Source organism: Dermacentor albipictus, chromosome 2 (assembly GCF_038994185.2).
Source record: "Dermacentor albipictus isolate Rhodes 1998 colony chromosome 2, USDA_Dalb.pri_finalv2, whole genome shotgun sequence".
NCBI lineage: Eukaryota > Metazoa > Arthropoda > Arachnida > Ixodida > Ixodidae > Dermacentor > Dermacentor albipictus.
This window is the reverse complement of record NC_091822.1, coordinates 89,903,206-89,975,294: the sequence shown is the minus strand read 5'-3', so window position 1 is coordinate 89,975,294 and position 72,089 is coordinate 89,903,206. Positions and strand designations below refer to the sequence as shown.

The window sequence follows — 72,089 nt, the reverse complement described above, 5'->3', positions numbered from 1 at the left end:
TTTGTCAACTAGGTATTTGCCGCACTTTATATCATCTTTACACGGGTAAGTGACAAGGACCTCTACAACATATCTGCTTGAATCTGCCTTTAATTCTATGTCATCACGCCAAATTTACTGAAACGCCGACGCAAGTGCGGGGCGGTGACCCACAGCGTTGTTTGACCTGCCCAGTCAAACGCTCTCCCTGTTTATAGGAGGTTGCTTTTGTTTGCTTTCATTGCCTACCTTGAAAGCCTTTCTTGTCAAATTGTCTGACAAGAGGCGAGGAACACAAAGAATCGAAAAAGGCTTGTTGGGGCCGAGCTAGGCAGTGAAAGCAGATAAGCAGATGAGGAGCGCGGTGTCTCCGATTGCGCCACTTTACTTTGCTAAGCTTGCAATGGTGGTTGAAAATCACGGCGGCGTGCAATAGAACCTTAGAAATGCCGTGAAAACAAATCCTTGGGCCCTATAGCGTAAAACTATTGCACAATGCCTTTATTCCATTCTCCTTACGTCCAGCGGGCTCGTGAAGCGGCCATCAGGTACTACCTGTCGGTCTCTACGTGGGAGGCGCCAGCCACGTGCTAAGGGCGTCCGTGCATGAGCATAATAAAGTTTTCCAGTTCAGTCCTGACTTCAAATTTCCGTAACAACCAACACAATCCTCGGGCGGTGGCCCGCAGTGTTGGCTGAACAGCCAAATGAAAGGTTCTCCTAGTTTATAAGAGGTCCCCTTGCTTTCAGAACGAATACCATTGCCTATATTAAGCAGTTTTTCGTTTGTCATTGGCTGCCAGTAGGCGAGGACCACGCTCAAGGGGAGAGGGTTTCAATGGGGCTGAGCCGGTGCATTGAAAATAGATAACCGGATCAAGAGGGTGGTTTCGGTGTCTGCGATAGGTTGGCATTCCTTTATCACAATTAAAAAGGTTGCGCTCTTTGGGGTGTATATTTGTCCCACAACGATTATCGTCCTCTGCCTTGCTTGCGTTTCCTTTCTTGAAAACTCAGTGTTCGCTACTTTCCTGTCGAGAATGATGTGTCTAACTGATAACGCACGAGCCATTCCTGACTGGGAATACCGGGCTCGCACCGTTAAAGAAAGGAAACGTGGGCAAGACAGATGACGATGATCGGTGTGGGACAAGACAAGCCCCAAAGGGTATAATTTTTTTAAGAGTATAGTTACACTCTAAGAAAAGTTGACGACCTTTGAGTCGCATCTGGCCACACAACAATAAACGTCATCTGTCTTGTCCGCATTTCCTTTCTTTAACTCTGCGAGCCCGGCACTTCCCATTAACGAACGGAATGCGCGTTATCAGCATGAGAGCATCCCTACAGGAAAGTAGGGGGCGCGGCGTTTTCAAAAAAGAAAACGCAAGGCAGATAACGAATATTGTTGTGGGGCAGATATACAACCGAAATGGTGTAAACTTTTTGTAGAGTGTAGCTTGCGGTGGCTGGTAGAAAACCACGGTGGCATGCAATGGAAGATTAATAATGCCTCAAAAACGGAGCCTCAGCCAAAAATAATTGTCAGAGCGAGGTCGTAAACGTGCCGAAAGCCCTCGAAAACGTTACACGGCCACGCAAAAAGTTTTATAGTAGGCAAATAAACCCGTGCTCTCCGGCAGGTGCGAGTAGCCAGCGCCTGAGCAAACGGCGGCAGCCATCTTTTATTCCTTTCGGAACGGAGCAGCCTTCGGCAATTTAGAAAGAAAATCAGTTTTGTTCATTATAGTTGTGCGTCTTTAACGTGGACACGTGATTTGACGCGATGAGTTTTTGTGGTGTATTGACGCCATGTGACAGGCAAGTGAAGTGTGTGCAGCCCGAAACTTTTGGCCAAGAGCAGAGGACCAATGGCGAAAAGGCGTCGAATCAGAAATAAGTACTTTTCTTTTCATCGGTCCAAACATGCATTATCAGGGTGTACACGTCATTTCGGAAGGCGAGTTCTCGCGGTTTTCGTGACGTCGCGCGATATACAGGCGAAGTGGGGGTAGTCCAACAATTTTGTTGACCAATCGCGGGCAGCTGATTGCGGAGTTTGAATAAAATAGTCTGGTATAACTTTACGTTATAGTGCCCCTGAACGGAAGATCAGTCGGCAGGTCTATGTAGTATATTTGCTGAAAGAGCTACACAATGATATATTGCCATGTAAAATTTTTAATATGCGCAAATAAATCCATTCTCCCCAGTAGCTCTAAGTAGCCAGTGCCAGACTGATCGGTGGGCACACATCTTCTATTCCTTTCACAACGGGACAGTGTCTGGCTATACCACTCACACCCTCCCCCCCCCCCGCCCCGGCAAAATAAAAGAAAAAAAAGAAATGTTTTGTTCGATACAAAATTACATCTTTAATGCGTACACGTCGCTATTATGTGGCAAGTTCGCGTGGTTTTTTGACATCGTGTGATCGAAAGGCGAAGGGCCGCATCCCGAAAAGTTTTGACGAAGAGTGGAGGGCTAATGGCCAAAAAGTGTGGAACTAAAAACAATAATTTTTTATTGCTCAGCAAGAGCACGCCATCGCCGCTAACCAAGGGCCCTTACAAGAGAAGCCGTGGAAGCTGAACGATTTCATCGCCGATGTATCGGCGTCATACGATGATGAGTTATGTAGCTGTAGCAATGGTTTTGCATTTGATGCTGAACTTTCGCTTCCGTTTTTTTTTTCCTTTCGAGAAGACTTCAGGCTGGGAAGAGTACATGTAAGTTGTTTACAGCGCAGTCCCCCAAGAATGATTATAATGGCAAGAGTCCTTCATCATTTCATATTTCATCCGTTGTCGTCAATAAAATGCTTCACCTTGTGCACGTTTCTGTGAATCACAGCGAGTGTAAATGATAAGTGGACTATGTATTAAAGTGTTGTCTGCTTAACTTGGACTTCAGCGTGTATTTAGCAAGGGGCGCTACAGTCACAAAATGCGCTTTGGGGGCTCGCATGTTCGCTGGCACGTAGCGAGAAGTGAAACTCATGCGGTGTGTGGCGTAACTTCTCCTGCAATGTGATGGCGCCAGGGTGGCTCAGCCGAAGGTGCCATATGTTTCTGTCACCTACTTTCGCAAGAGCAGGCAGGCGCTGTGTCCCTTGTGGTGGCAGTTGGCAGCCTACTCATCCTTACCCTTGCATGTCTAGTGTATCTATGTTTTCAAAACAAACAATACGAATTGACAGCAGTAAGCGAGACGTGTTTACTTTAAATATTGTCGTGCGCAATTGTTCCTAGACTACAAGAAATTTAGTGCTGTCATTGCCTCACGCGGCAATGACATGACTCAATGGCCGTCGGCATTGAGGGAGGCCGAAACAACTGAGAAAAAAAAATTGCTTCACAAACGTTCAAGCTCCCTTTATAATTGACATAACAGGCAAATGAGAGCTATATGTACTTGTAATAGATGGCTTAGCGCAGTGTTACCATAGAAATAATTAGTCACATGGGATATGGGCAATATAGAAGGAGAAATGCAGAGAAGTATAAGATATTCTGACCATTACGCAAAAACAAATAAATCGCACAACCACTGCAGAAGATGGAAAAGAAAGACAAACGATGTAGCGTGACCACATTAATGTACCTATACGGCCAATCAAGCGTGACAAAGAACATTTTTTTTTTAAATGGCGTGGCTTAAATTTTCAATTTCCGTTTTACTTGCATGTAGTTGGTTTAGTAAAACTTCAAGGTAATGCATGATCATTTAGTCTTCATAGATTGTGACAGAGAATGGGACATTCCATCATAGAGATGATTTCGAAGGATATTTATATATCTTTTCGTTTAGCTTTCCGATTGAGTGTAATATGTTGCCAGTGCTACGAAATCCCTGTATATGGAGTGATCATTTCTATGCTATCCGGAATTTCAAAACACATAATTCTGGTCCTTGTGCTTGATTATACAGAGAGGAGGACTGTACATGCACGAGAAATCGAAACACATATCCAAGTAATAAAAATCTCCTAATTAACTTACTAAATATTTCCTTTACGCACATATTGCAATTGAGGAATTGTAGCCAGTGAGTTCACAAGGCGTATCCATCAGTGAGGAATGGATACGCCTTGCAAGGAATGGAGAAGCCCATGGCGGGCTTTCGTCGAGGTCGCCCGTCCATTAATGACTTCATTGATATCGTAACCTGGGTCCAAAAACAAAAAAAACCCTCAATCGCCTATCTTTGGCACTCTTTCTATATATCAGAGGAGCATACGACAACGTCGCCCACGAGGTCATAGTGAACTCACGTGAGGCTGTGGGCAATGGATTCGGGATTATTTGAGTGAGAGGTGCTTTTTTTTAAACACCGAAGACGGCCCAACCTCGGAACATTGCATCTCCCGTGGTGTACCGCAGGGTGGAGTTTCGAGCCCCATATTGTCAAACCTCGTTCTGCTAGGACTAGCGATGTACTTAACGCGGACAGTTTATATCTCAATACACGCCGACGGGAAATTCATCTGGGCCTCTGCGGTGACTCGCCCTCAGGTACGAGCCAGGCTTCAGTGGGCGACAACCATGACGGCATCTTATCTCCGAGGACAAATCCTCAGTGTGTCTACCGAAAAGTGCGCAATGGCAGGCTTTACGCGCAAACAAATGTCATTGTATCCCGTTTGTGTCAATGGTCAAGCTGTGTACTACGTCAAAATGCATAGCTTTTCGAGTGTCATCATTGACCGCAACCTCTCGTAGAGCTCACGCTGCGTCTATATGATGAAAAAGTAAGTTGCCATTGCTCAGGTCTTCAAATTTCAGTGCGAAAAAAAAACTGAGGTACACCAGACCAGTCTATGTTGTAGCTGTATAGGGTACTGTTTCTCGGACTTTTACGTTAAAGTCTACCAGATTTTAAAATACATGCAAGACGGGCATTCACCCTTTAGAGAGCATACAAGGTCAAGTCCTGCGCACACCTTTATGGCTCCCTCGGTGCACCTCAGCACCAGCAACAATTGCCCTCGCGGCAGACCATAAATTACAGACACAGGTAGCTGTCTACTCTCTCAGAGCGTACATTCGCCATCTGTTAATGATCCCGACCATCACTTAGCCTCCCTACCAGCCGTGAGACCTCAAGCGACCTTCTCGAAAGTGGTTACCGCTCACCAAGAGTGCATAGCGTCCTCTTTTAGACCGGCTGCGAAGCCTTCATCTTCCCTGTGGTACCGGCGACAGCCTCAAGTGAATTTGCTATTCGGGGAATTACAAAGAAGGTCAATCATCCATTGCAGGCTCTGAAGCTACTAACGCTCCTATTACTGCACCAGGTGTATCAGGACCACACACACATATATACCGACGGTTCGACCACATCTAATACCCCAACTGCCACATTCGTCGTTCTAACTATGCAGGTTACAGTTAAGTTCAAATTGTCACATATGACTTCATCTACATCGGCAGAACTTGAAGCTTTCCATGCAGCTATGACGTACGTCACCGAAGAGTCGACAGGGAAATTGGTTGCATTTTGTGACTCCAAGGCAGCTCTTCACAGCATCCAGTCTTTATTACATCACATATCTTACGATTATATAATATCCGAAATCCGCAAAGCAAGTACACCACCAACCTCTGGAAACAGGACGCAACATTATATATCAATACATTGCTGCGCACTGTGGTATCATCGGCAACAAAAGTAATTACAGGGATGTCCGGTCTGCCCACAAAGACACCCAGAGGCGTCCAATAACTTTGGCGAGGTTGGACGCTGCCAGGGAACTAAGCCTACTTGCACGAATAAAGTCCCAAGATTTCTGAAGTTCAAGTGCCTTCAATTGACGATTGCATAAACTAGACCCAATGCTACGGCTACAACTGACATCTAGCCTTTCCCGCGGCGAAACAACCCTGCTGTGCTGCTTGTGCCTGGGAGTAGCGTTCTCGAAGGCCTAATCCTATTGTACCGGAAAGGCGAAGAGTGCGATGTGCGAATCCTGTAGGTGCGAGTAAATCATCGAACACCTATTGTGTACCTGCCCTTGCTACGACGTGCAACGCCTCTCTCTAAGGACAACTTGAAACATATTGGAATCAAGACCGTTCTCCGAGTCAAAGATGCTCGGACCGTAGCCACATCCGTCACTTGCACGAAAAGCGATTCGTGCACTAGTACACTATTTGAAGTGCACCGGCTTAAGAGACCGTTTATAGTGTCCATGTGCATCCTCCCATACCCTCTCAGTTCTCACTCTCTCCTTTTTTCCCTCTTTATATTCCCCTTCCCCCCCCCCCCTTGTGTAGGGTAGCAATCCGGTGCTCTTATGGTTGACCTCCCTCCATTTCCTGCCCTAGCTCTCTCTCTCTCTCTCCACAATGTCACCAATTTGGAGATATACGCCATCAAACTGCCGTAAAAATGCAGTGCTCTTCCGCTTACGTTTTTTTAACACAACGCTCGTATATGAATTGCAGCACAAAAGTAACTGGAACGCCTGTCTATTCCGCCCCACAATTCGGCAAAAAATGTCGAAACTGGTGTCATCCTCGAGACTAATTCCAAACGGATACCTCTTCCAAGCTCACCGGGGATAATTAGTTAATTCAATATGTTCCGGAAAAAATTCATTAGAAAGATAATTAGCAAATGCTTTGTTAATAAGTTGAATGTGTGTATAGATTTCTCGTGGTAGTAATCTCCGCCTTTTCTAATAATCCAACTCAAGGACAAAGATTAGGCTATCCGTCGTAGGCGATTTCTAAAAATGCTGCAAATCTTAAAAATAATACCCCTACTAAAGGTTCGCTGAACTGAAGGAATGCATCTTATAGATTGAAACTAGCCGTAACTTGTTGACAATGTCCTGTGTGCATGCATCTGCTTTCAGGTTAGCTAGATGGCGAACAGCTTTCCCCTAGAGTATTTGTATTTTGCTTAAATTGGTTAGGACATGTCCCCCAGATATCAAAATATTAATTAATATCAAATAAGAATAGCATAATGTATATATGTAGCTTAACTGCTGTTCGTGATAGGACGTCGAATTTACCTACCATACCCACACCTCCTGGTAACCAGGTGAATTCATTTGTGACTTTAATATTATTGGACATATTTTACTGTGAAAATGCACACCAAATGTCATAACCAAATTTGCAATTTCTGTGGTAGACTGACCAAGTGTATAAGTGTACATAGACCCACGTGGTTGCTCAGTTGCTATGGTGTTGGGCTGCTGAGCGCGAGGTCGCGGGATCGAATCCCGGCCACGGCGGCCGCATTTCGATGGGGGCGAAATGCGAAAACACCCGTGTGCTTAGATTTAGGTGCACGTTAAAGAACCCCAGGTGATCCAAATTTCCGGAGTCCTCCACTACGGCGTGCCTCATAATCAGAAAGTGGTTTTGGGACGTAAAACCCCAAATATTATTATTAAGTGTACATAGGCCGAATGATGTTATTTTGGAAAATTGCACTGGACAAACAGCACCTTTACTTTGAGCAAATGCGTCAGCCCGGCTAAAAATAGCCTTGCCGCTTATCCAGGGTCAGGACGAGCGCAGAGAACACGCAGCTGCAGTGGTCGGGGGACTGCTGACGTGTGGGCCGTTCACATGGATGAGGGAAGCAGTCGGAGAAAAAAAAAAGAACACGGGGACTGTAGATAGAAAACACTGGTGACGTGGCCTCTGTTTCGAACAGCTGCCGATGACCATGGCAGGTGGCTACACATGCACTGCAGAGAGTTTCTGAGTCCTACGTACAGCTAGCTCCACTAGTAAGGAGTAACGGAACGTGTGTTTTGAATGGTCTACCGAGACTCATCGGCTGCGTTGCTAATAAGTGATTGTTCATTAAAGCAAGTTCGAGCGCTGGTGAACTATAGAAGACTTGCAATATTTATACACATAGTATGGATATAGGTAACCCGCAAAAAGATTGAATAATTATGCTTTGTGGTTGTTGCTGTGTTGCAGCTGTGTTCTGCGGTATTTACAAAATATAATTCGAACGTTCTTGCGACAACACATGCAGCACAAAAAATAAAATAAAAAGAGATGAGATATTATTATTTTCTTCATCATAAGCCCACTCTTATGCCCACTGTAGGAGTAAGACCTCTCCCAGCGATGTCCATTACGCCTGACTTAAGCTAGCTGATTAAAACTTGCGCCTGCAAATATCCTAATTTCAACACACCATCTAAAGTTCTGCCGTCTTTGACTGCGCTTCTCTTAGCACCCATTCTGTAACTCTAATGGCCTACGCGTTATTTGTTTAGATGGAACCGCATGGCGCGTTTTTCGCGAGCGAAAAATGCGACGAGTGGCAAACGCCTGCGTTGCCGCCGACGCCCGAGCACTCGTACGAAAAGAAAGGAGTGGCGCTTTCGCGCCGCGTTTTCCAGGTTGCCAGACAACATAACTCCCAACGACATGCATGGTCTCTGTTACCGCATATATATTATGCGCTAAACTTACACAGCGCTACAAAAAAAAAGTTATGTTGGTGTAATTAGACAGTGCCATTTCAGTCCGAAGTGTATTTATCAAGCTTAATTTCAAGCAGCGAGATTGTATGCGAAACCTCGACTATGCAACTTCCGCGTGCTGAGTAGCCGCTGCTTGTATACAACTTCACATAGGCAATAGAGTGTCGGCCGCTTACTACCTAGGAGGAGAGGTGATTGCTAGTATTAAGGGGGATGCTGAGGCCATCTGCTATACCGTCAACGCTGAGTGTATCTGCTGTAGCTCGCCAAGCCTGGTCACGTTTGATGTTGTTGTTGTAATTGTGGTCGCGTACGTCCCACAGGACGCGACGCTTCTGCACTTCCGTTATTAGGGCCTCATTCAAGGTTGCTTTGTTCATTTTAGGTGAACACGATTCGCGAACCAACACGATGTGCGAACGAAATCACGGTAGTACGTGCTTTCTCAGACGCACGCGCCAGTTCTGCCGAGAAAAAAAAAATTGCGCCAGAGAGGTTCAGTCGAGATGTGCAGAGAGCAGGGCCATCTGGTGACAAAACCAAAATGCCACGTGACCAAATGCCACGTGACTTATCTGAACTCTGATTGGCGGACGTGCCGCGCAACGCACTTTTTCTACTCCGAGCAGCAGCACGTGGTGGCGCGATTTCGTGACGGATCATGCTGGGCACGCGTAAAAATGACGCACGCATCAACGGCACCTGAAATCGCCCCATGCGGTTCCGCCTTAGAATGGCCTGCCCAGCTCCATTATTTTCTCCTAATATCAACTAGATTATCTGGTATCCCCGCTTCCTCTCTGATCCACACGCTCTCTTTTTCTCTCTAACGTTACGCCTAACATTTTTCATTCCATCGCTCTTTGCGTGGTCGTTAACTAATCCTCGGGCTTCTAAATGCAAGCATTTCTTGGCAAACATTTACCACTTTGACAGATCTTACTAGCCGCCTACGTCTTGGTGCTCTCACGGTCTTTTAGTTAATTTGCTACGTACCGAAATTGACATAGCATGACAAGAGTGCATGACGAACATAAATGATACGTCATGACATGAATATCATGTACGTGATGAAGAAAGCCGCGTAATTCTTGGTGCTCGCATGGCCATTTCGTTAACTCGATATGCACCATAATTGGCATAGTGTGACAAGAATGTGTTGTGAACGTAAATGATAGGTCACGACACGAATATCATGAATCACGTGTCGTGAAGATCATGAGTCAGCCCTCTAAATCTTGGTTTGTACCAAAATTAGCGTAGTATGACAAGAGTGTATGAAGAACATAATTGATTGGTCATGGCATGAATGCGATGACATGCATGTCGTGTAGGTAATGAAACAGCCGCCTACCGCTTGGTACTCTCAAGGTCGTTTCGTTAACTTTGTAGGCTCCGCGCACACTGTTTCGCATAACCCCGATTGCCATAGGGCGTGGGATCCACCGCATATTTTTTTCTCAGTAAATTTCCTTATCATGGTCAGGGTCTCATGTGATTTATGGACCTGGATAAAGGTGCTCCTGCAGGCTCTAGAGCCTGACTAGCGATCATGAATTCTTGTTTCCTTGCCAGGGTATTGAACATTACCTTTGTCTTCTGGATATTAATCTTAAACTTGCTGCGTGTCATTCAAAGAAGGGTATGGCAAAATTTTATTGAAGTTCGGCAGATCGTGAGCCATCACGAAGAGGGCCGCTCCCACGTAGAAACCCGAAAACCAAGCCTCTTGGCCGGATCGTGGCCCTGCTGGACAGCCCACAGTTGCTCAGCCAGAACAGGGCTGCAGAGAACCTCCTGTCATCTGGCCCAGGTATTACCGATGATCGAGCGTGGCCCGGCCACATTGCCAGAGCATGTGTTCTAACGTGGCTATTTAAGGTGTCGGTGTCACCCAGACATTCCAGCCAATTGGAATTCCTTCGCTCTGTAGAAAAGTGGATGTGGCATAACATCCTAAGCCAGTAATTCGCTTTTCTCCTGTGCATATTGCAATTTCTTGTACATTTTGGTAAGACTTCACCTTTACATTTGCCATTTTCCTTGTTTCTTGTTCAACTGCTCTGTACAGGGATTCACTTGCGCCATTTATCTTGTTTAATGCCGCCCTAAGTGCCATTTTAAAACATTATATTGTTTATATTTTCAAAGGTAACTAAGCGAACTCTATTTAGACTTCAACAGGTTAACGATTAGTCTTTATCACTTTATACACTTGTAGTTATAAGTTCGTTCCCCGTCTCAAACTTATCAAATAGTGTCCTACTAAAGTAGATAACCTTCTTAACGTGCCCGATAAAAAGTTCTATGATTCAATTATTCAATGAAAAACGCTGCATCAAAGGTTAATAATTGATTAAATGCCAAAATGATGAATGAATAATCGTTACTCAAATAAAAAAGAATAATGGACCATGCCTAGTGCTGTTTAGCTTTACCTAATGAGTGTTATAACTAGCCGAATAACTTGCCATGTGCGTAATGTGGACATTTTTGAGTAGTATCAATGACCGCTGGATCAAACCTGTAGCACTCAACTGCTAAAATTAGTTTGAAATACTGGCAAACGGTCAGTACGGCCTCGCCGTGGCCGAGTTCGCAGGGAAAATCCGTGCATGGAGCGCCGTTTGTTGCTTACTCTTTTAGCTTGCCGCCGTAACTGTACGCGTAGACTTTGCTTGCGCAATGACACGCAGCTGTAGTTCGGCATGCGAACTTCAGTGCAGCAGCACAAAATAGATAAGAAGACGGTAGGGCCAGTGACCGGCTCATAAAGCGTGCCGGTATGTACCTCTCACAATAGCGACCGAAAACTACCGTCAGGGTCGTCGCCTGTATGCCCAGGGTTATCAGCTCTATGAAAATCTCTAAAGCACTCGCTTACCATGCTTTGGTCCTGATTGGGTTCATCGTACGGGCTAGACTTTCTTTGTGCTCTTTACACCGTCATGGTAACGAGGACAGATAGAAGAAAGTGCGGTATGGTAGCCAAAGAAATAGTTTCGCGTTTGACAACGCTACAAAAGCTCCCATGCTAACACTTTCTTCGGGCCTTTATTTATTTATTTACTTACTTACTTCTTTAAATATTCATATTTCAAATGGGGGCCACGTATCGTGTATTAAAGAACACCAAAGGAGTAGAACACCGTTGGGGGGCTATTTTGATAGCTTTCAAAAGGTGAAACGCCAACACAGACTGCACGCTAAGAAAGAACAGACAGGACAAGGCTCTGCTTGCAACTGTTTGTTGAGGTCAAAAGCGGCTGTATATATAGCAATGGGGAGACGGGGAAGAAAAAAATAAAAAGCACTGAACTTGTTAATGCGCACGGGCAAGAACATAGATGATGTATGTGAAGGGAACCACAAGAGTAACCACAATCTAAAGCTTATGAAAAACGTGTTTTCATTTCCGTAAATGTTCAAAAACGAGATGCTGACACAGGCGTCCCCTCTTAATCTGGTGGGCCTCCAACAGTTCGCGCGCCACAGTATCGTTGCTTTTAAACATGATTGTTGTATCTTAAAGTCTTGCTTCATATACTTGCTGATTCTCATTCTCGCAGGCCTTGCAACGAAGACGCAAGCTTGAGCAATAACTATTTTCCATGATTCATTTTTCACATGAAAAGGGCATACAAAAATAGGTTACTAGAAAGCTTTCTGTTCATTGACTTCTCCTCTCACACCGGCAAGTTTCCCCGCAGGCTGCTGCGAATATTAAAATCACCTGCGGTAATGTAACGTTGCAGGAGTTGGTCAATGAGGCTATAAAATTCTGTTTACCTGATTCTTAATTAGCTCGTAAGCAAATAAAGGAAATAGCTACCAAACTTTTTAACCAGAATTTCTCACACCGACAGGCCTCGATCGGCATTTGATAAGGTAAATGTTGGCAAGCAACGAACTTCTCCGCAGCAAGTGCTCCACCTCTGGTAAAAGCAAACGCATCGTCACGGTTTTTTCGACACATTGCGTACTGCTGCAAACATCGGTTGTTTGGAATCTTGATCTGCTTCCTGGAAACATAAAATCTGGAACTGATACTCAGCCACTTTTCAGCTATGTCATCAAGATTACTAGTAATTCATGTGGCCATTAAACCGCATTTATTAACATTACCTTAGTAAAAATAATAAAACGTGCCATATGTGCGCAAGAGGGAAAGTGAAAGTATTGTTTAAGCGTCCTGGCGAGGACCAATGCGGATTTATTTATCTTTCTTTCTTTTTCACCCGATCAAGAGAACAGCGCCACTCCTTAGGCACCAAATGCACCGATGCTGAGTCGACTGATTCAAGGAATGCGATGGTTGCTCTTCTATGACAGCTGCGTTCCCGCAATTCAGGCTTCGTCTGGTGGGGAGGGGTCCCGTGGCCTGAAGGCCGAGGAGTCGAGCTGCGTTGCTGCGTGGATGGAGCAGCTTCATCCAGTATCCAGGCGAGGACAGGAGAAACACCTGACAGCTCCCTGCGCGCTGATCGGGTGAGGGGCGATGGATGGAAGCTATGAGCGTCCCCTTTGCCACGGGCTGCTAGGTTGCACCACCAAACTCTTGTTCGTATTCTGCCTAATGTCCTACCTATCGGTAATTAAAAAAACACACACAAAGAATTCACAGAATCAAACTTTCTGAACCGCTATTGGGAACTTTGTTCTTGTAGGTCCCAGTTGTTTGTGGTCTCCCTACTCTCCAGCCGCCAAACCTTCAATCGCCTCCTACTAATCTCTATTGAGGACATGTTTACTTTCGCCCTGCTATCTCTGAACCGAAGGGCTTCAAAGAGGCCAGAGGAGCCTAAGCCGACAGCTGCGTCGATATCTTGTTCTAACAAAACATGTTGCATCATCTACCTAGCTTTACCACAGCAAGCACATGTTTCTTCTTCTTTATTGTGTCTCGTCTTTTAAGTGCTTGTTCTAAGGCACCCCGATTTCACTTCGAAAAGAGCTTTCCATTGAGTTATCATAGATCGTTCATTCCGGATATCGTTTTTTTTTCTTTTTAAGTAGTTACTCATAGCAAGTTTCTTTTCCATTGCCACCATCCATGACATTATCACAGCTTGTATGATCTTCCGCTTTACGTTCTTTCTTGCCATGTTGCTCACCATACCCGTCGTATACTTGCTGGTAAGCTTTCTAGTTCTTTTAAGCCACTGTGAATCAATGTCCTTCCTGTATAAATACCTGAACTCTCTTGCAATGTATTTATTGTCTTTCATTTTCATGAGTGCTTCTTAAAAATCAATTTTAATATGAGCTTCCCCCACTTAATGATTTGTCCAGCCCGTATAACTTTGCATAGCTTCATTTGTAGTCTTCCTGCGAGCGCCGAATGCGACTTCTCCTACTGACCTTTAGTTACCAACGGCTCCTGACTGTACCCCTGACTTCAAGCAAACAACCGTATTTCACAATGTAGGTGCTCGAACCATTACACTTTTCCACATACCCCGCAGTACTATTGTGTCCCTGTAAAGGTATGTTTTTCATTAAGATCGCATTTCTCTTCCCATAAGCTAGTATTGTTCTGTCTGCGTTGATATATATATATATATATATATATATATATATATATATATATATATATATATATATATATATATATATATATATATATACATATATATATATATATATATATATATATATATATATATATATATATATATATATATATATTTGTTTATTCCTACACCAGTGGCATTGTTTCCATTCACCCGAGGTATTCCATGGCCCTCTACTGATACTGTCTGTTCAATTTTTCACTGAATGCTGTAAAACCTAATTTTCTAACGCTAACTTTCAATCCTTTATTCTCGCATTCCTCTCCACAGGTGCTACCCAGACGTTGCACATCACTTTGCTTGTTACCAAGCAACCTAAAGTTGCTCGCATAAAAGAAACCTGCTGAATGCTCTTAACTATCATGCGGCTTGTTTGTATACGAGCTTAAACCCGACAGTGATTTCTTCTAGTGCCCTTTCTCTGTTTACCATGTAGATCATAAATATCAGAGGGGATAAAGGGCCCCCTTGTCTAAGTACTTTGGTGATAAACTTTCTCCTCACCCCTTTTCACTTCTCATTCACCGGAAACGGTATTTTGGGGGAAAATCTCCCTCAGAATTGTACACAGTTGTCGCCTGAGCCTTCCCCTTCGAGAATATCTTACATAATCTTGCGCTCTGCGCTACCATACTCCCCAGTAATGTCTAAAAAAGCCGCATATAGTGGCCTCATTTCCTCTCAGGATATTTCAATACACCGAGTAAGAACAAATATGTCCTCATCCATACGCCTAACGAATCTCAAGCCAAGTATGGACAGCTGGGCTAGTTGGTTATGATTAGCATTGTGAAACATAGTTCCAGCGCACATTTGAACAAGGACGAGGCGAGAAAGACAACACGAACGCCGTCGTGTTGGCGTTCGTGGCGTGGCGTTCGTGTTGTCTTTCTCGCCTCGTCCTTGTTCAAATGTGCGCTGGAACTATGTTTCACAATGCGAATCTGAAGCTAGTCTGAAGCTCTACCAATATGTCATTATGTTCTGCCCAAACTAGCAGTGTTGATTTAATTGCCTGCATTACTAACCTCTAAATTACCGATGTAATGCTCAAGGCTTTATATTGCCACATGCTGTGGCACAGCAAGGGGACTAAAGAAGAGAACGAGGTTCGTCTCGGCATCGCGCGTCAACGGTTACGTTTCGTGAAGGACAAACGCCTGGATCCCCATTCAGCGTGTATACTTCAGCAGAGTATACGCGACAATAAGAGTAAATTCCATCTTTCTGCCCATCACATACATAAATTCATTCTGCTTCGTCACCAGTCTGTTGGGAATTGGTCTATATTGAAAACGTTTTCCTACTGCGTTAAACAGGGCTTCCTTACTTTTTGTTCCTAGTTCATTAACCCTCCCAATGCGAACCTCGCTTCACCATGTGGTATTACGCTTAGAAATGTTCTCTTCGCCTTTCATCATTCTGAAAATTTTTAGAAACAGCTGCCTTTCAATCTGCTTCGCGTTCATGCACTTTTTTCTCCTAAACCATCTCGTTATTGCCTCGAAATCATTCGGCTGCTATTTCAGATGTAATTTCATGTGGCGTCCCTTTACAGTTTGTTTCCGTCTTCGTCTAGGATATTCTGTTGTATTGTTCGAAATTTCCTACCTAATTGGTTAATGTGGTTCCAAAATATACTGCATGCGTCCTTCTTTTTTTCATGTATTTCTGGCGAAGAAACGTTCACTATTACCTTTAACCTTTGGTTAAGCAAGTGTGTGAACAACAGCCTTTTTCTCGTGGTACATTTTCCATTTTCTGCAAACTTATGGATGCGGCAAACGCGCTGTTTTTTCCTTCCGGTGCTCTCGTGATGCTTTCTGTCGTTCATCAATCTTTTCCCGCATGTACCTGTTCCACCAGCTTTTCTGTTAATATTTTCCGTTCCAACAAATTTGTTGCTTGTCTTTCCTTATTTATCACGTCATTACAATTAGGACCTCATTATATTCCCCCTCTTTGATTGACCATTTGTGAAGTTCTTTCTCTTGTGACTATATTTGCTATGTGTTGAAAGTTCAAATTCGGACCCGTCATTCTTTGCTTCTTGCTCTCCTTCGCAACTGCGTATCCCATTTTCAAAATGATGCGTTTATGGTCACTCCCTACAAGTTGCTGTACCCTTCCTCGTCAATCAGCACATCTTTCAACTTAGTATAAATTCCACCTGTCATTACACTAATGAATGGGGGATTGCCTGCTTCCGACTTCCCACATTATCTGGTCATCACACGTTCGTTCATGATAACGACGTTGATCATTCACGATAATGACGTTACGTTGATCACAGAGATCTAGCATTAACTCCCTCTTGTCGTTATAACCATATAGATCCTGTATGTGGGCATTCAGGTCACCTAACAGGATAATTCCAGCATTAATTCGAAACCTTTATTGTGCGCATTTAGGCATCCCACTAACTCTTGAATATTTTCTTTGTAATTCGTTTCCCCTCCATATATACTTTATGACCAGTCAAGGCTTTTCCCCACTCACTGTGCATGATAACCAAAGTTGCTCTTTACACTTTGTATTTACTATTTACCACTTGGTTTCTTTATGCATGATCATTCTGATTCCCGCTGCCTTTCCTTACGATTTAGATCTGTTGCAGCCTTCCGTAACAAAATTTTCAATCACTGGCGGCTATTCTGTCTCCATGTAGCGTTTCTCTAACCGCAGGCACACCCTTGTCTATTTAACTGCACCTCATTATCTAACTACCTTTCCTTTCTTCTCCTTCCTTGCATATTTACATGGCTGCACTTGTAGATATTTGGGATACACGGGCCTGTACCTACTCTGGGGGATTGTCCGAGAATCGGGTAGGTCAAAGTAACATGTCAAATAAGAGTGCAAAATTTAAACTGTCTAATTTACAATCGAAAGATAGAGATTCGAGAACCCGCCTGATATATTAAATATAAAAATTCGATCATAAACATCAATATAAAAAAATTCGAGTTCAATTTGGGTGAAAGAGAAGGAGTCTTAGAAAGTTTCCATTCAGAGTTTCAATCTTATTGATACTAAAAGGAAATTTTGGATGGCAGCGCTAACCTTCCTGCAGCTGTGCCAAAACACACAGGCACCGAAACATAGTACATGCTGAAGAGTTAAGCCTCCTACATGAAGGCGAATGCGGTTTTAAGGGCTCGTTTCCTTAAGCTAAAAAAGTTTCTACAAGAATTAAAAAAAAAATTCATTGTCTCCTCTTCCCTGCGCATATGCCAAAAAGGTGAGGGTGCAAGACCAGACTTGTGTAAATAAATATTTAAGGAAAGTATGCTACAGCGGAGCCTACTAATATAGTTGCTTCAATTTTCCACTATTGCCATAGATTACTCTTCGTATAGTACAGTGAGTGTTTGAAATCCACGGAATGCGTTATAGATGGCGGAGTACATTCTCGCGGCATCACTTGCCTATGAATTTTTTTTAGTTTTCACTAAAGATGATGCAGCGAGAAGTTCAATGGCTGGTTCCACAATCGACGCCTTCGCCAATGCATCTGCCGTTTCATTTAGAACTTGGCCTTTATGCCCAGCTACCCAGACTAACGAAATATAATTTAAGTGTTGTGTCACTAACCATATAAACACTCGCAAAACATGAGATTCATTAGATTCTGTGAGTGAAGCACACAAGGACAAACGCTCAGTTGCAATAATTACTTAGTCTATTGACAGGCTCAATTTACGAACGACCAGTGCTACAACTAAAAATTCTTCAAAGATTGGTACAAGGTCGGGAAGCGGCGGGGAAAATGACCTATCAAGAATAAAGCCGCATATACAGATACCACATCTTTCTTCTGTCAGCGTGGTATTAGTTACTATGACCACATTTGTTTGTGAGTTCAATAAATTATGCTGCAGAGTGGCACCTAATATTCTATAAGGTAGGCGGTTTGTCTTGAAAAAATACCGTAAAACTGAATGGGAAGAAATTTTTCCCTGTCGCAAATAGGTTTCGCCTTTCTAATTCTAACGTTCAGTTGATTAAAAAGAGTTCGTACAAAAATACCTTGAGGTGTATGAAATCGAGGCCAATGTACACCCAAAAACTTACTAGGCTGAGAAATGAACACTCTTTGGCAACCTCATATTGGTGATTAGTACAACCTTGAAAATGTGGGTACAGCAAGTACACGAAACCGAGTAACAAGAGAAGGAATTCTTGTTTTTCGATACAAAATTGTACATGCTGAATTTAAGCAGCCCTAAACGCCGTCTTATTTCCTGTTTTTTCTAGAAGAACATGAGGGCGAAGCTTATAGGCAGGTGCGCCAGTGTGTAATACATCGATAGCAAAGTGGCCGTGCGCATCCTTGTTCAACTGTTGCTCAGTCTACGTAATAATCCCATCAGTGCAACACCTTTTACTGGAATGTAATCTATGTGGGTACGCCATGAAAGATAGCTATATTATATACCACCAAGATACTCTACAGAGCTCACTTGTGGTATAATAGCGAACTGCTACGACATAGACATATTTACTGGGTCTAACGTCTAACCGCCATCTACTAATTTTCTATCGCAATCGGTCTTTCGCCTTTCCGGCCGAATTGCGAAGGTTGATGGAAATGCTAGTCGGAGGTTCCCTTTGGGGACCTTAGCCTTCATTTCTACCTTCCCTGGCCTTCGGAGTGCCCATAAGGCTCACAAAAAAGAAATTCCATGACCAGCAAATGGGCAGCCCACTGCTCATCTAAACATGGCATTTAAGTGAATTCCGAAACATAGAAAATCACTATACCTTGTCGCTTCCATATTTACTTCCACATCGAAACCTTCTCTCGGCTCACTCCCCATATACCCTCATTAGTAGCCGCAACCGTGCGCTGTATGCTAGTGGAAAGTAAAGGTACCCCCGGCACGGTGCACTACAATCTGCACTAGAGGTGACGTCTCGCGCAAATCGCCTGCACAGTTTGCCAAAGGTTGGGCTAGTCCTGGCCCTTTTTCTGTTTGGCACGTGAGTCAGGCCGCCCAGTACTACTACAAGGTGGCGTCCATGTGCCGTCGATGTGTCCTTTGTCCGCGTTCATTTCTCTAGCTAACTCCACCACAGAGCCCATTGTCTGCCCTAGGAACGTCGCTACCACCACTGTTTTGTCGCCTTTCACCCTCTCCACAATTGCCTCTGAGCGCCTATTAGGATTTGAGTCCCTGAAATGACAACCTTTCCACTCTGTCCCACTGCCGAGGCCTCTTGCTGCCTCCCTTCGTCAGCATTTCCCGCGTGATTCGGATTTGGCACGGCGCACTGACACCTTCACTCCTGCTTTCGCATTGCCGTAGCTTCAAGGTAGGTGAACCTCTTTCTAGCTGTCCAGAGAGCACGTTCGACGCGTTCCACGCATTCCACGCGCTTTGTGGGCACACCTTCTCCAGTCACGCCGGGAGGCGGTGTTCCATCGTCACTACCATTTTCGTTCATGATGGCGGCCCTGTTCAGTTGTTCCTTGGCTGCTCGAAGTCTTTCATCTATCACTTTCAGGGCATCTCGCTACACATTAAGCACATTTTTGAACTATTGGACCCGTTTCACAACAGGGATTGGTGGCTGGTTTTGCACTGCCCCGTCTCGGTATAGATTCTAATTTGAAATGCTGAACAATATTTCCTCGCTTCCTTAAGCAAAATATTTTTTTTTCTGGCTTCAACTGAAAAGATATGATTTTCCTGTTCCACGTTGCAGCAGATCCAGAATACACTGGCTAGCCACCGTCACAGTTCTCAAAGTGGGTTGTGGCAGAACAGCTCTTTCAGAAGCAGTCGCTGCCTTTGCGAGCTTTGTCCATACTTGTGGTGCTTGAAGCCCTGACGAAGGTTAGGAATGTAGCGTCTGACACTAGTTTCAATCTAAGCTGTCGCGAGGACTCTCGTAGAACGTTGAAGGAAAACGTGATACTAGCCGTATGCCGTATGCAGCCAGCCTTATGCCATAGGCAGTGTCCGACAATCGACCTTTAGCCTCCATTGCCTAGCAACGGCGCAGCCGCGGTCCAACAGATGGCACCGCCATCGACGCCGCTACCGTCACCGCTCGCTCCACCACATATGCTCCACTGAGGTAGAGGGGCAGGAGGTGCTACCTCGCGGGGGGTATACATATATGCGCTTCGCCTCAGTGTATTTAGTCGTTATGAAGGGCGCGAAAGAGACGCAACAACGACAGAACGAAGCGAGGAAGAGGCAACGCGCTCAAGAGACGCCAGAAGAAGCTTTCAGAATTCAACTAGGGTTAACCAGGGCTAAACCACACGCAATTGTTTTCAATATTGGTACACGAAGGACGTTTCGATGTTTCCATCCATCCAATATCTCTGTTTTAATAAATTCTAGAAAGTATGCTGCTGAGATCATGCCTCGGGTGGTGTTCAGGAAGCCACGTGGAGTCTGGAAACGTTGTAAGCTTTCCAAGCTTTTCTTGTTGCAGCTTGTAATGAAAATCAAGGAGGAGGGCACCGTTTGCATTTTGCTAGCTTTATACCCTGGTAAAATTATTTCAGGTGATTATTTCGCTACACGGTAAGGTGCTATGACTCTTACAGGTTTTTCAAGTTTCTGGGCGTAGATACATCATTAGGAAGGATGCACTCACTTCTGAACAAGAAAAAGAAGGACAACAAGCTTCACCGATTCCATCGGCACGGAGCTTAAGTACAGCAGCAATAGTATTGTCTCACAGTGAAAAGCGCTGTTTTATTTTAGGTTGATACCTTTTCCTTCAACTGAGGTTATTTATCCCCTACTGGAGAACTGGACGAGAACCCAGCAGTGATAGGTCGCTTTGTTAAGGAAAGAGGAATGTGGTCGTTCCAGAATGCGTTAATGTCAAGAAATAATATATAAACTACAAATATATGTTCATTCAAATGTTTAGAGGGTAGTTATAGTTTTATGATTATAAATAAATAGTAGTGCAAAAGAATAAATGAGTTCTGATTTTTTCTGTACACAAGTTTCCATCTGCATGAAAAAGTAATACGTGTTGCGTCACTAATACTACGTATTTGGACATATTTTACTATGAGGTTGCCCATGAGCAGAAGATATTGATTCATTTAAAACGTATAGCTTTATGGCACCTTTTATTAGCAACTGTTTTCCCAGGGAGTTATGATAAACTTTATTTTTCAGGTTGAGATGGTTGAATAACTTCTATTTAATTTGTAGATTTACGCTGGGTAAATTAGATTCAGATAGTGTTCGAGCATCATTTTGATTTTGTTGCTTTTTGTGTTATCATGGAGAGTTCCCTAGGTGTGATCAGTGTAAGAAGTTTCGAGTACTTATGTTAAAGGGCAGCGCTTTTTTAGTTTCCCATCGTTCAGCAGGGCACCGTCCAAGGGCCCCAATATGAATTCGGCATGGCTCATTTGAGATGGCGTTAAAACGTGAAGTATCCTTACGCAATTTTTACTCATAGTTCTCGTTTAAGTCGGTATTTACGCCACATGTGAGGAGGCACTGGACATTTTAAAGACATCTTGCTTTTCACGGTCGTGTATGGGGAATAATAAACCCTGAGGCGAGAAAACATTGTCCCCAATTCATGTACGGAATGAAAGGGCACAGTGCCGCCTATAGCATACCAGCAATTTTCCTTTCTGTGTGCATGTGCAGTGCCACTGTATGGCACTTGGCGGCCGCGAATGCTGTAGGCTACTGTGAAAACTACGGGACGTTCTCATGGCCACGTCTCTGCTCACTTCGGTGTTATACATCACCAACATTATCATTCTCTGTGCTTGCTACATTCCTGATATTTGCCATCTTCGAGGCCTCTAATCAGTGTTGGCATGTACGCCTTTGTTACACCGAGGCTGTTTTCACAAGCATGACAATGAAGTGTGCCCAAAAGCACTGTCATCTGGTCGAGAACAATTTTTATGCTATGCACATAATACAGTCCTTGTCTACTACAGTATATCTGGATTTGAAATTCCTACTTCAGAGGAACGGCCCCTCCCCCGCTAGGTCCTTGTCCACTTCCACCTAGTCGGTGAACGCAATCAAAGACCTTACTTATGTGCGAGCTATGCTCTTATAGTAATCTCCGTCCTCTACAATATTTCTCGTTCATGTCTCTAAAATATACGATCACACACGCCACTACTCTCAGTCTGTGCGGAGTTTAAAGCCTTGCACTAAGTTCCCAGCACTGTCGCTGTGCGATAGCTATGTGGGTAGTGCACTTGACTCCGAAATTCCTAGTGCTTCACCGCGAAAGAAAAGTCTTCATGGACGCAGCCAATTATGGCGGTGTGTGTAAAATTACCTACGTCACTCACATCGGCTGAAATCCCGGTGGAGGCAGTTGGGAAGAAGTATTCTCTTCACGCTGCGGCAATGCCATAGCTGGGATTGACGAGGTGTCCCGAAAACGAGAAAGATCTTTGTCGTGTATTGTTGATAATGCCATTAGCGTGAGGGAATGGACGGACATATGGTCGATGCGAACGGGATAGACAGACGGAAGCGTCAAAATCAACTTAGAGCAATTTACTACTTTAGGAATACAATTTCATGGAGACTCTGGTTCATACGAACTTCGAGGTGGTAGGATCAAGTAGCAAGGAACAACATGCTGTATATATGTTGGTTCTGATTACTTCGGCCACAATGGCAAGCACCCACAGCGGATGCCAAGCAAAGACGCGGTAAGTCGAGCAGTGACTTGCAGTCGCTGGCCGCAGACCGCTGCTTTGGCCCAATGCACTATGCTCAGGGTTGTCTATATCACACCACATTTGCGCACGCCGCCTGAGAAAGACAGGAAACTTCCTAAGGAATAAGAGGAGAGAACAGAAAGAAACTTTGATAGGAATGTAAAACACCAAGCAGTGTGACTCCAAAAGGCTACCGACTGCTTTGCTCGGATAGTTGAGTCCAGGAGTGCCGTGTACGCGAAGCCCAAACCAAAGAGGTGTGCTGTTTCTGTCGAAGTGCCATAATGGTCTGAGCGCTCACCATTGGGTCAACTACAAGGATCCACATTTCCCTCAACGCGTCCAATCCCTTCAGAGGTTGACGTCGGAATGTCAAACCAACATATCCGCTGGTCCGTGGTGTCGGAACGCACCAAATGCCTGTTGATTCACACGCCCCTGTAACTGCTAATGGGTAGAGCATCAAAGTGTCACGCTGAGTGAACCGGGTTGAAAAACAGCCATGAGATATAATTTTATGCGAAGCATATTACGAGAGCTCAACCCAGCTCCTCATGTGCGGCGGTGTCGCCTTCAATACCACGTGACACCGTGACGTCACGACAGAGGAGAAACGGGGCTCCAACTCGCGCCGTCACTCGTGGACGAGGTGAGATGCCTCCTGGAGACAGAGCTGCTCGTTGGAATGAGAAGCGAAGGTTGCGGCGTGCTACAGAGACTGTTTCTAGGTGGCTTTGCTACGGCGCAGCGACTACGCGCCCCGCATCGGACGCGGTGAGCGTCGAGCAACGCAGCGTTCGGCGCGACAACGAAATGTGCGCCTGAGCAAGCGACGCACGCCTGAGCCGACGCCGACGACACCGGCTTTTCTGCGACACGAGCTCCTTAACGCTGTCGTGTTAAAATAAAGGCTAGTATGCTTCGCATCCTGGGCTTAACCTTAGCTAAGCCACTGCCAGTTTTTGTCATGAGCATTGCAGAAGTGATTAGAAAGCCGCGCAGCATAATTGGCTTGGTAAGCTAACAATGCTGATCGCATTCTAAATTCCTCGTATACGTGTACCAAACTCAGGAGATGATATATATAGAACGGCGAAGCTGGATAGGCGATTTACAATATTCTTGGGGTCTATTTGCTACTAAGTGCCCCTAAGCAGGCTGTGCTGCAGCACAAATCCGCCAGCTTTACTGCAACAGCCGTGCAAACTTCCAGCTGGCCTCTAACGTGGAAGCGGGTAAACCCGACATCAGAAAAAAATGTACTGATGAGTGGTTAAGTAACTGCGAAAATAAGTTGCTGTCAATGAGCAAAAGGTATATGCCGAAACAGTTCAGGACTCTCAGTGTTTTTAAGTTACATTTTTTACTGAGCAGGCTACCGCATGTGTGCCTCCATCGCCTCATGATAACGGCTGGGGGACAGTGCTTTAAAGCTCAGCGGGAAATGCTTTCTTTAAAAGGCTCGGTATATGACCATTGTGCACAGCAGCGGAATTTATACGCCGCAGATATCCACGACACAAAATGTTAGTCAGCACGTCTGTTAATAGCATGCTTAAGTGCTGTATGGTAATCTCTCAAGCAAACACGGTGCCCCCATTTGCGACTGACCTATGCACATGCAGGAGTGGCACAGGCTGGTCTTCTTCTGTAATTAGGGGCAAAGTAACCATTGCTGAAGACAAAACTTTGGCTCACCCACCCAACAAAGCGTGCGCAACGCCACCAAAAGACACCACAACATTGGAGCGCCACAAAATGGCCGCTGCGCCGCTTTACCTAAATATCTTGCATACCTCCTGGCTGCGGTTTTCACCGTGTTCTGGTTTCGCTCATCGTTCCGTCTCAATTTCCGTCTCCTACGTTGCCGTGTTTTCGTTCTATACTTCCGGACAGTTTGCATGCCCCGTGCGGGCGCTTCTACCAGCTTGAGAATGCTCGCTCATGCCTACATACCTTCTTTGCCGCCTTTCTTTCTTTCTTCCTACCTGTATATTTGTATGCATGTATTTGTATTTGTCTGTATCTGTCAGCCTACGCTGGACCTTCTTTCAAACTAGTTTTTATCTTCAGTCACATAAGAGAAGGCATCTTTCTGAGTGAAGATGAATGAAATATCCCAAAGCCATACAGATTGCATGAAGTAGATGTGTGGAATAATTTTTGACTGACTAACACGACAGAAGGCAAATACATAAACTGAAGCATTTCAACCGAATGCAAGCAACCTAGAGAAATAAAACGCATCAACAAACAACAAGGAAGAAAGGCTGTATCTTTGCTTTAGAAGTTTATTTGTCCTCACTATTGCGTCGCTTGCTATTTTATTGAGAACAGCACACTTACTTGCCGTAAAGGGCACCCGAGCTTGATGGAGACTTGTGTAGGCAGTGGTCGGTCGGACCGCTGTTCAATACCTGGGCAGCTCGCGTATTTCTTTTTGTTTAGTTTGATTTTAAATGTTGAATTGCCTATGATAAGCCTTGCAGAGCTGAATGGAAGCTGCACACTGAGCATCAGCCGTGCCCCAAGCACTTCACTTCCTAAAAGAACAAAAGCACATAAGCAGGCCTGAGTCACCATGAAAAAATCAAACAGAGGAAAATAAAAATTTGTTTTGCTGATTCACGAAGAAACATGTATAAAGGCAACAGAGTGAGCGCCTCTACCGAGAAGAGCTCATGTTCGCAGAGGGCTACATTGACAGCAGTTGCTTGTACGAAATGCTGCCTCACGAGTACAGATCGTCCGAGACTCACCAGCTAAATGCTTTGCCCTTCTTTACAACTATTGTAGCCCGGGATGCTGCTCTCACCGCCATTGTTTCCTGTATATCAAACGACGGCGGTGCCATCCACAAAATGTGATGAAAGGTCCCAAAGGTGCGTTTGACGGGTATATGCTGTAAAAACAGTAAACGCGAGCTTTGGAAGTCGTAGTCTGTTTTGAAGTACGACAACAAATTATTTACACTGCTGCTTTGATCGTGTAGAATCATAAATCGAAAGTCTAAATTTACGGCATCCACCACAAATCTGATTTTGCACGGAAAGTTCAGTTCTCTCTCCATATTTCAATTAAATATAGATGAAAACGCGTTGTAGATTAGTTAACAAGGAGTGTGCTGGAAAGTGAGACAGAAAACAAAAATTTACCGAAAGGCAGTGAGGTAGGTAGAAATGTTAAGTTTTTCATAAAAATAGGCATGTGTCTTTGCATCAACACGCAACTTTTTGTCTGCTTGGTGGTGGCTGGTTTGGTAGATTGCACATTTTCTGGTCATCGAGCAAACTTGAAATATTCGTATAATTCAGATGTACATCACACCTGCATTTTTGTTCTTGTGCGAAATATGCGTAACTGCCTAAGGTTACTTTCTTCGTCTAGAAAGCAAGAAAAAAAAATCAGTGCAGGAGGAATTCCTTATAATAGTTTTAGGAGGCAACATTTTGTTACTTTGTGTATGACACATGCATGCTTCCTAACCGTATTTTGTAGCACGCCGCATGAATTACACTATGAGAAGGAGAAAATGACGTGGTTTGTCGCGCGGTTTCATCTAATTGCATAGTGAACACGTCTACATTCTCTTTCGGTGCTCTTATTCTCATGACGTATCCTCTACCTCACAGGTAGTCTTAAGTAATTCACCTTGCCATCAATCAATCTCTCAGCATCGTCGATGCCGCCATTCCTGCATAGAATAAATTACACATGCGTATATGGCTTGCAAAGCAGCATATATAATCAAATGCCAGTTAAGGCTACAATTCTAATAAATGCTTACTGCAAACATGTGTCAACAACTAGCACTTAACAACTGGTTCTTGCAGATTTGAAGTTGTACTGCTGTGTCATAATTTACGGACCGAACAGTGACAATTCTTCATGTGTCTTTTATAGGGTAGAAAAATCATTTTTCAAGAGGTGATAATGTGCCTCACAAGGAAGTCCTTAGAACTCTATAGTACGTCCGTAAAGCAACCGACAACAATGGCGGAGCTCTCAATTGGAGCAATAAGCCATAAATTGTTATTTATTTATTTATTTATTTATTTATTTATTTATTTATTTATTTTGTGATACTCTCAGTCCCATCAGGGATTTTTACAGGAGTGGGTTAGAAGGTTCTGTAGACATTGTAGTACAGGCGTTTACATAAGATTACAAATGGTTACTTAGTAAGTGTAAAGGATAAGGGACCTATGTCAACAGCACTAAATATGGCAGAAAAATAAGGCACAATCAACTTATTTAAATTACATATGATGTTTTGCAAAAATACAAGAACAAGGAAGAAAAGAAGGATAAGCATATAAGAATTATTGGATAAGCATATCGATTAGCACATCCGATATGCTTATCCGCAGGTCAAGCATATCGCAAATTATTTAGGATATAAAGGATACGGAACTAAACTCCGCAAAGGCTCCTAATTCAAACATATTTTATTCTGCTCAATTGTTTGAAAAGTAGGCACGCGAGACAAGCTAAACGTCTCTAAATCATCTTACCATGTAGTCCTCCAAAGGACGGGGGGGGGGGGGGGGAGGGGTAGCCAACTAACAATCCTTCCTAGGACTACAATGTCATGTTGCCGCCTGTGTGCGCATGACGTTGCTCCCATCCATGCCATGGTACAAGTTAATGCTGAGCAATTGTACGACGCACGAGGCGTATAGCTGCCGCCATCACCGCCGTTCGGCTATGCCGCTATCGACTGAGCATGCGTGGCTCGCACGCGGATAGTTAAAGAATAAGTGAGGGCTAGGTTTGGCTACAAACAACTTTGAAGCAATGCGGTCGCACCGTGAAGGTTCCGCTCAAATGGCTCAGTTACGCAATAGACCAGGGTATTGTTTTCCGCTACTGAAATTAGCGTTGCGCGCATGCACAATTTAAGCGCACTAGCGTTCCTCCTTAGTTTCTTTCTGTACGCCCTGGTCTGAGAGGAGCTAACACTAAACGTGCAGCTAGTGCTACGCTAGCGAATGGGTACGGGAGGCAGGGCAGCGACTTACGCTGGTGGGTTCCGTAGGTCTCACGTCGTGCACAATCACAATCGAGATGCGACACCCCGAATGGCACTGGCGGGGCTACTCATCACGCCAGCGTAAGGCTGCTAATTAAATGAGGTTATTAAGGGACCTCGCGCCAGCGTTGCTTGACGCCTGGTAGCTGGCGGGAGTTACTCCTTCTGTTCAGCTGTAGTTGCCAGGCGTGCTGCGTCATGTAAATATGTCGAGCCCTTGTATGGTTAGAACACGGTACGAGAGGTTCAACCACAACGCTAACCAGTAATATCGCTGTCAGTATTTTGCCCTTGGAGCCAAATTGACAATTTTCTCATTGCGAAGGCAATAACAAAGACTCCTAGGGCGCGATCGCTCCGTCGGCGCCGCCACTATCGGGCTGCCGTGGTCAATGACAGATGCGTTGCCACCACGTGGAGGGTTAAAAGAAATTTATTCGCGAAAGACGCGCAATGCGTTTCCCTTAGAAGTGTGGGCGACGTTGTGGTTTTAGCAGCCGGCATAAGCTTGGTTGGTGCCAATTCTAGATTTTACGCATCTCAGGAAGGAGTACATTACGCCATGGTGGGTACATTGGTATGAATGAACCGTAAATTTAAAGCTTGAACGTTGGTATCTCTCTCGGTTCTTTGCCATTAGTGGCGAAACTGCTGCTTATTTGCTGACGCTTACGTGCTCAACATATGTAGCGCCAAAACGTTGCATGACAAGGAAATAGCTGTCAACGTTCTAAATTCTTCATTCTTCGTAGAGATGCCTCACCTACTCCTACCGTCTCCAAAACGTATGTTCTCCTTCAGCGGTACAGAGGCGAAACAACTCGTGCGAGTATAGAGCATGTAAAAATCTTCGTAAAAACAGTCGTTTTTTACTTCATTTTAGCCGAAAGACCTATTTGGCATATTCTCGGCAGCGGCTCGTGCAGAGGAGCAGAGGTTACCCTAATTTCCTTGGCCATTACTCGAGGTTTGCCCCTGCAAGCAACCAGGCTGCTCATTGCAATCACCAATTTTAACCAAGGCCTGCCTCTGACGTTCCATTTTACTGCGATTAGCACTCTCTACCTACTTCAAGCATTCTGAGCCTGCCTGCCTGCCTGCCTGCCTGCCTACTATCTATCTATCTATCTATCTATCTATCTATCTATCTATCTATCTATCTATCTATCTATCTATCTATCTATCTATCTATCTATCTATCTGTCTGTCTGTCTGTCTGTCTGTCTGTCTGTCTGTCTGTCTGTCTGTCTGTCTGTCTGTCTGTCTGTCTGTCTGTCTGTCTGTCTGTCTGTCTGTCTGTCTGTCTGTCTGTCTGTCTGTCTGTCTGTCTGTCTGTCTGTCTGTCTGTCTGTCTGTCTGTCTGTCTGTCTGTCTGTCTGTCTGTCTGTCTGTCTGTCTGTCTGTCTGTCTGTCTGTCTGTCTGTCTGTCTGTCTGTCTGTCTGTCTGTCTGTCTGTCTGTCTGTCTGTCTGTCTGTCTGTCTGTCTGTCTGTCTGTCTGTCTGTCTGTCTGTCTGTCTGTCTGTCTGTCTGTCTGTCTTGTCTGTCTGTCTGTCTGTCTGTCTGTCTGTCTGTCTGTCTGTCTGTCTGTCTGTCTGTCTGTCTGTCTGTCTGTCTGTCTGTCTGTCTGTCTGTCTGTCTGTCTGTCTGTCTGTCTGTCTGTCTGTCTGTCTGTCTGTCTGTCTGTCTGTCTGTCTGTCTGTCTGTCTGTCTGTCTGTCTGTCTGTCTGTCTGTCTGTCTGTCTGTCTGTTGAGTTACGCGAATCCAGTGCCCCAAGTTGTCTACTACGTTGGGCCACTAGGTATGTACTCGTAGTCGTACTGCTTGCGAGGTCGTTGAAAATTTCGATGTTATTTATCGTAGCAGCTTGGCGATGACGCTCATCATGCGGCTGTCGTCACACCACTTACGTCGACCCAGTCGGTTGAGTTGCCTAATGGCTTGGGCCACAATGAATGTGCTCGGAGTCGTTGCATCGTCGTTATACTAGGTTCGTCATCCGACTGCCGCCATGCCACCATCATCACGCCATCAACGCTGTGCAGGCCTCGTGATGCAGGCTTCATGACGTCATTGTCGTCATACACGTCTTGTTATTCCATTGACCTCATACCGTTGTTATGACATCGTCGTCCCTGTGTCCTTTCCATACAGTTATCTTGAGGCATTCGTTATCATACTATTGTCGTGAAGCCATCGCCGTTGTTCCATTGTCATCATTCTGTATTCGTCATCCGATTCTTGTCATGTTGTCATTACCACACCGCCATCGTCATACTATTGTCATCATACCCCGTCATCGTCACCCTCTCGTTTTGCCATCGTAATCACATCAGTAACGTCATGCCATTTTTGTCAGGCTGTCGACGTCATCCCGCCTTCGTCGCTCCATTGACGTCAGGGCTTCTTATTCCTTCTAAAGTAATTCGGCTGTCATCATTCAGTCATGCTTATTTCATTGTCGTCGTGTGATCGTCGTCAGGCAGTGAAAATGATACAATGTTTCTCATATCGTTGTCATCCATCTATAGTGGTCGGACCACTATCACCACTGCCGCTTCGTCATCCAACTCTCGTAATGCCGTCGTCATCACATCATCGTTGTCATAGAGGCTTTGTGATTCAGCCTTCACGCCGCAGTATTCATAGCCTCGACGTGCCATCTTTGTCGTTACCGCATAGTCATTTTACCATTGCCAACGCTTCAGTAACGTCGTCCCATTGTTCTAACTCAACCGTAGTCCTACCACCTTCGTCAATCCACCGACGTCATTTCTTTTGGCATTCTATGGTAACCATGCTGTCATTAATCAATTGTGATTATGCTTGCGTTGTTATGCTATCGTCATGTTGGCGTATCTGTTGTCATACCATCATCATCATGCCGTCATCATAGTCCTACCATTGTGCTCGTTAGAGCTTTGTTATCTGGTTATCATGACGCCATCGTATTGATACACTTGTCGCCACCTAGTGTCACCATGTCATCGTTACGCTGTCGTCGGTATATCATCGTCATCATTTAAGAATCATCAGTTCGTTGTCGTCACGCCGTCGTCTTTCTGACAGATTCGTCTTTGCATTGACGTCATTCCTTCGTCAATCTATCGTCGGTGCATGGGCGTCATATAGTCGCCGTCATGCAGGCATGCTCACGGGCGACCTAGGCAGGCGAATGCCATAGCAAACTTTGATGATATTTGAATATGTCTCACATAAACGAAGCAACGGAGGTAGCAGTATGACAACTACTAATGTTAACTACATGTGATATCAGAAATATGGTGCGGTGCTACATTGTTCGAATACTAAACACATTACGATCGCAGACATCGTGAGCTGAGTTTTGCGTTATTGTTTCTTTGCCGTTGTTTTCCGCGTTGATTCAAAGAATACCTCCAGTCCTAAATCGTCCTGGCATGCACCCTACCGTAGGCTATGCAGCACACTTTTCGAGTGATGCGCTGGATATTCTAAAAGGGCTGCTTCAGCCATGCAGTTGATGCATAATCTCCTTTCTAGATAAACTCAGTAGTACATCGTGGGTGGACCTCGGACCTCATCATGTTGCGCTGTAGCAGACCAGTGTAATACAAAAACATGTGCGCGACACTCCTAAGCATGGCTTCATTTTCGAGTCTTCGAGAGCCCCAGTGACTAGGCACTGCGCTGCTGAGCTCGAAGTAGCGAGTTTGGTCCCATACTCGGTGGCCCTAATCTGATATGTTCGAAACGAAAAAAAAGAAAGTTCGTGTGCAGTGCATTGGATGCACATTAAAAAGAAAACCTCAAGTATTCAATATTAACCTGTGGTCTCCACTACCACCTGCATCATAATTAGATCTTCGTTGCGGCACGTACAACCCAGAATTTAATTTTAATGCGAAAGCATTAATACCTAATCAGGTGGAAAATCCGGTGTTGGTGTGACGAAAGTCACCGAATCCTCGACAGAATGTCAGACCCGACCCTGAGATGGTAAGTGCTTTCGCTACTTACAAAGCTCAGTGCACCAAATGAACTAAGTTTTCTTAAGGTGTTTCCCTCGTAGTTCACTGTTATATAAGAGATTTTGCCGTGTGGTCTGTACAGTCGGAGAGCATTCCGTGGACTTGCGGTTTGCAACAGCAAACCGTATTTGACGATCCAACTTGATGATTGCTTCAGACAGCTAATATGGCTATATTTTACCAGTTAGGTGCAGTCGTACTGCACACAGACTCCAATCAAGTGGGCCTGGTCAGCATGCTCCAAGATTCTTCAGGTTATCAGTGGGCCTCGTCGTATGAAGCAGCAAACTCTGAGTTGTACAGCGACGTTGGAACTCGTCGGGACTAGAGTGCCTAGCTGGAATTTATGTTCTTGAGAAACATCCATCGTATTTATATGACCAGAACTCAAGAATCGTAGCGGAGAATAATCTACTGGCCTGGATTCGAACGTCCCAGAAACTGATTTCAATGTGGGACCACTGGTGCCAAAAGCTCGAAGCATGCTGTCGCGCATCGCACTCATCGTGCTCCTCGACATACCGCCATTTTGTCCCGCTATCCTGTATCCGTAAGCTCCAGTACTCACGAATGCCATTGTCAGTACAAATTAATCATTCACTGACTCATGTTGAAGGGAGACGCGCTACTGAGGCACAATAACAAATGGCAGAAATGGCACCCACGACACTGGGAGGAGCGCAAGATAGACAAGTGCAAATCGCTATACTGAGAAGTGATCTTGAACTTGTGTTGTTATCGTGTGTCTCTGTTTGTCTCTCGTTTTTGTAACCCCGTAGCGCAGTCTACTTCAACATGCGCAGCCAATTAACTACCATCTAAGCTATACTACTATTCATTTACAATAAATGAAAAATTAATGCTCCAGTCCTACCACTAACTTGTTCGCATATTTCTTTATCAACTGCATATCAGCAGATATGCAGGATGCGCACGCCTATATATGCGCTGTCTCAACGACTGACTATGCCGGTGCTTTCGGCAGCGCTGTGCCAAAATGTCGCCGTCTGCCAAAAGTGCCGCATGTCAATGCGAAATTCTATGTGTGGGAAGCTGCTACAAATACATATGTTATGACACCGCATCATTGCTTCATGTGTAGCCAAGTTGGACCTAAATGCATCATGATTCACGGTCGAATTCTTAACCCCCGCCTCGCAAGATCAGTGGAAGAAGTCCTTTAATAGCAAAATTTAGATCGCTGCCTCAGGAAGGAAACTTCACAGGGCAGGAAAGGGCGATTGAACGCAAGACACCTCAAGCTACCGCGATATGTTGAGGCCCTGCTTAACAAAATACTAAAATTTGAAATGCACCCTCTTTGAAAGCATACCAAAGTTCGTAGTTTAGTTCACAATGAAGTAAGCAACGTTCGTGAACGCAAGAAGTGCTCAGTGGTCCTGCATTTAAAAACACTCAAGATCGCGGCAGCTCGCTGTACTGCAAAAAGGAAGTTGTGGCTTTCATAATTAAAATGAGCTTTTTTGTAGGTTTCTTCGCAACTTACGACATTAGTGATTATGAAGCAGTGCCGATACAAAGAAGAAATCATGGAAGCGATAGAAAATATTTTGCTGTACCAGACGTAAGTCACAGAATACTCAAATGCGTTCATAAGAACTCTTATATTTCGTGTGCGCAGCTAGAAACACTGAAACGCTGAGACAATGAGACACTGAAATGGACACAAAATGCCAAAAAGCGCTTAACTCGAGAATATTTTACTCTCATTCGAAACTCACGCAGGTGTAAGTCCTTTTAGAATGATTGCTAAACATAAAGGTTCTTGGCAGAGTGTTCTGGTAAATTATATTCAAGTACATATGTCAAAACCGCTGAGCGAGGACACATGAGATGAAGTTCTGAGAAATAGTCGCCTTCGTAAAGGCTGCACGCCTTTATGAATACTTGCATCTTTTCTAAACATGCATCTGCTATTTGCAATATTTGCTAATGATGCATATTTAGATGCTTGCAATACATGTATCATAATATGCCAGTAGTTAATGCAATTGTAACAGTACTTCACCGTATTGACATTCATATAAGCTCAGGATTGCACAATAACCGCTTGACAACTATTAGCGGTTTACTAGAACTTTTGTCAGGGTAGCGCTAATAACTGTATCTTAAAATTGGAGATTAATATTGTGTTCAACATGAGCATGTCCGTACAGGCCCATCTTTAGCACAAATACTACGAGCCATTTTTAAACACAAAGGGGAATCGTGCGCTGGAGACTGAGTTGCCACGTTTCAGCGTTGTAGCATGCATTCGACATGTGGGTGATTTCTTGTGCTTTGCACAAAATGCAGGGTTGTGCAGGGTTAAATGGAATAGGTATTAGCGAAACTCCTAGAACAACGACAGCAATTTCTATAAGGGAGCTCTCAAACCCTTCAGAAGTCATAAGGATCCAATTACCCGAACTATACTTCAGTCTTTACAAACGCAACTTATATCTGATGCGAGTACGTTGATACAGCCCAGGCTCTTTGAAATTGTTTACTACATGCCAGGTTATTAATGGCGTATTTCCCCGCTGTATTCTATGCCGAACTCTGCAGTGTTAAATGCTCCTCTATATCCGTAGCGACTAATTTTCTACGCTCTAGTTGCAATAAATGTTACTCCCTATACCCTAGGTTCTGATCCGATATACCGGAGCTATGGTGCTGAAGCAGGAAACTACTCAAAATACGCGCAAGACTTCGCAAATGTGTCGTTATATCCGGTGCAATAGCTTCTGTATTTCCCTGTCTTTTCTAAAGCTTCACTACATCCAAACTTAGTACTTATATGCAGTCCTCTATACCCGACGTGTGTCACTGTGCCCTGCACGGGTTGTACGGTTCCGGCTTCGCAATTACGATTCGCCTGTTTTCTCGATTCCAGCTGCGCCGAAACACGTTGGCGTCGCGACCATGCACAAAGTCTGTTGCGAAGCTTCCTTACAGCTTTACCAAAAAAACATACCAGAAAAATGAGAACGAAAATTGTGACTCTTCGGCAGGGAGAGAGAGAGAGAGAAAGGCAAAGCAATGACATCGAGGTTAACATCGGGGTTGGCTACCCTGTACTGGGGAAGGGGCAAATTGATGCGATAGGCGAGGGAGAGAAAAGAACAAAAACATAAAAAAAGACATGCACACACACACACGTACATACGAACTATTTTTGTGGGCACTGTCACGCAGTATGCGAAGGTGTTCCAAATGTTACGCAGCATCACCGTCCCACCCTACGTCACACAGTCTACAGTCACAATTTGTTAGAAAGTCCCGTGTTTCTAAGTACCGCCGCAGCGCTTTCAGAGAGGATCGCGCTGATGTTCGTGTAGGCCAGTTTCTAAGGATATTGTTTGCCAGTATGGTGCACTTGTCCAGTTTTTCTAGGATGGCTCAGAGGACTGCTCTTTGCGCGTTGAAACGAGGGCACTCACAAAGAAGGTGCGCGATTGTTTCATTGCACCCCCAATATTCACAAGGTGGGTTGTTGGCCATTCCGATAAGAAAGGAGTACGCACTTGAAAATGCGACTCCAAGCCATAGACGCACTGGAAGGGTACAGTTACGTCGTGGAATGTTTGGTGGGATCCGCCGCAGTTTTTTAGCGTGCAGGGTATGAAGGCGTGCACTTGTGAACTCGGATGAATTCCACTGAGCTAATTTTAGTTGACGCGCAAGTGCGAAAAGTTTTTTCGCTGCGTCGGCACTCGAAAGAGGAATGCCGACGCAGTTGACGCCATCATGGGCAGATCAGACAGCTGCGTCTGCTCGATCTTTGCCATTGATGCCGCAGTGACTAGGCAACCAGTGATTTATTATATCGCATCCTTCGTCAACTATCCCATGTTGGATTTCTCTGATCTCTGTGACGAGTTGCGCTTGTGATCCATGGCGCAGTGCTGAGAGTACACACTGTAGGGCTGCCTTGGAATCACGGAAGATTGGTTCCTCCTGAATTGAATGAAGAGCCGCACGCAGGGCTACCAGTTCAGCGCATGTCGTTGACGGTACATGTGACAGCTTTAGCTGTATTTTGACGGATCTTGTTGCTATCACCACCGCGGCAGCTGAACTTGCGGGCGTTACTGAGCCATCGATGTAAACGTGCACGCGGGCGCTGTGCATCTCATATAAAAGCCCTAATGTGGCCTGCTTCGTGGCAAACGACAGCATGTTCGCTTTCTTTCTGATTGCTGGGATGGTGAGGCGTATTTCAGGTTTGTGCAGGCACCAGATAGAGGAGGATGCTCTTGCTGCAGGCATGTAGTTTGGTGGCAATGAGGTACGATTGGCAACAATTACACGACTAAAAGTTGTGCTTGACTTTTCTGAGGGTAAAACGGCACAATGGTGAGAAGGTAGTTGGCCAACGTGTATACGCCCTGAGAGATTGGGTTATCAAGTACGTTGATAATTGGTGATCTCGAGCTATGACAACCGCTGCTGCTGTAGACCCACCCTTCGGGAGACTGAGACATGTCCTTAGGCCTTGAGCTTGTAGTCCCTGCAGTACACGCATGTTTGTTTTGCAGGTGTCGCCAAGCACAGGGTGGCTGTACCTTGCGAAACCGAGGGACAAGGTGTTTTCAAGCTGCAGCATTGGCCGCGCCGATGTGCCCCATGATTTTTTGCCGATCAGTTTGAGTACATGTAATGCCGTCACTAACTTCTTCTTCAGGTATGAAGCGTGTGTGCGCCATGATATGTCGTGGTCGATAATTACCCCTAAAAAGCGGTGTATCTGCGCGTTTGCAATGGCTTGCCCGTTGACAATAACAGAGTAACGCTTCATTGCCTTTCGAGTGAATTGAACAAAGCAGCATTTCTCTGAAGACAGCTATAAGTTCTGTTTTTCAAGTACAGTGACGTTAACGCAGCTGTATTTCATAGCCTTGCTCGTACCGGCGGTCGTGTTCCAGCCGACGCCCAAATACATATGTCTTCAGCATACATGGATACTGTTGGACAAGCATATGACTAGGACAACGAGCACTATGTTGAATAGCGTCGAGCTTAACATTCCGCCTTGCGGTACTGCACGGAGTGTTTGGTGTTGAGTCGTGGCGCCATCCTAGGTTATCACGAAAAAAATGCCTGTCGGTGAAATAACTGCACAGCCACTCATTCCGGCTTCAATCAGAGCCTCTATAATGGCATTATGTGCAACATTATCATATGTGCCTTTTATCTCAAGGAATAATGCCGCAGTGAGTGGTTTCAGACGTTTCTCATGTGTAACAAACGTCAATCATGGATGAACGTCCACGTCGGAAGCCAACTGTAGCGTCTGGGTACAACTTGTAATTTTGCAGGTACCATTTGAGACGCATCCAAATCATTCTTTCCATTATTTTCCCTATGAAACTAACCACAGCAATGGGGCGATGCGATGGCAAATCTAAGGGTGATTTACCAGGTCTGAGAAGTGGAACAAAGCGGCTGCATTTCCATTCACGTGGAACCAAAGCGTTGCACCAAGACTCCTTGCATGAGTCGTACTTGCTGCGCAAGATTTACGAGCGCCGCATAGGTAACGCCGTCCGGCCCAGGTGACGAAGAGCACCTGCAAGTCGCCAGTGCCGCTTCAAGCTCCTTTACCGAAAACATTGAATCGATGCGAGAATACCGAGGCGCATGAGTGGTATGGTGTAAGGAAAACTAAATCCATCCATGATTTCAGAGAGGCAAGGCGGATGCAAAAGAAGATTCAACGCCCCATTGATGCACTACAACCTCAAATATGAAAACGTTTCTGTGAGTCGTCGGATCAACCTAAGCGCTTATCTCAGATATGGCGAACCGTGCGTGGACTTCGCGTATCTCCTTAATAGCGTGTTCCTGTCAATTCCATCGCTTCGCACCAAGGCCGCAGAGAAATTGACACTGCTGAAGAATTTTGCTCAAGACTCATCGGCAGACAGCGTCGAGAACTTAGGCGGCAAGGCGTTTCCCGGGGGTCATTATTTTTATCACCTGTTAACCACTCTTTCACTGCTTTCCATATAACCGAACTAAACGTTGCTTGTGGATTGTGAAAAAAAATGCAACGTGAAAAATTTATTCTAATGAATGTGCTGATTTCTTTCCTTTGGTACTTTAGTAATTATGAGTTAGCGTTCTGCCCACCGTAGTTGCATAGGTGACCAGCTGTACCCATATAGAAGAGGAAGGAATTGGCAGCTCAGCAGGCCAGGTTAACTCCGCCTTCTTCGCCTCTATAACGCCCTTCCCCCCATCCAGTGGTCTATTTAAGTTACCACCAAAATGACAACCATTCAAGTCGCGCACCTTGCTAGGTGAACAATAACGACCGCCGCTATTTTACGCAGGTGATTGCAGAAGTTGAACAACAAAGACTAGTATGTGCGACAAGTCGCGTTCGCCTTCCGCGGCACCCAGGGTGGCCCAGCCACACCTTCTGGACAGCCTATGGAGCGTGCCTTTGATCACAGCCGCCGCGGCGTTCCTGAGTACGGTGGGCGTGTCCAACCACGGATTCTTCTACGTCGTGTACATGCGCCACTACGGAGCAACACGGAAGGAAGCGTCCTGGCCCGCCAGTATTCATTCCATTGCCTGCCACGTGATAGGTATGATGAATTGAAAACCCGGGTTGAACGAATAACACCCGTGTTCATCGCCAAAGCGTGATCTGTGCTTTTGTCGAATGCATAAAAAGAGCAAATCTTCGTGATCACGTTGATCCCTGACTGTGCATAAAATGCAGGGTGCTATAAAAACTGGGTGAAAGTGTAATTGAGGTATTTAAGATCTATGCATAAACCGTTGTCTCCAACCGGATGTCCCAATGCGTTTCTTCATTCTTTTTTTTAACATTTGTGATGCTGGTTCTCTATTTCCATTTTCCGTAACTGAACCTTTCGACAGACTTTTTATACTTACACTACCAGGCAGCAACCAGAATACTCCCGTTTCGGCAACGCCCTCAAATGACCTATTTAACTTCGTCAGTTGTCAGTTCATCTGTATGTGTGTTGTATCATATACTTACGGAATTTCGGCACGCTCTTATGTTGAGAGTAACATAATACGGTAACTAAGTAATGTTCCATATACGGGAAAATGTCCGATAACAATCATTTCTTGTTTTCGCGTTTTCATCATGCTGTTTACATGAGCCACTTTGTTGTTTCGCCTTTCTGCTAGGTCTCGTTCTCGCTGCTCTACAAAGAACTGTATCAGTTCACAACCTCACACTGATGGGTGGCTTATTTTCTTGGATGGGCTTCGTACTGTCCGCATTCGCTCCTAATATCCAAGCAATATCTGTAACCATGGGAGTAATTTACGGTAAGTTAATCTCCTGAACTACAAGACATATCTGCGGCATTTATAAGACCTGTAACATTTGGATATGCACAAGTGTGTATCCGTCATTGGATATCGATCGATATTACGCGAAAAGATTGAGCGTTCGCAAGTTAGAAACCACTTCACTTCAACATGTTTGCGAACTGCAGTCTCCTTTGTGTTCTTTTTCGTATTTCTTGCGTAAAATACATATTCTTCCAGGCGCAGATAAAAGGGTCTTGGCGCACTCCTCATTCGGTAATACTTTAGCTTGCGTATAGCAGTACATACTAAGAGACAACGCTCGCAAAATATGACAATCAAAAGAAGACAAGCAAAATGATAGTAAAGGTGCAAATATCGTGAAGAGGTGTTTGCTGCGGGGTATATATGAAATCGAAAAGAATTAAGAAAGGTTCAGAAGAGAATAACTTCTCTTCTCAGCGCGCCAGTAGTGCACTAATTCCAAAGACATTCCAAAAACCATTTAGGATTGCCGTTTTTTTTTTCTGGTTAAGCTTTTGTGCCACAGCTCTTCCTTTAAAAAAGAAAAAAAAATATTGTATGATCGAAATACCAAACGAGCGTAGAAAATCCTTAAAGGACTTTAGCACTGTGCAGCTTTTAGTATCCTGTGCGCAGCCACAGGACTTGCACTGAAGGATCGCTGTGCTCCGCGGCTCTTGAGTTGTACTGTTTGCGTTGTGCTCACTCAGGCTCGTGTTGCGGAACCTGCCTTCTTTTTTTTTTTTTGAGGCACCTCTTTGTTTTGTGTTCACTGGTACGCGAGTCAGAGCGGCATGTGCCTGAATACAACGTTTTACGATGTCATAATTTTACGATGCGTAAAAGCTTAAAGAGAATCTCGCATTATAGAAATGGCCCGTCATCTAACTGCGGGTAGGAAGAAGGAGTTTCTGTTGCCATCACTGAGCAGCTCCAGATGATGATAACATTAGTAGAATATACTTAAGTCCCGCTATAGTGGTAACTTCTAATATGGTGCAAATTATTCCCAGATGGGCCCATCCAGCATGTAGGTGCAAGTGGGTACTGATAGGGCATGTACTGATTTGTATTGTGCAGCGTTCGCGCCCCCACGCTTTAATACCGTAAAGCCCCATGATGTGGTATAATAAATGAAAAGAATGAAATGAAGGTAATAACGCACGCAAACTTGTCCAAGCTATGTCTGCTTCTTTAGTTGACAAATTTGTCACTGGTAAATGCTCGCCGAATTGTGAAATTAGTCCAAATATGGCTGTCATTTTTCGCTACCGCGTCTTTAGCGTTAGCTCACTTTCTGGAAAGCACATTTGGTTAGTGCAGAAAGTAATATTCAAAAGCCCGTTCTATCCACACGGTATGATTTATGCATTAGCGCCTACAAAACGTAAAAAGGGCGAGGAGGCCAATTTCGTACTTTGCGTGTGCACGACGTAGCGTCAAGAGCACAAAAAAAAAAGAACTTGTGCCAGCGTATTAGAACACTCGGGGCTATTTGTAATAATTTTCGCACTGTAATGGTCGGCACTACAATATGAAATCTCGTAAATCTGTCTTTGGAGGTATCCTAATGGCCATTTATCATAGAGGTACAGTAAAAGGAGTTGCCAAGGAGCCATACGCCAGGATTACAGCGTATATAAGCGGATCGGTTCTTCAGCACTTCACACCTTTCATTTGCGATAACCAGAATAATTTATTCTTATGTTCACGATAAATTTATGAGGTGTATCATCACAAATAAAATCTGCGACCTCGTGTTCAGCATGAGAACTTCCTTATTCTCGTGTCTACCCTTCTGATTTAACGTCCTTTAATTTATGCTTATCTGTAAGACGGTTAATTTTGCCCATCGCTAACTAATGGAGATATGTTCAATTCACATTTCAGCTATGGGCTCCGGGACCATGGTGATAATGCTATCGGTTTACAACATTACCTACTTCATGAAGTATCGAGGAGTGGCCACTGGTTTCAAGTTTGTTGGCTGGTCCCTGTCGGGTTTGGTGTTCCCTCCTATACTGACCATCCTCTTCAATACTTACGGCTTCCAAGGCGGCATGCTGCTGCTCGGCGGGATAGTTATGAATGTCATGGTCTTCATTATGCTCCTAAGCAATCCGAGAGCCATACGCTGCTGCACCACTGCAAGGAGGAAAATCAGCCGCCAACTTCTACTTACTGTGGTAGGTTCACACGTTTTCATAATAACTACCTTCTTTCAACAAAAATTCAAAGACAGAGCCTTTGAAGACGACAGACAGGAAGTAGTCAGTACAGCAGTCAGTAGTGTTACAGTAGTCAAATAAAGTTAATCTCAGACTGAATTCAAGGTTTTCATAGGGAGACTTCACTCTGTCTGGCCCATGACGAAGACAAGTTGCCTTGTCCTAACATTGGCTTCAGTTTGTGACCTCTCTTTCTTCCACCATTCTTAGTCGCTTTCTATGGTGTCTATATTGATCCGCGTTTAATCTTCAGGCACATATAATGTATATGACTCAGCAAGCGCAAGGCAGTGATAGTAAAGGTCACCGCGAGAGACCGTCGCATTACAGTGGACAAAAGATAGGTTGATGATGAAGATGACGTTGCTATGTAATATGGCAGTGCGAATACAAACAGTTGCAGTCCTGATATATAGGTACTTATTGCACAAACAAAGCACGTGTGCACTGAATTTTTATTATTCACCTTGTTCAGAGTGTTAAGGGGTATATTTCATCGCTCACTGGATTACTGAACCAGTTCCGTAGAAAAAAGCTGTTAATAATGGTTCGGGAAACATGTAGTGCGATTGTAGCTTAAATGTCAACTGTAACGAAATCAAGCCTAGTTTCAGGTAATTGAAACATGCAGTAGTATCTGTGTGAAATTTCATACTTGAACTACCAGTGCATGTGTCAATATGCGCTGGAATGATTGTCACAGCGAATCTGCAAAATAACTAAAAAAATTAATTAATACATCGTCAATACCACTCGACAGAAATAACGTACGACTTAGACGTATGACTTGGGTGCGCGATTTCACCCTAGAATCTGGGAAACTTAAGATGTGTTCTGCCTTTCTCTGCGCAGCCGTGGCTCGTGTTCGAGTAGGTGTCACAGCATCCTTGTAGTAGCCGTTTAAACGCCAGCTGCAAGGAAATTTCACTTCGGTTTAATTGACTATAAATGCTGGCGTATGCTTTCAAGGTAATCTTGGCCAAGCCGCAGGGCCAGTAATGGCCTAATTTTGTTATGAGCAGCTGTTAAGTCGCGCCTATGCAGATGACGCATGCAGCTGTAGAGTGGTAGCGATGCGGATATGGCGAATATTGAAGAACCGTACGCAACTGCTGATCTCTCAGTTGCGACATGATGCGTCTAGGCAGCCAGGCGCAATGCTCGCTCATCTTTTTCAAATTAACAGGCGTCTTTCTCGGTGTGCGTTCTTCGTGTTGCACTCGTGATATGAGCTGTTGCAAAAATACCGGCGCTTTGCGTGACCACCGGGTGCTCGAATACGTACCCGAACACGAGCGATAGCTGTGCAATACACAACGCTGAGTAGAGGAAGGCCGAACAAATCTTTTCTGCCCCAGCTTTCAGAGCGAAAGGCTGCCCCGGGGCGCAACAGGCAAGTGTGATGTGGACCAGCCAACGCGCACAATGCATGTAAACTGCAGTTGACGAAGCTGCAATAGCTACATTTCAACAGCACAGTCACTTCTCTGTCATAATCTGCTTGGCAGACGCTTTTTCTGGGTGACCATATGTACTTTATGGCAAAATGGCGCCCGAAAACCAAAGGTAACGTTCAGCAGCAAGTTTTGTTGAAGAGCGACATTCTCTAGCGATCATATCCGTCAGTGCATCATCTTCAATAAATTTCGTATGTCACCACATTGGACGCGTCGACGTAGACGAACGAAATCCTTTCTGACACAGTGCCGGAAACGAGCAGGAACCGCATGCTGCATTTGTCACGAAGGAGAGAGCGACGCGGCGGCTATCGTGTAGATGCGGCGGCAAGCCATGCAGGATAGCAAAGCCGCCAGAGAAAAATGGCCGAGTCCGGGAAGTCCGGTCATGCCAAGCCTCAGCTACTTGTCATCCTTTACTATACATGGCCGTAGTAGCCTGATCGCTCGACAAGTCCGGCGCTTCGAGCGTGCGAGGCAGCAACCGGTGAAGTCGGATACGTCATGCCGGAAACGCAGTGATTGCTAAAATTTTGCCCAGCGCTTTAAACATGACGCACAGCCGCGCGTTGATCCGTTGCTTCCGCATCGCTAGCGGAAATGTGTGCGGCTAGCGATCGCTTCGTTGTGTGTCGACGGCGCAAACACAACACGGTCGCTTCAGTGAAACCGAACAGCACGCTGCTGGTAAGCCAAGCTGGCGCGCGATGCACCCTGTTCCATCTGCTCCGGCCTGAGGTATCCAGTATAGCCAACCAGTATACTGTAGAACGTCCACATTTTTCCGACGTAGCGTGAATGCGCCACGCGTGGATCGCGTTCGCGTTAAGGCAGACTGCACCGCACCTTCAGCTTGGCCACCCCAACGCGCTCTTCTTTCAGCGGAGGCAGAACGAACGGAGGCCCTGCTGTTGAACGCAGACAACCAGATAGAGAAAACTCTCTGGACTCGGAGAATCTTTCGCATTCAAAGAACTTTGCGGGCTCGCAACGGCGTTGTCACAGCGTTAGATGCAGCTAACAAAGTATACTAACATTGTGGCTAGCAGACGTTCACGACCTGTTCGGTAATACACTGGAACGGAATATAAACAAGGAAAACAGACATCAAGAGTGCTATTTCTCCACATTTTAACTGTACGTCCCTTCAGGGAGGTCATAATAGCGGCGTTTTTTTTTCAGTTTCGATATGAAAAGCATCGATTTTCTGCGATCTCTTTGTGACGCATTTACCTGTATTCCAAGCCTAAGATCTTGCACATAGAATACTGCCGGCCTAAATTATCTAAAAGTGGGCTTCTTACGCGGTTGAACATTTCGTTGCAGTCGACCTTTAGTCCCTTACCCTGGGAACCTAGGCGAAACTGCAAGATCAGCAGTAGTGTATGGTTCTACGACTTTCAGCATATCCGCATCACTACCGCTTACCGTCAGCTGCTCGCGTCGGCTGCTGAGGCGCTATTTAAAGGCTGCTAACGATAAAATACAAAAAATTGCAGCCCGTTGGATTTGCGAAGAATAACTTTGATATGGTATGTCATGCATTTACAGGCAATTTCGCCCAACTGAAATTCCATTGCACTTGGCATTTATATGAACCTGATATGGTCGATCCGAGGCCGATCGCGCATCAACTGTTGATCTAAACACATGAATGGTACTAATGGCTTTAACCTGTGAAATATTTCTTTGAAACTTGTGAAACTTAAACACTACAAACTGGGCAATGTGTTAAGGGGCCAACTTTCTCGCGCATGTCGTAAGTTAGGCTGCTGATGTTAAAACTTTCGAAACCGATATTTTGTACCTAAAATGTGGCAATCTCGAAGGGTGAAATCCTGGCTTATACATCATGAACAGCTTCCTGACATTAAGTATAAGCTGAATTACTTAAAAAATGTGAGTGAAGCCCATTTGTATAATTTCTGGCCTATAGTATTTATTTAGCGCACTATAACATAACATGTATGCGCTAAAACGCACAGTTAAGTAAAAATAAATGCTTCCCTCATGAGTGGTACTGTTCACACCGCGGTGGCACGCAGTTGGTCTGCTGCATTATGGGGGCTTGCACCAGCTCTTAGGGCATGGTGCAACAGAGGGAACGAAGCCGGCGCCTCAGCAGCTTGAGGTCAGCAACATCCGGGTCACGGGAGCAATACGGAAGCGTTCAACAATAGGCTAGAACTGAAGGAGAAACCAGCTTTCCCCAAACGTTTAGGCAGGAAGCACCCAGCAAGGCTCGAGGCTCTCCAGGCGGCTGCAGCTGCTCGGCATCTAAAGTGGTTGAAAACGTCAACCAGTATGCGCGAACTGATAGCTCCTCAGGCTTTTAATAGGCGCGCATCGGATAGGGAGATACAGAAATCAGGCTGATTTATTGCATTTATTTCAAGGGATTTTAGTAGAGGCATTGTTTTCCGTGTGTGTTCGGCCAGATGTCAGTGGCAGTGATACAAACGTGAACGAAAACAGGAGCTGGTGTGATGCAATTAGCAGGCTGCAGTAAAGACGGAGCTGTTGAAAGCGTGCTTCTTTTTATTACTAGGGTGGTGCATACTTTTCTAGGGGCACGTACGTCGTAATTGAAATATCTAAATGTATTCAAGACGCAGGAGGCCGGGAGGTTCCGGACAGAATGTTAACCCTGCTGGCCAAATAGCTTACCAATATTGTGGCGATTAACATTCTTCGCCAACGCCAGCCGTTTTTAGCCTATCTATCTATCTATCTATCTATCTATCTATCTATCTATCTATCTATCTATCTATCTATCTATCTATCTATCTATCTATCTATCTATCTATCTATCTATCTATCTATCTATCTATCTATCTATCTATCTATCTATCTATCTATCTATCTATCTATCTATCTATCTATCTATCTATCTATCTATCTATCTATCTATCTATCTATCTATCTATCGACACTTTTTACCTACCTAATGTATCTCTCCATGTATCTGTTTACCTAGCCTGTTATGTCAATAGAGTAGCCCAAGCTGTGTATCACCATGGGTCAATAAGTGTGCGCTAGTTGTCACGAGACCATCGTAGGCTTTCTATCGTCATCATTGCCACTTGGTGGTGACTCAGGTTATGCCGTTGTCGTCAGGCATTCTACGTCGACGCAGTCGGCAGATTTATCGATAGCTTGGGCCACTGAGAATGTGCTCGTGGCCATGATGCCGTCGTAGTGACGCTAATGTCGCCATACATTTGTCATGTATTTGTTCTTATATGGCAGTCGGCTTTCCTTATGCCGTCGTCGTCGCACCATAGCCGCCTTACAGGCTTCGTGCTGCAGTGGTCGTCATGTCATTGTCGTCAGAAACTCATCGTCAGCTCGTTGTCGTCATACCGTCATAGTCAGACTGTTGTTGTACAGTTGTCAGCACTTCAGTCACATCATCTTCTTTCTCTCTCTCCGTCCCCTCTCTCTCTCTCTCTCTCTCTATATATATATATATATATATATATACCGGAAGAAAAGCAGTTTTGGGTCCGGGTAAATATTTACAGTGAAGTAGACACGCGTATGAAGCGGTTTATTGACGTTTCGGCCGGGGTCCGGCCTTCATCAGAATACATTGCATGGTATCAGTACAGTTAATATACATGTGCCTATCAACCAAATTAAAGATTATTTATATGAAAAACGAATAAAATTGGCGAACAAAATCCATCCGAATCGTTCAAAGGATAGCTGACACGTGTATAGACCAATGGCGATTGCAAACATATCATCTAAAATACAAAGTATAAAAATGCACCGAAATGAACTGTAAAAACGAATCGCCACGTGACAACAAAACGTCAATATGTGCTCAATATGTGCTATGTTATCAAGTAAACACAGACACAGAAAAGGGGGAATAGCGACGTACTAGTAGCAGAAGGGAACCCCCATCCTTCCATAGGGCCACCTTCGAAGATGCTGAGGACTGGCTCAATCACTTTGAGCGTGTAGCAGAATTTAACGGCTGGACTCCGGAGCGCAAGATACGCAACGCCTACTTTGCCCACGAGGACTATGCGCGGACATGGTTTGAGAACCGTGAGGCGGCCCTATCGGCATGGAATGAATTCCGACGGCAGCTAATCAGCACTTGCAACAGCCTCGATCGGAAGGAGCGAGCTGAATCTGCAATTCAGGGGAGAGTGCAGCGGCCGAATGAAAGCGTCGCAATGTTTGTGGAAGATATGTGCCGACTTTTCCGACGCGCCAATCCATTCATGCCGGAAGAAAAGAAGCTCAGGAACTTGATGCGCGGCGTCAAGCAAGAGTTATTCGGTGGACTAATACGCAACCCACCAAAGACCATTGCAGAGCTTCTCATGGAAGCCATATCAATGGAAAAGCCTCTGCAGCAATGAACAAGGCAGTACAACCGCGACGTGTCGACCCTATCGCCTGATCCTCTCGCTATACCCTTGGACAAAATTGACGCCTTGCGGAAGCTCATCAGGCTTATTGTCCGAGAAGAGCTTCAAAAGCTTCAGGTGGCTCCAGTATCGGTACCGCGACTCGCTCTGGCCGAGGTCGTCCGGAAGGAAATCCGGCAGGCAGTATAAGTCCCGGAGCGAGGCGAGACACCACAGCAGGAGGTACAGCCGCGGCCACGTCTGTGTAGAGCGCGCGAGCAGATGGCCTTGCTCTGCGGGGCGACACCGGCGGCAGTTGCGGGGTCTGACGCACTGTGCCCAGGAGCATGCGCGGCCTATAATATACATGCAGAACTGCATTGCACGAGTGGCAACGTTGAAACGGGCAGTTACGCTTTTATGTACGCTTCCTCAGGGCGCTCTCGGTATCGCCATGCCAAAAGATTACGCGTTTCAGCTGATAACACGCGCCCGACTCTCACGACAAACTATGCGTGCTTTCTGGCCGTTCCGATTGCGCGGTGATACGAAAAAATCATAACGCCAACAACAGCGTCATTGTGCGCCCCATAATAGCAATTGCGCGTCGCTCATCCGCTGTGAGTCGGGGAGCAAGTGCGAATAAATTCTGCGAAAAGGTTTGACTTCTATGTCTAATATAGGCAGCACGCGTGCGATGTTGTCATTTGATTCACCAATCCCAGATAACATTATCTGGGATTGGTGAAGACATTGTTTTTCATATCAAGTGCCCTGACAGAATCGCCCACGCTATCACCCACTTGCGCAATTCCCTTGTCATCGCGCGTAGTAAGGTGGCGCCCTCGGGTAATGCGCACAACCGGCAAAACACGTGCGTTTACCAACATAATTTCTGGTTTAAAGCAGCGTGAACCGACCTGCATGTCTATTAGGCCGCGCATGCTCCTGGGCACAGTGCGTCAAATCCCGCACCTGTCGCACGGTGTCGCCCCGCAGAGCAAGGCCGTCTGCTCGCGTGCTCTACACAGACGTGGCCGCGGCTGTACGGCAGCCACACCCTCGCATGTCGTATGCGGAAGCTGCGTGAATTTCGTTGTCCCCGACTTTTTACGATGTGCGCGATGTCCCGAACTTTCATGGTGCGCGCCATTGAACAAGCAACTGGCAACTTCAGGACTCGCTGCACGCCATTCATGTCTGAAACACGACCACCCCGCAAGAGCGACGTATGGCGCACTGCAGACCGGAGGCCCTTGCGTTTTCATTGCGGTGAAGCCGATGACCTCTACAGGGCGTGTCCTTACCGCCGAACTGGGCTCCGTGGATTTTCACTGAATGCGCCGTGCCCGCGCAATGGTGAACGCCCCGTGGAGATTGAAGCCTACCTCGCGGATGCCAGGACCTCGTGTGCCCCACGATTCCGTGTCCCTCGGTCACCGTCACCCGCCCGCAACAGATCTTCCAGCCCCATCTTCACGCCGAGCGCAACAAGGCGTCGCTAACCCAGCCCTGCCTCCCGGGAAAACTGAGTCCAGCGACCTGCAGAGGTGAGGTCGCTGACTTTGCGAACGCTGAAGATCCTCCACTATGACGACCGCGAGATGATGTAATTGAGATGCAGAGATAGCAGCGTAGTTCGGTGTCAGTATCTTGCGACGTACCAGTTGCCATATATGAATTAAGACGGCAAGCTGGGCGAGTTGGTGATTGAACATGTTCTTGTGGGTGGGCAGCGCGACCCGGACGAAGGAAAAAAATTGGAGGACGCTTAAGCTTCGCCTTCAAGAGTGGGACGCGACAGCGTTCCCGTCGACCCGCCAAGGGGTATAAGACAATGCGCTACGGCACAGCAATCACTTACGATGCGCCCCGCATCGGACTTAGCGCCCACCTATCACGCGGTGAACGTCGAGCAACGCAGCTTTCGGCGCGACAACGAAACGTGCGCCTGAGCGAACGAAACGAACCAAAGAACTCGGTGTCTCGGAGGGAAAACGATCTACGCCAGCCAAACGTCGTGATCGGCACGGGCAGAGAGATAGATAGTAATCTAAACCGGAAGCACGGCGAAGCGTCGTCAGGGGAGAGGGAGTCCCGCGACGCGCCTGGCAGCGGTCCCAATGCGCGCGCGGCGCGCCTCCTGTCGGGGCAGCGCCGTACATTGAGAGGAGGGGGTCTTCTGTGTTTGCCGCAAGATGGCTCTGCGTGTGCGGAAAGCGCAAAAGAAATTCAGCGGAAACGCACTTCGCAACTCGTGTAATTGTGACTTCTGTACGTTACATGTTCATAATTACCGATATACACCGCAGTATAACTTTCCACGGCTGGTTTCGAAGGCAACACCGCATTCACTAGAGGCGCGTTTGCACCGCTTGGAAGCATCGAACTCGTGGCTGAGTGGTAGCGTCTCTGTCTCACACTCCGGAGACCCGGGTTCGATTCCCACCGGGCCAATCTTGGAAGTTGCTTTTTATGTATGAAGAGCCTGCCGTGATTTATCGCTCACGGTCAACGCCGCCGACGCCGACACCCGACGCCGACGACACCGGCTTTTCTGTGACACGAGCTCCTTAACGCTATCGCGTTAAAAGAAAGGACACAACAGGAGCGCAGACTAACAACTGGTGTATTATTTCCGGGTCGCGCTGCCCACCCACAAGAACATGCCATATATGACCACAAAGTAACGGCGTTAGTCGACACGGGTGCGGACACGACTGTTATGAGCCAGAATCTCGCGCGTATCCTGAACAAAGCTTTGACGCTACGGACCGGGACTCAGATTCCTACTGCAGGAGGGCGCCTCATAACTCCAAATGGCCGGTGCACGGCACTAGTCAACATTCGGGGCTTCACGTACATCGGTGACTTTGTCATTCTTCCTGAATGTTCGAAGTACCTTATACTAGGCATGGATTTCCTTCAGGTGAACGGTGCCATCATCGACTTGCAAGAGTCTAGAGTCAGCTTCGCTACTACGCAAGCCATAGCGAACAGCAATGGTAACGACCGTGACATCGCCCTTCACGTAGCTCGCGATCACGACACGTTCTCTGAGTCTAACCCCTTTATTCAGAAATGCATCCTAATTTGAAGCCCATGCTTGACTTGATTTAAATGACGCCTGTCGTGAACGAGCCAAAAGAAACGCGATGAGCGTCTTGGGCGCGCTCGCACCAGGCGTCATTTATATCAAGTCAAGCATGAGCTTCAAGTTAAGTTGCATTTATGACTACGGGAGTTAGATACTCGCACCATGACCACACCCGTCATTGGCACGAAAAGCGATATGTGTGCTAGTAGGCTACCTGAAGTGCATGGGCTTAGGAGAACGTTCATAGTATCCCTGTGCATTCTCACAGACGGGCTCAGGGCTCTCACTCTCCTTCTTTTCCTCTTTCAGTCCCCTTTCTTCCACCCCCAATTAATGGTAGCAAACCAGGTGCTCATCTGGTTGACCACCCTGCCTTCTGTCCTTGCTCGCTTTCTCTCTCTTTCTTAAGACACACGCATATATATATATATATATATATATATATATATATATATATATATATATATATATATATATATATATATATATATAACAGTATGGTGTTAGTGAAGTGAAAACTGTGGTAACATGACAGCCTCATAATGATCGCTAGATGAGCATGTAGCGACGATGCAAGGATCCGAACGGCATCACGACCACGAGTGCGTTCCTAGTAGCCCATCATATTAGACACCTCAGACCTCAGGCAACCAGGTCTTGTTGCCTAGGAAGGGTTGTCTGGGCAAATGGTAAATCATAAAGTGTGCAGTCACCTCTTTCCAACGCGAATGTTTTCTTCGATTGGGAAACCACTTCATCTACGTTTTAACGATCCTAATTTAAACAATACGTAAGTTTGAGTGAATTAGTCAATGTGACAGGGAACCTAAGTGGTAGCAAAATGTTGTGTTATTGTTTACAAGAATGCATTGTTTCTTATTTCATATTAAAGCACACGTTTTCTTCGCTTGCAACAAAACTCTTCTCCAGGCGAAAAATGTGTGTGACGCAGAAACAGTGTTTCAACTACCCGTGGAAATCGAAGTCAAGGCGAGTGGCCAGTCGCAAGGCGAGCCGTCCGAGACTCCGAGTTTATGCACAGAGTCGCTCTGCGCAGCTTTCGCGCCTCTGAAGGCCCCGATCTTTTATGCTTTCCTTCCGTCGTTTGTGCTGTGTGACTACGGCGACATGCTTCTGTCGACGACCATCGTGGACTATGCTATAGACAAAGGATTGACAGTCTCCCAGGCCAAGCAGATGATCATATGCATCTCGTTGGCGGGGCTCCTCGGGAGGCTGCTTTTACCACTGGCAGCGGACCGGGGCTACCTGAGCCGTAGCGCACTGGTGGCGCTGTGCTACGTGTTCATAACGCTAGCCTGCTTGGCGTTGCCCCACGTCCACTCGGTTGCAGGCGTCTGGATGGTGTGCTTCGTGGCTGCGGCGCAGTTTGGTTGCCTTCTGACCATGAAAGGTGTCTTAGTGGCGGACTACCTTGGCATCGAATACATTGCGGCGGCCATAGGCGTCACCGGAGTTGCGATGCTACCTCTGCTGCTGGGAAACCCTGCGATCATAGGTAGGTAAAATCTTGCGGCTGTCCCTAATATAACTTCTATTGTTCTTTCTGAATTCCCCTCACTACATCCGTAATGAGAGTAGTGCGATGAAAAACTAAACTTATGTTAGAGTAGGTTTGTATATCGCGAGTTGGTGTCTAGCGAAGGAAATCAGCCATGCTGGCACGAAGATTGCCCACAGACTGTTCCTCATACTTTTTTTTCAATATTTGCCTAAGCAAAGCGCTGCATCTTTCAGGTGAAAAAAATAAATCCGTACGTCACAGATGTTCTATCTCCATGCAGCCATGGAAGCAACTGTTGGCTTACGTCAGAGAAAAAAAGAAGAAACATTCGTCGTCATGAGCTCTGCCAGAGCAACCAATAAGTTTATCTTCTAAGCATGCAGTGCGCAATGCATCAAGCGCATCATTAATGTTTCAATCTTATGGTGGATGGAACAAAACTATATCGAATCTTTATTTCCTAGATTCCAGACTTATCGCGTCACATGGAATAGTGAAATGGAAAACGTGGCACTCGGAGTGTAGTATCAAGTGCAATAGAATTTATTTCGCCACACTAGCTTACTGTGGTCACACTACCTGACCTCGATACGACGACCATATAAAACAAATGTAGAGACTCTATTCTCTACGAGGATCCGAACGTGTGCCTGCAATATAATAAGCGAGCACGTGTCTTCGGCGCAAAGCAAACAGTCGATGAGTGGCACAGAATACGTGACATGGCAAAACCGAAAAGTCCCGCCACTGCATTACATTCACTACACTAGCGCCCATTCGCGGCTCACGCATGCAGCGTTAGGAAGTATCCAAAAAGACGCACACTGCATTTGGATGCAGAAGCAATGAAACTAAACAGGCGAACCATCACACTCCCCAAAGTTGGCTGTTATGAATGCTGAATAAATCATGTGTCCTGTGTGAATGAGTGCCTCTTCCCTAACTTAGCAGTCGTCGCAAATGGGTGCGACCAAATTTTTATGAAGTAAGACCTGTCGATGACAGACCTGTCGATGGCAATCCGAGCAATGGTAGCAGTGTCCTTTTGTGCAAGTCAATATCGAAGTTCAACAATGAGTAAAAGTAGTCGCAAATACATTTGCAAGTATAGGGCCTTGAAGTGTATATGTCCTATTGAAGAATAGTGAATTACGACAGCTTTGACAGGGGGTAAAAATATATATAGCGGCGGAGGAATATGGGACAGCACCGCCACCGTACACAGCGATCAGACGCGACAAAGCTCTCGCACGATAGTTCGCGCGTCTCGAAGGGGTAGTTGTCGTTCGGCGACTAACACGTTCGTTTGAGTGCGAAAACAGCCGAAAACACGAAATAGATATAGTTTCTTACATAAAGAAATCATTTCCTCCCAGGCATGTATTTGTTGCAGTAACGATATTTAGGCAGCGTCTGTTGTATCGCAGCGTAATTCCGTAGATGATAGAGTGAGCGTCCGGCACATCTGCAGGGGTATATTGAAAATTGCTATACGTATAGGTCAATTCGATAAATAAGAGCAGTACTGGGTTTAACTGCGATGGGCGATGACAGTTTTTGTGAACCGGAAGTCTGCCGGAGACCACGAGCAAAATTGCTTCTGTTGTAGAAGTTGCTTATTCACTACCGCCACTTGGCCCACGTGTATCAAGACCCAAGTTGAGCTGATCTCCATAATGACTACGAGAATGCATGATTTTATATATGGAAGAATAGGTACGTGCAACACGAAACCTAATCGTCCTCAAAATTGTGTAGCGTGATGAAACCGCAGCGCCACCCGCATAAACCGGTAATTCTTGTCAATAATAATTAAAATGCTTTAAAAGCCTTGCGTGCCGCCAATATAGACCGTAGATAACTGTTGCGTGTCTAAAGCACTGTTTCTTTATCGAACGCGTAACTGTGATCCCATTGGCGGCCGGTCAGGTGGCCACCTGATCACCTGATGGGGTGACATTATGCTAACGAAATATAAGACGCACCAGGGGTCATATTACAAGTTCTGATGAGTAAATCCATTCGCCTGACAAATGCGCCAGAGCTGGAGCGATATCGAGTTCCTCTACTGTGTGAGCAAAGAGTAATACTCTCCATAGCGCTGCTTCTTCCCTATGAGGTGCTAAACCCCGTAAAACCTAATGCTACAGAGCACTGAACCGGATGTAATGATGTGTGCATCAATAGGCACGGTTTCCTTTTACGCAATCCTTATGAACTTGTATTTCTGGTTTCGCATACACCGCGGAGGTTTCAGTATGAAAAAAGACCTTGCAATGATTGTCACTCACGGTTATTAATTACAGACGCTGTTAAAAGCGTGCCGCAGCTATGTAGCTACATGGCGGAAGATCTTGCTGGACGTAATATCTGACATCTGAACCTTCGTTTCAGAGTGTGACGGAGCGTGCTATTGATTTCTTGTTATTCCCCGTAACTTTTCCGGTAAAATACATTTTAAGGCTACATCCCGAAGTAAAGTTTAGTTTAATTCATTCCTATTGTGCTCTCCGTTGCACATAGCGAAATCTGCATAAAGGAATGGCCAACAAATCGGTACGCAGCATGACATGCAAGATCTACGAAGGCAATACGGCATGTCTACGTACTGGGTTTAGCTACGATGGGCGATGAGGTAAGCAGGTGGGCGAATGTCAAGAAGCTAGGCTGTGCTTTGAGGCGTGCGTTTATCCTATAAAGGCAATTTCTGGCTGTTCAATTTTCATAATTTTTTCATGAGTCTACATTTCCAGGTTATTATGTCCCAATATAATGCACCCTTTAGAGCTCAGCTCTTTGGCGCTCGTTCCTGCGGCGAGCACTGGTTTCGTCCCTCGGCGTAACCGAGCGAACGAGGAGACAGAAACATGAAAGCGAACGCGGGGTGCAGCCTGGTGCAAGACTTGCGACGACCACTACGAGATGGCGTCATAGCAGCTGCGCCAAGTGCCTTCGTCCGTTGACCGATGGCACGCGGCGAGCGCGTCGCACGATACCATATATGGATACGATGCGCTGCATGAGCGGCGGTCTGTCCGTGGCGGCTGCTGTGAATCAAGCCCACGTGTCACGCACTCACCGCCTGTTATGATCTCCCGATTTGACAGGCACTCGCGTCACATTTCGCTCCTTTTCCTACTTGCGGCACGAGACAGAATGTCCGTGCCAGCCAATATATCGCGTAATGAAAACGCATGTAGAGCTGCACTTGAATTTCCCATTGCGAGAATCGTAATGGTCGGTGAATTTTTTTTTCAGGTTACTTTCGGGACACAATGGGCTCGTATGACAACCTGTTCCGGTCATTTGCAGCCCTGGCCTGCCTCGTGGCTATGATGCTTCTGGGCCTCGTGTGCCACGAAAGGACAAGCAACAAGTTCCTGCGTCGGGACAATAGCTCCGGCCACGTCAACTACGGAGCCACCATATAGCGGCAGTATACGGGCGCCACCACCAACGTTCTGTGGCCGTACTCGCTAACGTCTGTTATACACCGCACCACATGTCCACACACAAGCCAAGGGAACGCTGTTCTTGATCACTTAAGGAAGTGGTTTTGCGTATTTAGAGGCGTGAAATAGTGGGTAACCAAAGCATTAAGCTTGATATTGCTACCATCTTGTCTTCTAAGGAAAGGCAATTCCACACCTGTTCACTACCTCCAGTGGTGTCCGCGGCAGCTGCCTTTTAAAAGTATAATGGTATCGATACTAAAACTATCACTGAAAATCCCATGACGTCGTATGTTGATTGTGATCATTCGTGTGACGACACTTTCGTGGTTGTATTGATCCACTAGGCAAAAAGAGCAAAGCGCAGCATGGTATTCTGTTCGAGCACGTCCACTGGGAAAGCAACGCCGACTACTGAGGTAACCACCATTATTTTCATGCTTGTATTTGCCACCGAGACTATAAGACCGTTCAACAGGCAAATATATTCCACGGATCTCGAAATACTTGTGCCAAGTGCAGCAAACAACGTCAATCAGCACCCACAGCACTATTCTGACAATAGGTAACAACATGCGGCCGCACTGGGGACCTTGTGCGATGTCGCTAACCTCCGTGGTATGTGAGTGTGCTTCCACGTTCCGCTGGAAATAGAAATGGCGGGTGGCACAATCTAAAACACTGACAAGACCACTTCCAACGCTCACACAAGCAAGTTACAGATGAAGGTGGTACACCACAAATACGAAGCTTCTGACACGTTTCTCACATGTCGTGTGAGGCTTCCATTCATAGGCCAATCACTTTCGTCGAATATCAAGGTGGGCTGGTTTCCCTACGCGGCTTTTCGTTCCGTGATAAGGCAGCTCCCGAGCCAGAAATGCTCAATGCTTGGCCATGGGAGCCGGGTGCCGGCAAGTATGTCAGCGTGCTGCTGCTGCGGTGAGCCACCAGAACAGTTTTGCCTTCAGAACTATTGCTTAGAGGTGCTCCCACTTCTTCAAATCCCGGGTGGTATCTTCTAGCGTCCCCGCATCGAGCACGAAATAACTATCGGGAATCGGATTCTGTGGCATCACTCGTCTCACACAGCAGCTTACGAATTACTAGTAATAGCCACCTACGCGCTACGTACACGTGTACGAAAGACGACAGCAGGCTCTACGACACGCGCCCTACATCCGCATTAACTCCTCATTCGCCACCCAGGCCAAACAGGCTTGATTACAATGACAACAAAGCTATGTAGAGTTACGATGATTAAAATACGAACTCTGGTTCTTGGTCTTCAATTTTAAGGGGGTTATCTGTCCTCTTAATTACAAGAAACATCGACTGCTCCGTCTGCTGTGCAAATAGTAAGTCCAGCAAGACCGCTAGGTTGTCGTCATGCTGCAGTCACAAATTAGTGCACTTCCGATGCTGCTGACAAGGCTGAAGATAACATCCCCTGGAAGCACATAGCAAGTAAGTTACACCATTATACCTGTTCGCGGAAGCGTTCTGTGGACAAAATCACTCCCCCATTGTGACCATTTTACGCATTAGAAAGAGCGTCGACATTCCAGTGGAATGTCATTTTCCTCTGGTCTCTAATTTCGTGCTTATGCCAATATCGTTCAGATATTTACACGTTACGAAAAAAAGTAACTTATGCAATCAAAAATACTTATTTCTAAAATGCAATTTGTTAGTGGCGACCTAATACGCCACGAAATCAGTTAAACAATTACAAAAAATAAGGCATACGTTTTACGGCACCCTGTTCCCAAAATTTATGAACAATGCACAAACGCACAATATGAAACAAGCTGTCCGGAGTATTTCAGTCGATTCACGGTGGTCCTCCACACGTTTTGTTATCTCCACTTATAATTGATTGTCAAAGGTGTCGTCAGTCTTCTTCCCTCGCTTGTGAACACATCTGGATCGACAATCTCAAGTTACTCGCTGTGCACAGTGGAGGGAAGGGTGTTGTTGCTACGCACGAGCACCTGGAGCACAAATTTCTGATTACTCGATGCTGCGATGCCCGCGTCTGGGTCCTCTATGAACCACCAGGCGTCATTGATGAGGCTTGGAAAAATGCCTCCCTGTAGCACCCATGGAAAGCTGTAAAACAAAACTGTAGTCGCCAGGCAGCCACACCAGCGCCGATTGAAATCGTCGACCAAGATATGGTAAAGCGGTAAGGTGAGAAAGCGCTTCGCGCCCAGATGTGCCGGTCTGAATGTACGCGTCCACATGTCTGCTGCATTACTGCGGGCGTTCTACTTCAGCTCCCACAAATTGAAGCGCTCAGAGCTCCGTCACCTCTAACAGCTTGCGTCGTCAATAAAGTTACTGGTTACATTAATTTCTTGGTCGAATAGATCCAACTGAACCTCAGTGAGTGTGACGGAATAAACAAAATAATCTATGCATTGTAACACTACCAATGTTTGTCACAATACAAATAAATAAATGCACCTTATTAGTTACGTGCATTGCCTCTCTTTGGATATATCTGGTCTTTGCGCCAGTAAATGCTAGGCACCATTGGTCATCGCTATGCATAAGCCCGATTTCTCACGAATGAGTTTCCAATAATGGTCATATGCGAATATAACCTGTCCAAATCTATTGGACCATCTGGCTATAGATCCTTCAATTTTTCAACGTGATGCTTCAAAACTAAGTGATTATATCTTATGTGCGTTATTGTGTACTGGAGCCCACAGCGAGATCGAATATATACATACGTCCTCGCGCGAAAATGCACACACAAAACATCCTCTGAGATTACTGGCACGTCTAAGTCGTCTTCGAGATGCATTAGGCTAGAATATTGCGAATCATTGTGCTAATCACCAGTGACCCATAAAACTTAACGCGCCGTTTCAAAGCCCATAGTATACTCATGTAACCACGATGATAAATGCAAAGGGTTTTACTATTACTTCTGGCTAAGACCTTTTGACAATAGCCTCAGCATAATGAACTAACGGTTTATAACATATCAGCGAGGACTAACTTACTGCAGCTCTCGATACCTCACCTCACCGCCTTGTGCTTGTGAAGTTCGGCGTTTTTGAAATATCAAGATACACGGAAGTGGCCACCTTGTAATCTTTTTGAAAAACGTTTGGCTGGTCTGTCTTCTGTGTTCAGATGTCATGCATAGTACTGACTAGAAGAAACTTCAATCACATGGACAATACTTATGCAGAGGTAGCATGACCGAGTGTGCAGACAATGCAATTGCAGACGTACTGAACGCATCCACGGGCCAGGTCAGCCAAAGATCGAGTTCAACACACTTTTATCTTTAGCTTGAAAGAATTTGCTATACTCTAACGCAAGCCGAAAGACAGCAAAGGGGTGCCAAGATCATTTAGTACCTTAAAGCGTTACCGCTCAGGCAAGTGGCTTGACTGGCTTGACGCTGGTAACTGCGTCTTAATTTCCCCTTTTGTTGGACACCGTAAATGACACGGCTCCGCAGACGGTCGCTTTTCCTGGTGTTCTCGCCTACGAAAGGGGTATTCTGCGTAGAACAGCTTCTGCAAAACGGCATGGCAGTCCGCAAATTGCTGTTTCCCAACGAGTCCGTGTGTGTGTGTGTGTGTGTATGTGTGTGTGTGCTTGTGTGTGCGTGTGTGTGTGTGTGTGTGTGTGTGTGTGTGTGTGTGTGTGTGTGTGTGTGTGTGTGTGTGTTTGTGTGTGTGTGTGTGTTCTGCCACTCAACATACGGCGCGAGTTCCACGAGCAACGAGAGAGAAAGCACGCAGCCGCAATGTAAACAAACCACCGATGGAGCGCGGTGTGCGTCCGCACAGTCAATTTTTTTCAGAAAAGGGCGTGCTTTAAACAAGGCGCTGTAACACTTTTAGCAGTGCACCAATAATGAAACATAGAGCGCCTTGGTGCTACAATAAATATGAGGTGGTGCCAGAAATATGGAAAAGAGTATTGAGGTCAGAGCTAACGTTTGTAAATGCCATTCTGTGCTCAATATCACACATCCGTGCCAGGGTTGGAAGTTTATAAACTTCGGTAATCCGGCTGGTCTTGGAGGCCTACAGTAATGCCACTTATGAGGCAGGAAAAATAGGAACGGATTGGGTCTGCTTCAGAGTCAAAGTGCAGAGTAAAATTTGATTTGAGGAAAGACCCAGACCCTTAGATGAAAACACATTGGCAGCTAAAGTGAGCAAATACGTGTACCTCAAAAGCGTGGACAAATATTGGAGGGCGAGGTCGAAAAAGTGGACAACCAGGTGCATTGTGTGTGAAAATGAAAATACACAACCAGGGGTCATCGAACAAAAATAAGAGACTGAGAGCGTGAATGGGACGCACAGGAGGGAAACAGAAGGACCATGGATATTTACAAGAAGGTCAAGAAAGAAAAGACAAGAAAATCTGTACGATAACACAAACGGCACATTGTTGCTAATTCAAGCCCGACCTGGTTACCTCAAAACAAAAACATACAAAAGCAAATCTTCATCATAGGTCGACACGTGTGGGATTCAGCAAAAACAAGGCGAAAACTAAGAGCATGTTAATGAAATGCGAAGGCTTTAGCCCAGCGAGATACGCAGTAGACTTGTATTTTCCAGGAGCTCTAGGAAATAAAAGAGCTGGAAACATTAACCGGCGAGCAGTCGAGAGAAGCAAAAGACGCTGGGGCATTCGTGGAAAAAAGCAGGGAAGAAATTGATGGGAGTGGATTCGTTACAGGCAAATGTAACAATTCAAGGTAGATGTTTCTAGGAAACGACAAAAGATTAACCAGTCAGACCAAATGCTAGACAGGTAAATGTCTATAGAGTTCATCAATAACTGAAGCAAGATGGGTGACATTTTGTCACCAGCCGGATTTGAAGGAGACGCCAAAATATCAGCAGCAGCAGCAGCAACGCAATCTTGCCTAGGTTGTCTAGCTATTCATGAAGGCAAGTTGAATGTTTACTCGGCTTGTCGAGACGGTAGATGACCACTATGGTTTTTTTTTTTCATGAGCACGACACGCTCCAATTGAGGTGCTCCGAAGTGGAAGACCAACCGAAGGTGGCAGACCAACGTTTGGCTAATATACTATGTATAGAAGCCCTCCGCAGGCAATAATAAAAGAATAAGGAGGTAGTCTGCTCGGGCATTGCAGAGCGCCGTGATCACAACGCCTTTTCGATAGGCATCGTGGGCACGGACCTCCACCGACTCTGTACAGAGCAAAACGGCACACGAGGCGAAGGAAGGGGCCACCGCACTAGCCTTTATAAGCACGGAAGCCAACACAATCTTCAGGAAATCTAAGACATCCGTTCGAAACATTGCAAAATGGAGGGGCCACAAACCCCCCGAACAAATCCTAAAACCGCAAAATTCTAATGGCAGGCGCATTAGAATCATATGGGCTCCGACGCGCGCGACGCATCCTTGGCATGAGGCGGCCCACAACTTAGCCCGAGTTTTCGTAAGCCTGGCAGTGGGCAAGCCGGTTCTGAGGTCGGCCAGACATACCTCGACCACCTACGACCACCTTACGTTATATTACAGAAATAAGAGAAGGACGCCCCCACCGCCCACAAAAGCCCTAATGAACCTCAACAAGTGGCATAGAAGAATTACAAGTACTAACTGCTGAGCGTGTTGGTAATCCATACTCGAAGAGGAAGGGCGCAAACGAACAGAGACAAGATAGAAAACGCCGACAAGTGCAGATAAGCGTCAATGATTCTTTAAAAGGAAACAGGCCATATATATGCCCTAGCATAAACACGCGTTACACCTGAAAAATTACTGTCAAAAATTTATTTCTATTTCGCACAGACTAACTGATGGCCTCGCCACGCACATGTCACTGGACATATGAATATAAAATGCTTCAGCAATCCCCCTCGCTATCCTATCTTTCTGTGTTGACAGCAGCTTGGTTTCTTTTAGGAATTCTTTGCACTAGCATTATTTGCTATCTAGGCACAGATAAGACGAAGGCTGCCCTTTCGATGAAGCTCTGTGGCCCATTAAGCGGTTATACAAACACCGTTCTGTTTCGCCGATGTAGCATTTGCTGCAAGATAGGGGAATGTGATACACTACATCCTTCCCACAGTCAAGCAACCCGTGGCGTTCTTTGTGATCATAATCTGCGTTCGTCTGAGTTTCCTATCTTGTCCCTGTTCCTTTGCGCCTTTTTATTTTGGTCATGAAGGAAGCAACAAACTAACACCTTCCCAAACACCAGTAAATACTCCAAGCCCTATCCAGGAGTCTCCATCCCCAAATTAACATCTGTGGGACCACAAAATCAGATTTAAAGCACATTTCATTAGAACGCAACAATCTGACACCGAAAAGAGAATGGCAACTCTTGAACGAGCAAGAGTGGGAGGATGCGGTGTGCAACTCGAATACAGTAGTTCAACTGCAGGCCGTCATCTGGGCTTTGGAGGTCACCGAAAGACAGGACCTCACCACCATAGCATGCGGCACCAAAAGACAGGGACGGACGCCCACCTCACGAAACCTGGCAGCCCACTAAAATCAGCCAGACCTTTTGTGTTGACAAAATAAAGTTGTTACCACCACCTGTGGAAACTAATGGTATCTTCAAATAGTCGCCTCCATCCCCCCCAAAATACATTCACGCAGATCCGTCGTTCCACGAACTCGGAGGTAGAGGACAAGCGCGCAAGCCAAACGTATGACTCATTCTCGGAGGAGCAAATGGCAGATTCATAACCACGTTACTACTGCCACTGTCTGATGTTCCGCCTGTCCAAAGCTCCCGGCGCTGCCAGAAAAAACCAGTGGAGGCGGCGATGCAACGAGAGTTCGTCAAAGACACCAGCAAGAAGTGGCCTAGGTTGCCTTGGTTACGATGAACCGTCGCCAATAGCGGTGACACTGTGCTGTGATTACGTTGCGGGAAACGCTTCAATCTTGATGACCACTCCGACGACAGGACTCGGAGTGCCTCACAGCGCTCGAAGATGGAGGAGAGCGATTGAAAAGAACCAGCCGAACGCAAGGTGCGCACACTCTTTTAACGAGCAGACGACAACGCCGATGACGAGAGCGGTCTAGGGCGCTCCGACGCGAACAGCCGAAGATGCTGCCAAAAGAACCGTCGGACGCGGTCGTTGGCTTACTTTGTCTAAGATCGCGTGCCACGTGCTTCGTGCCTTCTGTTCTCTTCCACTTATATCTTAAATGCTTCAGCAGCCTGCCGTAGGTGGAAGTCATGAGCAGCCTATAGGGGATACGAGTGTTGCCCTGATTTCGGAATGTTGGTCCCTCTACATACTGTCACAAGACCTGGTCTCGGTCTTCCATCTCGTCCTATATGCAATTCATAAGCAACGCCCAGCTGTTCGGTTTCTTGAGGGTTGTAAGATTGGAAAACTCGTCGCACTGGAGAACAAGGTCCATGTGAAGCTGGATGTTTGGAGTTTAGGAAGTTCTTGTTTTTGCATTGGTATTTGGACCAATGTTCCCAAAACATAGGTCGAGCCACTGCCCGTCGCGTCCGTAATGCAAGCAGTCTTGTTGCCTTTCAGTTCAAGTCCGCGGTTCCGGTATTTCAGAAGACATCAGGCACTTGCTAACGAGAAAATGTGCGATGTTGAGGATTTCTGGTACTTCGCAATCGTCGTAGACGCAGTCTTAAGTTGAGAGCGTTCTACTTCAGAGTGTAAATATTCCTCAGCCGTTTTCATTCCAGTCAAGATGTCATCTAGGCAACTTGAATCTCTGAGGCACTTAACCGTTACAGGGAAGGTGAAATCCATCTGCTGAAAAGGGTGCTGAGTAATCGGTTGATAAAAGAAAGGAATTGCATGCCATTACAAACGGCGCTCTTCATGCGCTATGTGCAAATCTTAAGGGCTGTTTAGCGTATGTAAGTTCTCGAGCAACAAATATCTCAAGACTTCTCGATCCCTTTTGTTTACGAAGATATGTAAAGATTTCTCTTTCGTATGAGCGAGCAAAGCAGCGGCACGCTTCATAAACCATATAAGAATACCAATGAGGTTAGTGTTCGGGTTTGGGTTTAAAAACAAGCTAGAGTTGAAAAATTCGTCCTTGACGTGAAAGGAGGCGCCAAAAAGTACTCGTAGTAGAATCGACCTGTATCACGTCAATCACGTCAGTAACTGTCACCGACAAGCTCCGCCACACCATCCTAGGCGCATTTTTGATTGGCGATGCCGCAGTCCCGCAGGAGTCACAGATACAGATGAAGTTTCCGTATCAGCAGATACAAAGGTTTCTTAGCTGTTTCTCTCTTATCGTCCGAAATAATTGTGTGCTTCCACACTAAGAATGCAACGTAATCACACTCATTCATTCTAAGCGTCTCCTTGGGGTATATCAAAGAATTTTTACTGCTCGTGTCCTCGCCCGCCTTCACACCAAACATCTCTAGTTGCAAGTAGTTTTCTTGCGATAGCAATGATAAGGACACTCCAGGCGCATTTCTGCCATCACCTTCGCAATGAGGTTCCATATAAAGTAAAAGGGCGATAGTAGAGAGTTTTAGCCCAGCGGGTTTACGGCCAGCGGAGCGGAGCGGTCTCCACCGTTGCGCCAGCGGAGCGGCTCGTGGCCGCGCGCGTATGCTCTCTGTGCGAATGAAAGCGTGCGAGGGTGAGCCGCCTGTCGCCGCTCAATATCACGCACCAAGCGAGGAAAGCGGGAAGAAGGCGCGCCATCTTTCGTTGTGCGGGAGGAGCCGGGGTGTGGGTTGGGGGGGTGGGGGGATCGTTTCAGTACAGGCGGCCCGGGCGGCAGCCAGCGACCACCCTGTCCGCTGTATTTTGAAAACCAACTGCGCGGGGTGAGAGTCCACCACGCGCTTTGTTTTCGCAGCTTAGTTCGCTTTGATGCGAGACGCAGCACGAACGCCAATTCGCTGGCTGCTGCTACCGCGCTTCCTGACTCCAGCGTTTTGACTGCGACTTTCCGCGGTAATCGAGTGAGATGTGTTCATGTATTCTTGTGCAAGTGTCAAACTATGCTTGTTAATTTAGTTCGTGTGCCTATGTTAACAAGTTTATACTACCCTTAATCCTACTATCCTTACTTCCTATAGCTAGATGTCCACTAATTTGTTATCGGAATCGACTCTCTGCCTTTCGCGCGAAACTGCAACTTTTTTTTTTATTTGGACATACATGGCCGACGTCGCTGGACACTGCTCTAGGTCCTAAGGACTTGACACACTAAACGGTGGCTGGGCATGTACCTAATGGCCACACAGTATCCATCCAAAGTTCGTTTCGGCGGCGCTCAGTTTTCTGCGCCTTGCCAGTTAAAAACAACCAGTAGTGACTGCCTATAATAATGTCAATAGAGTCGCATTTTTTCACTTGAATTACGCCAGCGCAGTACTGTTCATGGCGCTTCAACTCTTGCATGAATTTTCCATTCGGACGAGGCCGCTGCTTTTGCATATCTCCGTCATAATAAGTGCTTTGATTATCCCAGATTATATTGTGTGAACAGAGCTCACTTCGACTATGACGCGGTCCAGGGTCTTTAAGTCGTTGTGTACTAAAGTAATTCAGCGGTCAAGCGTTCACGCCCCAGTAATTTTAAGCTTAGTTTCTTCTCCCATTACTGTCTGACGAAGGTGTCTGAGCTTCCTCCGTTGAACAGAAGCGATACAAGTACCCCACGTGTTGATCCTGTAGCGCATGTGACAGCAGTCTGCGAGTATACGAGGCGGCTCGAAGCTCCAGTTCCCGTTGACTTTAGTCGTACTGGGCCCTGCAATGATTTGGAAACAGCGTTCTGGAGAAACTCAATGTTGCAGATCGCCTGTACGTGTCTACATTCGCATGTTCGCGGGCAAATCTTCGCCAGCAATTCTTCGACATGTGGTGCCTTAACGCACAGCGGCGGCATCGTCCTGCTGCTTAATGTCGGTTCTTGCTATTGTCTAGCGAGACATTAGAGTCGCAGAGTTCGGTCACGTGGGCGGGTAATTTGCAGAGTGAGTATGATTCTCGCGCGGTACGAATTAATTAGATGGTGTTAGAGCTTCTGTGTTAGAAGTACGAGGCAGTGACGCCGTACAGGTTTACGGGTTTGCATGCATTATTCCACTCGGTGTCTGTGAGGCGCCAGCCTTCTAATTCTGGCAGGATCTTTCTTCCCCGGAAATCTTAAAAGGCAGCATGGTACCGGGACTCGAATTCAGACGCGTTGAGCTTTACCAAGGAGACCAGATTTTTCTCTCGGGTTCGCTGTTCTGTCCAACTGGAATGCCGTCTTGTCTTTCATTTGTTCTACGGCTCACACGATTTTAGTGGTATTTGAGGGTCATGCGACGTGCAAGAGAGCGCAACAATATCGGCTACAGCATACAACAATATTCGATTACCGACACTGAAAGGGTATTGAGCACCGTGTCGTTGAGCTTTTGAAGGATTTAGGTGTTGGTGAATATTGCGATACGCTGTAGGTCACTCAGTCGGCTGATATGGCTCTTAATTATTATAGCTTGCTTGACGAAACGTTTCAGTAATATTTCACGGGCATCGTTGTAGCAGCTCGCGTTTGCTTGTATTGCAGCGATAGCGGTTGCTGCGTCGCCGGTCATGGTCAATTTTAAATAAATGAGCTTGTCTTGCTGGAAAAGCTAGTGGTTGCCATGAATTAGCGGATTAAATTATTCCCAGAACGGCCTCCAGTCGGTCGTTCAGCCATCGAACTTCAATAGGTGAATAGCGAGCTGCTGAATACGATGATCTTGCGTCGATATTATCAATGTGATTGGCGAAACCAGGTTTGGGAAGGTCTGCGTAAGCATTGTTTGAGTATACCAGATGTGGTGTCAGCTCTAACATTGTAGTCGACTACGCATTCATGATTAGTCACCGCACAGGCGTCCAAGAGTAGCGCATGCATGGCAAAGTCAATTTCCGTTGTGTCAGTAAGCAGAGCTTGCAGGTGCTCTTTCAATACGCCGAGGTCCGTTTCGGGTCTCCCGGCGTAGGCTAATGCGGCTTAGATTTCTTTCCGAAGCCGCCTTGGTTATGCTCGTTCGTCCTTGCGCTTAAACTCTCGTCGGTGCGTCACCAATCACCTTGTAGTCATTGCCATGGCTCATTTTTCTAAAGTATTCTGGCACAACTTGAGTCATTGCATGAAGGGACTCGGCGCCTAGAGTGATGCACAACTTTTAATGAATAGAAGAAGCGTCTGGCTCGGTCAGTGGCTCACTTTCTCTAAAATGGCGTGTCTCATGCCCTCCATCGTCCTCGTCTTTCCTAAGCGTATATTATATCTGCAATTGCAGTTAAAATAAAGAACTTCGCTTTTAGGACGCTGCAAAAGAATATGGGCATAACTGAGTCAGGCATCTTGCTGTATGTACGCATATAGGTCGGCTGCGCCAGTTTGAATTATGGCTATCTTTCTGCCTTGGTGCGTAGGTTCTGGCCAGCTTTATGCTAAGCGTATCAGACGTCACGCGAAAAAATCCTGCTGTTTGTTGTCTATCTACTTCAATAAATGCTTGAAATAACTACCTTTCCTTATGCGTGCAGCTTTGAAGAGCAGGGGAGACGCGAGATACAATAGCACCGTATTATTTTGCAGTCAATATTCTTCGTGAATGAGATTTTGGGCATATTTGCAGCGACTAAATTTTATGATTATGTGCTTCGGTCTCACAGCCTTGGCCGCAAACGTTCCCTTACAGTGAGGCCAAAGATTCCCCATAGAGCATTTCAGAGGACTGGCATCGCGCAAGATTTCAAAGCCAAATAAATCGAATGCGCCTCGCTTTAGGGTAAACATTCAGTGGAACCAGCCAGCAAAGTAATTCATATTAAAATATTTCACATGTCTTTACATTTCGTGGCATTTTCAAATGGTGGAACTCCCTTAAATAGGGCCCGTCAACATAAGGGATTTTACATCACGTATATTTCGTCAGATGACTAGTGAATGTCTTGTGACCAGCGCCTGACGAGCCGTTGCTCCTTTCTGGCGTGTGCGAGCTGGCACCATTGGGAACCATTGCGCATTTTTCGCTGCAACAATCCCTAAGGAAAGTGGAAATTTTGGTGGTGTAGACGTGCGATAAGCGTGTAGTTGTGTACATTGCGGCTGTATTCATATTGAGTCGACTAATAGTAGCAGCGTCTGTGATCTAGCAGCATGCATGAGGAAAAACAAAAAAAATTTCGCCGCCTATACACTTCATGAGAAGTTGCATATTTTGTCTGGCTGCCCTCAGTTTTGTTGAATCTGGAACAAACTCATTGATTGATGATTGATTGATTGATTGATTGATTGATTTATTTATTGATTGATTGATTGATTGATTGATTGATTGATTGATTGATTGATTGATTTAGATCAATGCTCATGTACACGGCCAACTGAGTGCAACTACAAAACAACTTCGATGCAATCTTCAGCATGGGTGCGTCAGCCGCCGGCTTCTATCGTTTTCACTCATGGCAAATCCACTATGCGAACTTCCCATTGGGCCTTCTGCATGAGTCGCATGGTGAGGCGCAACACAGAGAATAAAATCGAATTTCTAAAAAAAAATAAAACACATCACCGGCTCTGTGCCATTCTTAGGAGCGCCGCATAAAAATAATGCGATGACTCCTTGCGGAGACTTAATTTTCCGCAAACTGGGAGACTGCGTCCGAGAGAATGGGCCGAACAAGACTTTAGAACAGTTTCCTTTGTTCAGCTTGCCGTTAAAGACATGTTGTTAATACTATCTAAAATTTCTTTATGCGGCGGCAAAAAGATAATTTATGCAACAAACTAGTCGCCCAATGTAATGGGAAATAAAATTTTGAGCGCTTATCGAAGAAAACAGCTGGACGCCATCCACGCTGTTACAATCGTCTCGTATGTTCACTGAACTACTAATTGCCTAGGTGAACTAGCGAGTGAATTTGGTAATATTGAGAGCGATCGTCAAATGAATGTTCATAAATACATAACAAATATCCATGGTCGGCTTGAGTTTGAAGCGTGCTCGCACGTACGCACTAGGTGCTTTGGTTGACTCAATGGTGAAGGAACCTCCAGTCCCATCAAGTTAAATCTATCAAAGCAGCTTACAAAATGATTTAGTCGTTGTCACATCATGCTACGCAGACCACGCCTGCCCAAAAACACCTACCAGCAACTGCATTGCTGATATAAACACAAACCATTCGCCAACGACAGCATGGCGGTGAAATCAGACAGCTTTATAACAGGCGCCACTGCGTACTCCAAGGCTGTACACTCGACACACGTGCCTATACGTTGTCGAAATTCCAGTCACATAAATTTTGAAAGCATCGGTCTTACTGTTGCTAAACCTAGGCCTTTGTTCACAAAACACCGCAAAAGAACAAGGTTGTTCGTAAGAACTAGCACTTACGCACGCTGAAAGCACATAATTTCAGCCTATGCGCCCCAGTCTCGATGTCTTTCTAAATATACAATTTTAGAATTTCATCCCTGAATAAGAAGCGTGAATAACCCACCTGCGGACAAGTGCTTCACTTCTAGGGAACAGTTCGCGAATATGAGCGCAATTATGCACTGTTTGGTCCCATGATTTCTTCAGTTTCATTTTCAGTGCTCTACGCATGTCCGGCTGAGTTCACTCCCACCTAAGGAACATTTTCCTACCACTATCCAGCATAATTTTTCCGTTTTCGTTTTGGAAGATAGTCATTTGCTTTACTTTTGTTCATAATTACTGAAGGGTTGACCAGAATCTGGAACGCTCGTCAATATGGTGCCGCAGAAGTTCCTCGAAGTAAGGCATCTTGGCTGTCACACGGTCGTAGTAGGCCGCCACATTGGGATACTTTGCTCTGTCGAAGAGGTCCTTGAGCTGCAGAATACAATAAATTTAAAAAGAAGTATCACCCACGATGGTATTATAATTCAACATAATTAGTTTTTGCTGCCCTGCCGTTAACAAAACCACTTTCTATGAGCACAGTATCGTTTGTTGCTCTATGGTAACAGAAATATATAGCAATATGGACAGTACGATGAGGAACAAAGGTAATAAAGTAACCGCGACATTCTTGTTTCTCTGTAGTTAGTGCTTAAACGTTTTCTTCTATTTCCGTTTTAATATTGGCCATTCAGTCATAGCGTGTGTGAGTGCACACAAACATACGGCAACGAAACAAACAAATAGCGCAGTCTTACAGTTAGGAATGCTTACGCTACCTTCGACTGGTTGCTTCTCTCCATCTAAGAGAATCCCTGCTCGGAGCCACTTTTGATCTAAAACTGTATTCCAGCACCTTGCTCAAATGTTAGTCACGTTTACAGAGCGGCGGAAGCCCCGGAAACAGCGATCGTGAGCATCATCTGCGGCAAGAACTCACCCGCAGGCCCATTACATATGTGCTCATCATTTTTATTGATAGCATTCCTTCGTTTCCTCATATATACCAATCTATGTACAGTTGACAAGTACCGTGGACTGACTGAGAAACACGGGGCAACGGTGCGTAAACTCTGAAATGTAAAAATTAAAATGCATTTGACACGTGTAAAGAACGAAATGACTGCGCGTCCTTCGGTTGCGATTGCTCGATGCGATTTATTTATTAGAAACCGCTGTATCCTACACCATCCGCGTGGTGACAGAGTGCTACGCGTTCGTCGGATCTAATCGATGCGCACAACATTTATAGCGTCCAGCCTGCGAGGAACAACAAGAACGGCAGGAATTGTCAGTGACAAAGTGACAGCATATGGCGGTGCGCCATGGCGCTCACATCTCAAAATCACAGTGCATCAGGATGGTTCGCACGTGAAGCGACTAATATTGGGCTGGGCGCTCAGAAGAATGGCCAAGTGATACAACGGGGCCTATATCGACCAGGTGAACTCGGCGCAGTATTTCATATTGTTCTGATACAACGTTATATATGCACTATTTGAAGGCCTTGCTATAAACTCACTGATTGACTTATTTTCCAGCATAAATTGCAAATACGTTCGGGAGAGAAAACGTTTTGCTAAGAAACCTTAGGAAATATGCGCCTGGTGATACCACATAATGCTTAAAATTTGCGCTGAAGATGCTGCGAATTATTCGCCGCGCATGCATACAATCCCGCACGAGTCACTGAGATATTTTTTTATCCATGAATGAGTCGAAGCGGTCATGCAGCCTACAGCAAGCACTCAAGTGCAGCCAAATGTATCAAATGTCTGCCGCAGATGGAGGGGCTGGTTGCTGAGCAGAGAAAGTGCTTTGCTTAAAGTCACGAATTCACGGCTATGAAATTAAATCACGCAACTAAAAAAAACGTCGCTAACTTTTTGCACTGGACTTGGCGGACGTTATAGGCATCCGGTTCACAATGCCCTAACACATTTCTAATAACCCTTCCGTAATATTGAGTGCACTTTCCTATAGTGATCGACGTCACCGCACTGCACATCGCAACAATTATTTAGGAGCGGAAAACACGATGCGGGATTTCTCATGGCACACTTCATACAGTTTTAGTTGCCTGACTGCCGCTGCTTTTGTTAACCTATGCCGGGTTATACATGACGCGTGCGAATCACTCCGCCCTTGTTTTAGTGAATGTTTTTTCTCTGGAAATGGATGATTAAAAAATTGGCGTAATTTATTGAACAGTCGGCGTGTTACCACAGTGAAGTGTTCTTTTTTGGCGTTAGGCCTGTTTCATGAGTAACTGGACTTTGCAGACGAGGGTACGAACGGTGAGGAGGGACAGAGGAGTGATGCTGGGAAGATGAAGGTGAGAATAGAGGTAGTATAGCGCGCCAACCGGTTGATGCAGGTGCTGACGTCGTCAGGCTCGGGGGGCGGACTGTTGACGACGGGTACGCAAGCCAGTGGCATGATGCGCCGGCGCCCAGTTCGATGCGGCCTGTACAGGGGCCCTACAACGTAAAACTATTCCAATTTGTTTTTATTCCAATTACCTACGTCAAATTTGCGTAAACGCCAGCGCAAGCACCGGGAGGTCACCCGCACTGTTGTCTGAACAGACCAATCAAACGCTTTCCTCGTTCATAGGAGGTCCCTTTTGCTTTCTTCAAAAACGAATAACATTGCTAACACTGAGCCGCCTGTCTTATCGAATTGGCTGACAAGAGGCGAGGAGCACACTAAAGTGGAGAGACATTCGGTAGGGCTGAGCCACTGCACCGAAAGTCGATAACCGGATGAAGAAAGTGGTACCGGCGTCTGCGATTGGTACACTTTCGCTTACTTAGTGTGCGGTGGCTGGTCGAAAATCACGGCAGCATGCAACGGAAGCTTAAGAATGACGCTAAAACGGATTCTCAGCACAGAAGAGTTGGCAGGATGAGGTAGTAAGCGAGCCGAAAGTGATCGAAAACATTGCACAGCAACGCAAGAAGTTCTATTATACGCAAATAAACCCATGCTCTCCGGCAGGTGCGAGTAGCCAGCGCCTGAGCGGTCGGCAGCAGCCATCTTTTATTCCTTTCGGAGCGTGGCAGCCTGCGGCTATTCAGAAGAAAATTCAGTTTTGTTCGGCATATTAATGCATCTTTAATGCGTACACGTCACTTTGACACGGTTAGTTCTTGCGGTTTTGTGACGGCGTGTGACAGGCAGGTGAAGTTGGTGCAGCCCGAAAGCTTTTCACCAATAGCCCGCGGCTAATGGCGAAAAGGCGTCGAATCAGAAATAACATTTTTTCTATTTTAGGTCAAATCATGCATAATCAGTGTGTACACGTCATATCAGATGGGGAGTTATTGCGGTTTTCGTGACGTTGCGTGACAGACAGGTGAAGTGGAGGTGGGCAAAAAAGTGTTTGGCCAATTGCGAAGGGCGGATTACAGAATTATATATATATAATATTTGGGGTTTTACGTGCCAAAACCACTTTCTGATTAT

At 45.8% G+C, this 72,089-nt stretch overlaps 2 protein-coding genes across 3 annotated transcripts in view; one reads left to right on the top strand and one right to left on the bottom strand.

Annotated features, from left to right (window-relative positions):
• Positions 1–25,391: 25,391 nt before the first annotated feature.
• LOC135901015 (monocarboxylate transporter 12-B-like) lies at positions 25,392–57,589 on the top strand. Of its 2 annotated transcripts, XM_070532968.1 has the most exons (7): positions 25,392–25,584; positions 36,285–36,430; positions 38,082–38,342; positions 38,920–39,063; positions 40,960–41,255; positions 51,149–51,737; positions 55,002–57,589. In XM_070532968.1, exons 3-7 carry the CDS (start codon positions 38,114–38,116, stop codon positions 55,172–55,174), a joined length of 1,431 nt encoding a protein of 476 aa, XP_070389069.1. In that variant the 5' UTR covers positions 25,392–25,584; positions 36,285–36,430; positions 38,082–38,113; the 3' UTR covers positions 55,175–57,589. The 2 variants fall into 2 exon arrangements, with proteins under 2 accessions (XP_070389069.1, XP_065286718.1); XM_065430646.1 differs by lacking the exon at positions 36,285–36,430.
• A 7,122-nt stretch (positions 57,590–64,711) lies between these two features.
• LOC135900962 (glutathione S-transferase 1-like) overlaps positions 64,712–72,089 on the bottom strand; it is a 15,867-nt gene continuing 8,489 nt past the window's right edge. Inside the window, exons 5-6 of the mRNA XM_065430590.2 lie at positions 68,901–69,053; positions 64,712–64,954 (exon numbers count right to left, since the gene is read on the bottom strand). Coding sequence (XP_065286662.1) covers positions 68,913–69,053 — 141 coding nt within the window. The 3' untranslated portion in view covers positions 64,712–64,954; positions 68,901–68,912. The remainder of the gene's footprint in view (positions 64,955–68,900; positions 69,054–72,089) is intronic.

Bases quoted from the DNA above. Each gene is read 5' to 3' on its own strand.
- LOC135901015 (XM_065430646.1), top strand. From the start codon at position 38,114: ATGTGCGACAAGTCGCGTTCGCCTTCCGCGGCACCCAGGGTGGCCCAG. The intron at 39,064-40,959 runs GTAAGTTAATCT...TTCACATTTCAG, and splicing joins AACCATGGGAGTAATTTACG to CTATGGGCTCCGGGACCATG. The intron at 41,256-51,148 runs GTAGGTTCACAC...ACTCTTCTCCAG, and splicing joins GCCAACTTCTACTTACTGTG to GCGAAAAATGTGTGTGACGC.